The following is a 72,089-nucleotide window of genomic DNA, read 5'->3' as shown; positions in this document are numbered from 1 at the left end:
CTTGTGACATTGTACAGGAGGCAGGGATCAAGATTATCTCCAAGAAAAAGAAATGTAAAAAGGTAAAATGGTTGTCTGAGGAGGCCATACAAATAGCTGTGAAAAGATGAGAAGCAAAAAGCAAAGGAGAAAAAGAAAGATATACCCATTTGAATGCAGAGTTGCAAAGAATAGTAAGGAGAGATAAGAAAGCCTTACTCAGTGATCAATGCAAAGAAATAGAGGAAAACAATAGAATGAGAAAGACTAGAGATGTCTTCAAGAAAATTAGAGATACCAAGGAAACATTTCATGCAAAGACAGACAAAATAAAGGACAGAAATGGTATGGACCTAACAGAAGCAGAAGAGATTAAGAAGAGGTGGCAAGGATACACAGAAGAACTATACAAAAAAGACTCTTCATGACCTAGATAACCACAATGGTCTGATCACTCACCTAGGGCCAGACATCCTGGGATGTGAATTCAAGTGGGCTTTAGGAAGCATCACTATGAACAAAGCTAGTGGAGGTGATGGAATTCCAGTTGAGTGACTTCAAATCCTAAAAGATGATGCTATGAAAGTGCTGCACTCAATATGCCAGCAAATCTGGAAAACTCAGCAGTGGCCACAGGACTGGAAAAGGTCAGTTTTTATTCCAATCCCTAAGAGAGGTAATGCCAAAGAATGCTCAAACTACCACACAATTGCACTCATCTCACACGCTAGCAAAGTAATGCTCAAAATTCTCCAAGCCAGGCTTCAACAATACATGAACCATGAACTTCTAGATGTTCAAGGTGGATTTAGAAAAGGCCAAGGAACCAGAGATCAAATTGCTAATATCTGCTGGATCATAGAAAAAGCAAGAGTTCCAGAAAAACATCTACTTCTGCTTTATTGACTATGCCAAAGCCTTTGGCAACAAAAACTGTGGAAAATTCTTCAAGAGATGGGAATACCAGACCACCTGACCTGCCTCCTAAGAAATCTGTATGCAGGTCAAGAAGCAACAGTTAGAACTGGACATGGCACAACAGACTGGTTCCAAATAGGGAAAGGTGCTTTAAGTAACTTATATGCAGAGTGAAAAGTGAAGTCGCTCAGTCATGCCCAACTCTTTGAGACCCCATGGACTGTAGCCTACCAGGCTCCTCTGTCCATGGGACTTTCCAGGAAATAGTACTGGAGTGGATTGCCATTTGTACATCATGCCATATGCTGGACGGGATGAAGCACAAGGTGGAATCAAGATTGCTGGGAGAAATAGCAATAACCTCAGATATGCAGATGACACCACTGTAATGGCAGAAAGTGAAGAATTAAATAGCCTCTTGATGAAAGTGAAAGAGGAGAGTGAAAAAAACTGGCTTAAAATTCAGCATTCAGAGAACTAAGATCATGCGCATTACTGGTCCCATTACTCCATGGCAAATAGATGGAGAAACAATGGAAAAAGTGAGAGACTATTTTCTTGGGCTCCAAAATTACTGCAGATGGTGACTGCAGCCATGAAATTAAAATATGCTTGCTCCTTGGAAGAAAAGCTATGACCAACCTAGACAGCATATTAAAAAGCAGAGACATTACTTTGCTGACAAAGGTCCATTTAGTCAAAGCTATGGTTTTTCCAGTAGTCTTGTGTGGATGTGAGAGTTGGACTATAAAGAAAGCTGAGCACCAAAGAACTGATGCTTTTGAACCGTGGTGTTGGAGAAGACTCTTGAGAGTCCCTTGGACTGCAAGGAGATCAAAACAGTCTGTCCTAAAGGAAATCAGTCCAGAATATTCATTGGAAGGACTGATGCTGAAGCTGCAACTGCAATACTTTGGCCACCTGATGCGAAGAACTGACTCCTTGGTAAAGACCCTGATCCTGGGAAAGATTAAAGGCAAGAGGGGAAGGGGATGACAGAGGATGAAATGGCTGGATGGCATCACTGACTCAATGGATATGAGTTTGAGCAAGGTCTGGGAGTTGGTGATGGACAGGGAAGCCTGGCATGCTGCAGTCCATGGGGTTGCAAAGAATCGGACATTACTGAGCGACTGAACTGAAGTGTATTATCCTTACCACAAAGAGGTGCGTTTCCCGCTCACAGGCCTGAGTCCAGACGTATAACACATATATGTGTATATGTAGCAAGGCCCTCCTGGGGTTTCCACTGAGCTTTCTAGCACCTCCTTCATTGGTACTAAAACTAGGCATTCATTCCTCTTGTCCTCTCAATGACTCTATTACCTCTTTAAAGGCAGGGAGTCATCTTAGTCATCTTAACTTACATGCTGAGATTCAATCAAATTGTTTATTCTGTCAGCAGGGCAGTGTGACCCCATTAGAACTCCAAATAGTTAGTTCTCTCTAAGGCATAGGGAAAATGGGGGTGGTGGGAAGGAAGAGGGGGTGCTCTGATGTGGTACCCAACACCCCAAAGCATTGCTTCTACGGTAAAATGCCAATGCAGCAGCCACCTGAGGAGGCCATCAGTGTTTTCTGGGGTTAGACTGAACCCCATTGAGTAGGGACGTAAGAAATGGTCTTTGAATGAATGGATAAGTGAATGAATGAATGAGTGAATGATTGAACATATCACCCATTTTGTCACTTGGTACTCTATTTATGAAGACCTTCCTGAAAAACTTTCTAGAGCTCAGGACCAGGAAAAGCTTGTTTCTGCTGCAATATTAGAACTTGCATTTTCACTGGCATCCTGCCTCTTTAAGAACCAATTCATTGCCACCAGCGGGGCCCAGAGGACACCTATGCAGAAAAGGGCATTCACTAAATCCAGCCTTTACAGTTACCCTCACTCTCCTGTCTCTGCTGGTGCCCCAGGGACTGGAGCTGCCCATCACCAGAGCTCTAGCGGGGTCTTACGGTGAGCATCCCACACAGCCTTTTCAGCTCTCTGCCCTCTTTTTGGTTTGCTAACTGGCTTACTACTCATTCCGCCTCTCTGGAATGTGGTTCCTACCCCCGACCTCTTTCTTTTTGTGATCTCACTCATGTCTCAATTCCCAATGCCTGTGATACCCTCCCATGAAAACCCCCTTCATTACTTCAAAGGGCCACAGTTGGACCCTCCTACCACTAGGCAATGAGAACTGTATAATCTATTCTGTTTCCCTCTTCTCCTTTGCTGCCAGGAAACTCTGAGCTATGTTTTATGCCCAGCATCTTTATTCAGCTGGGGTTTCTAGATACAATGTTTTCACTCCTCTTCATCTCCTGACTCCTTTCACTTTTAACCTAGAATTTTTGTTTTTATATGTCTGTTCCATTTATCTTAGGCTGCCAAGATCTAAATAAAAAATAAAGTTAAAAAAAAAAAAAGCTTCAAGTATCTTTGAACCTCTTTAAAGTTTTATCCCCATCCCATACAACTTTTCCAGAGAAAGGGGAAAAGGAAATCCCCCTCTAGACTTAATATTTACAAATGGCAGCCTCCGAACTGTCAAAACACTCCTGCCCCCTCTGAGCCTCAATGTTCAAATCCTTTGCAGTCTGGTGGATCAGTTCCAGCCCTTTCCCAGCCTCCAAGCACCCACTGAACACTAAGCCTGGCTCCAAGTCTTGGTGTTTGTTGTTTTTTTTTATCTCATCTCCCTTCCTTAGCTCACTGCCCCTGTAACCTTCTGGCTCAGGAACCCCCACCAGGAACATCACCCCTGGGGGTAACCCTGAATGGGCACTGTGTGACCTCATGCATGAGACCCTGGCAAAACATAAGGGCAGAGACCTCTGCTCTTCTGTAGCCCTATAGCAATTCCTGTGGTCCTTCCAATCATAATTAGCTGTATTTCCAGCTAAATAATAATAATAAGAGCTAACTTATATGCAGAATACATCATGAGAAATGCTGGGCTGGAAGAAGCACAAGCCGGAATCAAGATTGCCAGGAGAAATATCAATAACCTCAGATATTGATACCAATAAGACACCACCCTTATGGCAGAAAGTGAAGAGGAACTCAGAAGCCTCTTGATGGAAGTGAAAGAGGAGAGTGAAAAACTTGGCTTAAAGCTCAACATTCAGAAAACTAAGATCATGGCATCTGGTCCCATCACTTCATGGCAAATAGATGGGGAAACAGTGTCAGACTTTATTTTGGGGGACTCCAAAATCACTGCAAATGGTGATTGCAGCCATGAAATTAAAAGACGCTTACTCCTTGGAAGGAAAGTTATGACCAACCTAGATAGCATATTCAAAAGCAGAGACATTACTTTGCCAACACAGATCCATCTAGTCAAGGCTATGGTTTTTCCAGTAGTCTTGTGTGGATGTGAGAGTTGGACTGTGAAGAAAGCTGAGCACCAAAGAATTGATGCTTTTGAACTGTGGTGTTGGAGAAGACTCTTGAGAGTCCCTTGGCCTGCAAGGAAATTCAACCAGTCCATTCTGAAGGAGATCAGCCCTGGGATTTCTTTGGAAGGAATGCTGCTAAAGCTGAAACTCCAGTACTTTGGCCACCTCATGTGAAGAGTTGACTCATTGGAAAAGACCCTGATGCTGGGAGGGATTGGGGGCAGGAGGAGAAGGGGACAACAAAGGATGAGATGGCTGGATGGCATCACCGACTCAATGGATGTGAGTTTGAGTGAACTCTGGGAGTTGGTGATGGACAGGGAGGCCTGGCGTGCTGCAATTCATGGGGTCGCAAAGAGTCGGACATGACTGAGTGACTGAACTGAACTGAACATTTGTTGTCCCCTCTCTATTAGAAAGGCATTGTGCTTTGCATTTGGTATTCATTTCTCTTTTTCAGTTCACTAATGAGGGAGAAGCCATTTTATTCTCCACTTTACAGACAAGAAAACAAAGGTGCACAATTTTTCTATCTGCATGCAGAACAAAAACTCCAAGGCAGTAAGACCCTGGCTGATCCTTTGTGCCCTTATCAGCATCTGTCACAGGACCTGACACAGACGCTCAATATGTAATTTATGACTTATCCATTTATTGATTGTCAGAAGAAACATACACCCCCTACGGCAAATCATGAACACCTTCCCAGTGGGGTGAGTTAGGTCATGGAGCTCAGAACCAGATGAGTTTAACTCTGCTGAAGGCCTTTCCAGCCTACAAGACTGATGGCTTTAATGTGACACTGGTCAGAGAGGTGCTTCAGTGGAGGTGAGCTGGGCTGCACAACTCTGGAATTCCGGGGCAGGGCACACAGTCTTGCTGGGGCCCAATGGCACCCCACTCCAGTACTCTTTTGCCTGGAAAATCCCATGGATGGAGGAGCCTGGTAGGCAGCAGTCCATGGGGTCGCGAAGAGTCAGACACGGCTGAGCGACTTCCCTTTCACGTTTCACTTTCATGCATTGGAGAAGGAAATGGCAACCGACTCCAATGTTGCCTGGAGAACCCCAGGGACAGGGGAGCCTGGTGGGCTGCCATCTATGGGGTTGCATAGAGTCGGACACAACTGAAGCAACTTAGCAGCAGCAGCAGCAACCTCCCCCTAGAGTAGGTCTTAGTGCCCTCTATCATAATTTTCTTTTACTCCCAGTTCCCTCCAGAAGACTATGGGTACCTTAGAGGACTGTTTTAGAGTAGAAGTCAACAACAGGAGGGTAGGAGGGAGGGGAGGAGGGAGGGGAGAAAGAAAGAAGGAAGAAAAGAGGGGAGGGAGGTGACAGGTGGGTGGTTGTATGAGTTATGAGATGGTTCACATGCATACTGACTCCAACACTTTGCTTTTAAAAAGTAGAGTCATTACTTGATGGAAATGAAGAATAAGAATCCTGGGACAAATGAGCATAAGGAACCTTCAGGACAGGAGAGCTAAGAGAGCTAAAACCATGTTGGGGGAGGGAAGGCAGGCTGGCAAAGACCAACCTGGGAACCCCACCCCAAAGCCACAATCAGTCCTCAGCTCAGGAATGCACCCTCTGTTGAAGTGAGATATCGATTTTTCACATTGCTGCTTTACACTCTTCCTGGATTTGGGGCTGATTAACTCCAATAAAAAGCACTGCCAACTGGTGAAAACTTAAAACAAAGGGTCTATACAAAAGCATCGTGTTCCCCCTCGCTTTCATGTATTTGAAGCAAGCTTACCCTCCCTAGTCGCCTATGGTTCCTGCATAAATTACTCTGCAAGACCAGCCTGCTGTGAGCGTGCTTGCCTGACTGCCTCTGCTCCCCTTCAAATCTGTCAGTTAAGCTTTAAGCATCTTGAAAACGTATTGTCTGGAATGAAACAACCAATTATGCTTTCAGGTTTTGTGGCATAATATCGCAGAAACTAGCAATTACAGAATCAGAGTGGCATCAAATGGGGTAGAAGGGAGTTAGCACGGATTATTCTTTAAATAGCAGTTACATGAACTCATAATAAATAGGTATTAAGTGTTAAATGTATGATAAGTAATTCTTGACAATGCAATTATCCAAACAGGAGAGGGGAAAGTGGCAAGATGGCATTGTCAAAGTCTTTTGTGCACGGCATGCTCAGTTAGACTGAAATGGGGAGGAAATTTGTCTCTGTTCCAACCAGCAGTGGAGGTAAGAGTACAGATGTAGGCACTGAAGGGCATTTGGCTGGGTCCTAAGAGCTGGTATGTTTTCAAAAGAGCAAAGCCCTTTCTGCTAGGGCAGGATATGGTTGACCAGAAAACTCTATGGCAACGAGCTCCTCTTAATGCACAGCCAGGTAACCAAACATATATATTTAGGAAGCTCTTGTTATAAAATGACATGCAGGTAAGTATATAGACTGGTTCTTAGTAGAAAACAGGTGCATAGGAAATGCTGGTTGAACTTATCTGGCACTTAGAAACAGGGCTGCTATGGAAGATTGTATAGGTATGCACTGCACAATTCCAGGGAAGAACATTTATATAGACGCGATATGAACAGCTCCCCCTTGGACTTGGGACATGCTGTGGCCATGTTTCAAGTTTCAACTCAATGGTCTTCAGCAGTATGATTTAATGATTAAAATGGAGGACTTGTGACCAGACTGCGAGTGTGCATGCTAAGTCGCTTCATTTGCATCCAACTCTGTGAGACCCTCTGGACTGTAGCCCACCAGTCTCCTCTGTCCATGGGATTCTCCAAGCAAGAATACTGGAGTGGTTTGCTGCACCCACCTCCAGGGGATCTTCCCAACCCAGGGATCGAACTTGCACCTCTTACATTTCCTGCATTGGCAAGCAGATTCTTTAACACTAATGCCAACTGGGAAGCCATTTGCTTATGATTACTTGTAGTAAAAAAGACTCAGGTATCACATACTCAGAGAATTATAAAGCTGGATGGAGTCCATCTAGGCCAACTGTTTCCTGTTTCCCCATTATATAAATGAGGAAACTGAGGCCCAAAGAAGGAGAGTGATTTGCCTGAGGCTCTGCTTCATGATACTCATGATTGCAGAAATAATCTTCCCTTCTGTATGAAGATATACTTTTGCCTATGCTAATGCTACTATTCCTCAAGGTCTAAATCAAAGTCTATTTTCTCCAGGAAACCTTCCATGGTGTCCACTGATCTCTTACCTGTCAAATCCTACAGTGGGGATAGTCTCCCTCCCTTGCATCTTAGCCCCCTACTGTCTCTTCACACAAGAGGCAGAATCACCACATGAATCAGCATGTCCACTCCCTTGCTCTGAAGTTGCCTGTCATAGATAGCTGCAGTAATGACTCCAAATTTGTTCACACTTTCCTGTATATGTGCTGTTGGGTAGACCTATTGCTTGGGTAGGGGCCTACCCTTGAGTAGACTGACTCTAAGCTTTGCTGGTTGACCTGCTCTGGCCAGTGGTACCATAGTAACATGATGCAAGAGAGACTATACAAGGGGAAGTGCTTGCGCACTGGGGTTTGCCCTAAGTTGCTGTTCTTAGAAATTTGAGCCTCCGTGTAACCAAGTCAAGAATGCTAGTTGATAGGGGACATGAGATCCAGTGGCCTTTGTTGCCCAGCTGACAACCAGTAAACCCGCTAAAGCAAAGCTGTCCTGTTGAGCACAGTCACATCCATTAGCCCAGCCAAACCAATAGAAGAATCAACCAGCTGAGTTCAGCCTAAATCCTCAACCTGCAGAATCAATTGAATCAATGTTGTAGGTTTAATCACAAAGTTTGGGGCTGATGTTATTCTATAACAAAAGCTACGGGAGACACATTATAATGCCCAGACCAAAACCCAAGATCTCTTGGCCTACAAAGCCCTATATGATCCCCAAGAACTGAAACTACCTATATGTCCTTAGCTTGCTGTCTACATTAATATTATTTTACTTCCTACTTTTTCAACAACACAACCTTTCTAGTCCAGGAAACTCTTGCCTTGTGAGGTAAAAGTTTCCAAATAACTTTATTTGTTTGTTCCACAAACCTTCTGAGACTCATCAACTCTTGAATAGAGAATATTCAAAAATAGTTTATGGCCTAAGACTCTTTGAACATGACCTCAAAGTACCCACCTTGTAGTACCCACAAGTCCTAAACTTATATCATAATTCTTGCTACTGCTAAGTCGCTTCAGTCGTGTCCGACTCTGTGCTACCCCATAGACGGTAGCCCACAAGGCTCCCCCGTCCCTGGGATTCTCCAGGCAAGAATACTGGAGTGGGTTGCCATTTCCTTCTCCAATGCATGAAAGTGAAAAGTGAAAGTGAAGTCACTCAGTCATATCCGACTCTTAGCGACCCCATGGACTGCAGCCTACCAGGCTCCTCCGTCCATGGATTTTCCAGGCAAGAGTACTGGAGTGGGGTGCCATTGCCTTCTCCGATCATAATTCTCAGTCCTAACTAAGATTGTTTGTTGTAAGACTTGACCTAATCCAGACTTTAAAATCTCATATATACCCCAAATTTGTCCTTCCTTGTCTGAAACACTACTGAGACTTTTTTGGCATGTTCTTCTTTCTTATTTGGATGAATATAAGTCAATTTTGTTGAATCAGCAGGTAGTTTTGGTGATACACTCGGGGAGCCAGAATTTATCATCTCTGTATTCTGATGCCAGACCTATCCCTTATTCTTTACTCTCAAGTCATACCAACCTCCTTGCTTTTCCTTAAACATAGCAAGAATTGACTGTATGAAAGATTTCGTGCTTGATGTTTCCACTGTGTGGGATCCACCAGCCTTGATATCTGCCCTATGCATCTCTCCTTTCATTCAGGTCCGTGATCAAATCCCACCAATTCTCTCATATCTAGAGTATCAAGGTCCTTCACTTTCTACCATCTTATCCGTGGCTTATGTTTACTTCTGCTTTTGTTCATAGCATTTGTTTCTATCGAAATTACCACACACACACACACACACACACTGTGCAGTTATTGTCTTTTCCTTTACTAGCAGGTACCTTCCAAGAGGTAGGACACATCGCCTGCCCCCTGCACCACTGTGACAGCACTGCCTAGAAGACAGGTGCTCCAGAAAACACTTGCTGAGTGAACCTTGATAAGTTAATATTAGATGCTGCTGTTTTGTTAATGTCGTTCTTGTTGTTGTCATTGTCACACTCTGTACTGTGCCTTTTTCTCCAGAACCAAAATCCCACCGCTCGCCTCCTTCACAAATCTTTCTTGAAATGTCTCTGGGATCCTCTTTTCAGAGGAAATAAACCCCCATATGCACTTCCCAGAGAGCACTAATGGTAAAGAACCCATCTGCCAATGCAGGAGATGTAAGAGACAGGGGTTTGATTCCTGAGTCGAGAAGATCCCCCTCGAGGAGGGCATGGCAACCCACTGCAGGATTCTTGCCTGGAGAATCGCATGAACAGGGGAGCTTTGCAGACCCCAGTACTGCAAAGTCAACCACCAGTTCTGGGGTCGCAGACTTGGACATGACTGAAACGACTTGCTATTCTTTGGAACTCTGCATTCAAATGGGTATATCTTTCCTTTTCTCCTTTGCCTTTTGCTTCTCTTCTTTTCATAGCTATTTGTAAACCATCCTCAGGCAACCATTTTGCCTTTTTACATTTCTTTTTCTTGGGGATGGTCTTGATCCCTGTCTCCTGTACAATGTCACAAACCTCCTTCCATAGTTCTTCAGGCAATCTGTCTATCAGATCTAATCCCTTGAATCTATTCTCATTTCCACTGTACATTCATAAGGGATTTGATTTAGGTCATAGCTGAATGATCTAGTGGTTTTCCCCTCTTTCTTCAATTGAAGTCTAAATTTTGCAATATGGAGTTCATGGTCTGAGCCACAGTCAGCTCCTGGTCTTGTTTTTCCTGACTGTATAGAGCTTCTCCATCTTTGGCTGCAAAGAATATAATCAATCTGATTTTGGTGTTGACCATCTGGTGATGTGCATGTGTAGAGTCTTCTCTTGTGTTGTTGGAAGAGGGCATTTGCTATGACCAGTGAGTTTTCTTAGCAAAACTTTATTAGTCTTTGCCCTGCTTCATTCTATACTCCAAGGCCAAATTTGTCTGTTACTCCAGGTATCTCTCTTATCTTCCTACTTTTGCATTCCAGTCCCCTATAATGAAAAGGACATTTTTTTTGGGTGTTAGTTCTAGAAGGTCTTGTAGGTCTTCATAGGACCATTCAACTTCAGCTTCTTCAGCATTACTAGTTGGGGCATAGATTTGGATTACTGTGATATTGAATGGTTTGCCTTGGAAATGAACAGAGATCATTCTGTTGCTTTTGACAGTACACCCAAGTACTGCATTTTGAACTCTTTTGTTGACTATGATAGGTACTCCATTTCTTCTAAGGGATTCTTGCCCACAGTAGTAGATATAATGGTCATCTGAATTAAATTCACCCATTCCAGTCCATTTTAGTTCGCTGATTCCTAAAATGTCGATGTTCACTCTTGCCATTTCCATTTGACCACTTCTAATTTGCTTTGATTCATGGACCTAACATTCCAGGTTCCTATCCAATATTGTTCTTTATAGCATTGAACTTTACTTCCAGCACCAGTCACATCCACAACTGGGTGTTGTTTATGCTTTGGATCCATCTCTTCATTCTTTCTGGAGTTATTTCTCCACTGATTTCAAGTAGCATATTGGGCACCTACTGACCTGGGGAGTTCATCTTTCAGTGTCCTATCTTTTTGCCTTTCCATACAGTTCATGGGGTTTTCTTTTTTCTTTTTTTTTTTTTAGGTTTCTTTCTTTTTATTTTTAAGTGTTTATTTGGGTTTTTTTATTTATTATTATTTTTTTTTTTACTTTACAATATTGTATTGGTTCATGGGGTTTTCAAGGCAAGAATACTGAAGTAGTTTGCCATTCCCTTCTCCAGTGGACCACGTTTTGTCAGCACTCTCCACCATGACCTGTCCGTCTTGGGTGGCCCTACATGGCATGGCTCATAGTTTCAGAGAGCTAGACAAGGCTGTGGTCCATGTGATCAGATTGGTTAGTTTTCTGTTATTGTGGCTTTCAGTCTGACTGTCCTCTGATGGAGAAGGGTAAGAGACTTATGGAAGCTTCCTGATGGGAGAGACTCACTGAGGGGAAAACTGGGTCTTCTGATGGGTGGGGCCACACTCAGTAAATATTTAATAAAATTTTCTGTTGAAGGGCAGGGCTGTGTTCCCACCCTGTTATTTGCCCTGAGGCCAAACCATGGTGGAGGTAATGAAGATAATGACAACCTCCTTCAAAAGGTCCCATGTACGCACCACTAAGTGTTCTGGACCCTGCAGCAGACCACCACCAACCCACGCCTCCCCTAGAGACTCCTGAACACTCCTGGGAAAGTCTGGGTCAGTCTCTTGTGGGGTCACTGCTCCTTTCTCCTGGGTCCTGGTGCACACAAGATTCTGTTTGTGCTCTCCAAGAGTCACTTTCCCCAGTCCTGTGTAAGTTCTGGTCCCTCTATAGTCGGGCTAATGGCGATCTCCTCCAAGAAGGCTTATGCCATACCCAAGTCTACTGCACCCAAAGCCCCTGCCCCTGCAGCAGTCCACTGTTGACCCATATCTCCACAGGAGACACTCAGACACAGTTCTGTCTCAGTCTCTGTTGGGTCTCTGGGTCCTGGTGCACATAAGGTATATTTGAATATACCTCCAAGGTTCCAAAGAACAGCAAGCAGAAATAAGAAAGCCTTCTTCAGTGATCAATGCAAAGAAATAGAGGAAAACAATAGAATGGGAAAGACTAGAGATCTCTTTAAGAAAATTAGAGATGCCAAGGGAACTTTTCACACAAAGATGGGCACAATAAAGGACAGAAATGGTAGGGACCTAACAGAAGCAGAAGATATTAAGAAGAGGTGGCAAGAATACACAGAAGAACCATACAAAAAAGATCTTCATGACCCAGATAATCATGATGGTGTGATCATTCACCTAGAGCCAGACATCCTGGAATGCGAAGACAAGTGGGCCTTAGGGAAGCATCATGACAAACAAAGCTAGTGGCGGTGATGGAATTCCAGTTGAGCTATTTCAAATCCTCAAAGATGATGCTGTGAAAGTGCTACACTCAATATGCCAGCAAATTTGGAAAACTCAGCAATGGCCACAGAACTGGAAAAGGTCCGTTTTCATTCCAATCCCAAAGAAAGGCAATGCCAAAGAATGCTCAAACTACCTCATAATTGCACTCATCTTACACGCTAGCAAAGTAATACTCAAAATTCTCTAAGCTACGCTTCAACAGTATGTGAACTGTGAACTTCCAGATGTTCAAGGCGGATCTAGAAAAGGCCAAGGAACCAGAGATCAAATTGCCAACATCCACTGGATCATCAAAACAGCAAGAGAGTTCCAGAAAAACATCTACTTCTGCTTTATTGATATGTCAAAGCCTTTGACTGTGTGGATCACAATAAACTGTGGAAAATTCTTAAAGAAATGGGAATACCATACCACCTGACCTGCCTCCTGTGAAATCTGTATACAGGCCAAGAAGCAACAGTTAGTACTGGACATGGAACAACAGACTGGTTCCAAATCAGGAAAGAAGTACATCAAGGCTGTATATTATCACTCTGTTTATTTAACTTATATGCAGAGTACATCATGAGAAATGCTGGACTCAAGATTGCTGGGAGAAATATCAATAACCTCAGATATGTAGATGACACCACCCTTATGGCAGAAGGCAAAGAACTAAAGAGTCTCTTGATGAAAGTAAAGAGGAGAGTGAAAAAGTTGGCTTAAAACTCAACATTCAGAAAACGAAGATCATGGCATCTGGTCCCATCACTTCATGGCAAATAGATGGGGAAACAGTGGCAGACTTTATTTTGGGGGGCTCCAAAATCACTGCAGATGATGACTGCAGCCATGAAATTAAAAGACGCTTGCTCCTTGAAAGAAAAGTTATGACCAACCTAGACAGCATATTAAAAAGCAGAGACATTACTTTGCCAACAAAGGTCCATTTAGTCAAAGCTACGGTTTTTTCCAGTAGTCATGTATGAATGTGAGAGTTGGACTATAAAGAAAGTTGAGCACTGAAGAATTAATGCTTTTGAACCGTGGTGTTGGAGAAGACTCTTGAGAGTCCCTTGGACTGCAAGGAGATCCAACCAGTCCATCCTAAAGGAGATCAGTCCTGGGTGTTCATTGGAAGGACTGATGTTGAAGATGAAACTCCAATACTTTGGCCACCTGATGTGAAGAGCTGACTCATTTGAAAAGACCCTGATGCTGGAAAAGATTGAGGGTGGGAGGAAAAGGCGATGACAGAGGAGGAGATGGTTGGATGGCATCACGGACTCCGTGAACGTGAGTTTGAGTAAACTCCAAGTGTTGGTGATGGACAGGGAGGTCTGGTGTGCTGCAGTCCATGGGGTCACAAAGAGTCGGACATGACTGAGCAACTGTACTGAACTGAACTGAACTGAATCGACTTAGCACACATACAAACCCCCGTATATTTGCAGCCTCTTTGATGAATCTCTTTTCCATCTTCCTCTTTAGTGGAGCATTCAGTTTCTCCTGAAGCCACCGCTTTCCCAGCAGCCCTCGAAGTGAAGATGGCTCACCCTCCTAGATGCCCATTCCACAGGTGGGAACCGAGCTGAGCATTTCTCCATCTCCCTTCCTTCCACTTCTAGATTACGGCTCTTCAACCTTAGATGAAACTCCTGTCCTTCGTGGTCTTTTACTCCTCCTCACTGCCGGTCTCTCACCCATCATTCTCTCTCTATCCCTAAAGACTCAGATTCCTGGTTCCCGCTTTCCCGCTCCACTCCCCCAATCCTATCACTGTCGAATTGATTCCAGCATCTTCATAGGCACCAACTGATCCAACTCCTTGGTTTCCCCTCGGATATTCTTTTTGCCAGTGATGTCTACCTTCTCTCCCCTTGACTCATTCACTCCTAACGTGACTTTCTGGTCTCTGCATGACCTAAAGCTCCTTTTCTTAGTAAGTATTCAGCTTAGGCTTCTAACCTTCTGAACACAACCTCTTTTCTTTCCAAGACTCTCAGGTGATTTCTTCTACCACATCTGATCTTTAGGGTTAGAGAGATCTCAAATCCCTCAACTTCTTGGCTTTCTTCTCATCATCCTTCTTTCTTGTCTCCACTTCTATCTCCACAAGTCTGGACCTTAAAACTCATGATTTTCACATCCCTCATTAGCTTCAACTCACTGAATCCAGTGTGCTTCTGTCACACCTGCCAGACAAGTTCTGACCTTTCTTGAACCCCATCATTTGACTTCTCCCTGCCCACGCCTAGGCTGCTGAGCCCTGTGGGAGGAAACTCCACCACATTGAAGATAAGTGCCATTAAAATCAAATATCTTCAGCCTCACCTGAGGTCTCAGAGCTTCCAGCTTTCTGAGTAAGCTCTCTCCCACCCTCTAGGACAGTTATTTCAAATTTCTCCACACTTTTTGAATTTCTTACCCCACTACCTCCCACTCACTCAAGACAGATAACCTCACCTCCTACTGCACAGGGGAAAAATAGAAGGCTTTAGATACGAACTTCCCAAAAGTTCTGATTCTAGACCTGCAAAATAAGCTGCATCTATACCCATCCTCTTTCCCTCCCTTGATAGTGAAGGGTGATACCTTCTTCCTTACCCATGCTCTGGATTTCCTCTTCTTTTTCCCCGTCCAGGACCATACCTGACTATTCTTACTCTCTCCTGCAACTTTAATTTCTCCCTTTCTTCTTGATTCTTTAGTATGTGTTTTTAACTTTCAAAGTCTTTCTGATTAAAAACAAACCCACCCCCAACCCTCTAAACCCACACCAGCTGCAGCCTCACTCTCTTACACAGCTAAGATCTTGAACAAGGTGCTTGCTCTTGCATTCTCATTCCCTCACCTCCTTCTCCTTCCTGAGCTCAGCACAACCCAACATCTATGCCCTCCACCCTGTACAGACTGACCTCATCAAGGGTCCAACAACATCCTTAACAGTGGTTTGAATCCACCAAAACTCCTTTGTGCTCCCATACTTGACCTTTCTACTGTTGACAGTATAACTTTGAACCATCATCCCTCCTAGGCTTCCATTGCAATCCACAAGCTGAGTATTCTTCCCACTTCTCTGGTCACTCCATCTTATTCTTCTTCATGAGGACTCATTCCATCTGTCCCTTAAATGTTGAGGTTCCTCAGAATTCTGTTCTGGCTACTCTTAAGTGTGGATACAGTGCATCCCTCTGGCCCATTTTGTACATCCCTCTGGCTTCAATACCTTCTCTATGCTGATGCCTCCAAAGTGAGTGTCCCTGGCCCAGCTCTGTTTCAGACTTCCTGTACAAAAGCCTACTGGGCACCTCTGTCTAGATGTCCCATAAGTCTATCAACCCACCTTAAAACTGCCACTCTCCAGGTATTCCTATGTCAGCTGCCCCAAGGTGTTCAAACAGAACACCTGATATTTCTTTGGTTTACATTTTTCCCTTCATTTATATGAAAGTTAAAGTGTTAGTCACCCAGTCCTGTCGACTCTTTGTGATTCCATGGACTGTAGCCCACCAGGGTCCTCCGTCCATGGAACTCTCCAGGCAAGAATACTGGAGTGGATAGCCATTCCCTTCTCCAAGGGATCTTCCAGACTCAAGGATCATCTCTATACCCATGCTCAGTTCATCTAATCTGCACCACTACATATTTTTTAAATTCATCCATCTCTCTCGAATCCCACTCCTCTTTCCCTATTTCACTAACATCTCTCTTGCATACTCCTGGTCTCCCTCTAATTCTTGCTATGACCTAAGGGATTTTTCTAAAGTATAAATCCGGCTATGTCGGCCCGTTATGTGATACCCTTCCACAGTTCCTTGTTGCTCTTAGAAAAAATTCTGAATCCATTTAATGGCTCCTGAGACCAGTCATAGCTTGTGTGGTCCCAAGATACCTTTTCTAGCCTGGCTCTTGTCACTCCAAATGCATATTCTAGGTTCTGACCACATAGCACCATTTTCAGAGCCTTGGACAAGCCTAGAGTGTCTTGCCTCTGAGAATGTTACCCCTTGCTCTTCTTTTATCAGGAAGATTTATATATATATATATAATTTTATGAATTCATTTATTTATTGTTTTTGGCTGTGCTGGGTCTTCATTGCTGTGCAGGCTTTTCTCTAGTTGTGGGGATCTGGGGCTAACCTCGAGTTGTGGTGTGCAGTCTTCTCACTGCAGTAGCTTCTCTTTTTGCAGAGCATGGGCTCTAGAGTATGCAGGCTTCAGTACTTACAGCACACGGGCTGAGTAGTTCTGGCTCCTGGGCTCTAGAGCACAGGCTCAGTAGTTGTGGTGCATGGGCTTAGTTTCTCTGCGGCATGTGGGATCTTCCCCGACCAGGGATTGAATCCAATCAGTATCTCCCACACTGACAGGTAGATTCTTTACCACTGAGCCACCAGAGAAGCCTGGAATACTTATTTAGTACCATCTTTCTCCAGTAATTCCCATTTGTCTTTCTGACCTTGGTCCACAGGCCCCCTCCTCCCGGAAGCCCTCTCTGTTTTGCCAGACTAGATTAAAGGCCTCTCCTCTGTATCCTCACAGCTCTCTCCACTTATCCTATCCTAGCAATTGGCACAGGGCTTTATAAGAGATTCCCTATTCATCAACACTTTCTATGGGACTGTCATCTTCATGAAGTCAACTCTTTGACTTCCCACTCCAGGATCCCAGGCACCCAGCACCAGGCTTGAGATGGATAAGGCTGAGTGAGCATTTACTATAAAAATTAAATTAAGGAAAATACATTAAGAGGGATCCAGGGTTATGGAAGGGGCTTCCCTTGTGGCTCAGACATAAAAGATCTGCCTGCCAATGCAGGATCCCTGGTCTGGGAACACCCAGGGAACATGTCTGGGAATATCCCCTGGAGAAGGAAATTGCAAACCATTCCAGTATTCTTGCCTGGGAAATCCCATGAACAGAGGAGCCTGGGTGGGCTACAATCCATGGGGTCACAAAGAGTCAAACATAAAAAATGTGTGTGTGTGTGTGTGTGTGTGTGTGTGCACTAGTCACTCAGTGGTGTCTGACTGTTTGCAACCCCATGGACTGTAGCTCCCCCAGGCTCCTCTGTCCATGGAATTCTCCAGATGAGAATATTGGAGTGGGTAGTCATTCCCTTCTCAAGGGGATCTTCCCAACCCAGGGATTGAACCCAGGTCTTGCCCTATGGGCAGATTCTTTACCATCTGAGTCACCTGAGAAGCCTATATATATGTATATATACATGTGTGTATATATACGTACATATATATATATATATAACTGAATTACTTTGCTATACACCTGAAATTAAGACATTGTAAATTAATTATATTTAAATAAATAAATACACACACACACACACACATACACATAGATATTTGCCCACCAACAGATCATGATTATTATTAAAATTTATACCTTTTATTACTAGACAGATTAAATACATTAAAATATATTTACCAGGCACACAATGATTCTATACTCTTGACTGTTGCAATCACTCTAGCTTAATATTCACAGTTAGATAAAACTTAATTCCCACCACCCAACCTGACTTTCATGAAGTTAGGTTCATTTGTGCAGGTTCTATAAGCATCTTTTTACATAACATGGAAGGGCCAACAAGATGGTCCTTTGGGAATAAATTCACTTTGCACTCATTCCTAGAGATCTGCCTGGTTCCAGGCCCCACTTGTGACAGGATCACAGCAGTGAATAGAAAGCCAAGGTCCTCATTCACCAGATACTTACATTGCAGTATGGGAGACAGGCAATAGAAAGTCAACAAATAAAGAAAATAAGATTATTTCATCAGTGATAAATGGAGATAAGAAACAAAAGATGTGTTGTGACAAAATGGTTATGGTTGAGTCTGGGACATTCAGATGAGGCCTCTCTGAGAAGGGGACATTTGAGCTGAACCTCAATGTCAAGACATACCTCTACTGGGGGAGGGGGGGGTGTGTCCCAGACAAAAAGAACAGAAATCACACAAGCTTGGCACATTTGAACATCAGAAAGATGTCTTTAAAATAGAGAGGGTAGAAGGGAGAGAATGCTAGAAAATCTGGTCTGAGAGGTTAGAAAGGGGCTGGAAAATGGAGGGCTTTGGGGTCATGGAAGGGAATTTTGAAAGCCTAGTAAATAACCAGGAGATTTCAGGTGTCTAATTTCATGTTCTTTTCACAAACTCCTGACAGTTTAGTATTTGTATACCCACTTTATACATTCCCTAGCACAAATCAAACACTTGGTCAATACTTGTTGAGAGAGGGGGCAGTCCTAAGATGGCAGAGGAATAGGACAGGGAGACCACCTTCTCTCCCACAAATTCATGGAAAGATCATTTGAACACTGAGAAAATTCCACAAAACAACTTCTAAACACTGGCGGAGAACACCGGGCACCCAGAAAGGCAGCCCATTTCCTTTGAAAGGAGGTAGGACAAAATATAAAAGATAAAAAGAGAGACAAAAGAGTTAGGGATGGAGACCCATCCCGGGGAGGGAGTCATGAAGGAGGAGAAGGTTCCCAACACCAGGAAACCCTCTCACCAGTGGGTCTGTGGGGAGTTTTGGAATCTCAGAGGGCAACATAACGGGGAGGAAAAAATAAATAACACCCACAGATTATGAGCCTAAATGCAACTCCCAGCGGAGAAGTAGCCCCAATGCTCGCGTCTGCCACCAGCAAGTGGGGGATGAACAGGGAGTCGGGGGCTGCATTGCTTAGGGGAAGAATGGGACCTGAAAACCCTGAGGGCAATCTGAGGGAGCTAACGGGAAATAGCAATCCAAACTGTGGGATAGCCAGGGAGGAAAAATAAAAGAAAAGAAAAAGAGAGAGAGAAAAAAAACTTTCCCATGAAAAGCCCTAACCTCAGGCACTGCCAGGCTGCTCATGGAACAAAGGACTGAGTGAATACCAGAGGAGAGCTAGCCAGCTGCAGACGGGCCCATCCCCTGCTGGAGGCAGAGAGGCAGGCAGGCAAGAGCCAGAGCCAGCGAGGGGCAATCTCACGGCAGAGATGGTATCCTCTACCAAACTGCAAGCAGGCTCCCAGTTGCTAACCAAGACTTCCTGGGATTTTGGACGGTTGACATCCGCCGGGAGGGTCACAGCCAGAGATCAGCTCTCCAGAGGAGACACACAGCACACCTGAGACGGCGCTCCCGCTGCACACCCAGGAAACCAAGCGGCTGGGACGGGGGAGGTGATAAGACTCACTGGCCCACCTAGGGAGAGTGCACTCACCAAGCACCTGGCCGCCTGAGTGGCTTAGACCTGGGAAGTGCACACAACCCAGGACCCACTTTAGACAGTTCCCCTGAAGAGCAACCTGGAGCCTGAGCAGTGTAGACCAGGAAAGCACACAAGCTGTGAGTGGGGACAAACCCAGTGTGGCCCAGACACTGTGAGCACTCCCCAGCCACACCAGTGATATTTGTTTGCCGGTTCCTCCCTCCCCACAGCACAACTGAACAAGCGAGCCTAAATAAGTGACCATCTCCGCCCCCTTGTGTCAGGGTGGAAATTAGACACTGAAGAGACTTGCAAACAGAAGAAGCCAAAATAAACAGAGGGAACTGCTTTGAAAGTGACAGGTGCAACAGATTAAAACCCTGTAGTTAGCACCGACTACATTGGAAGGGGCCTATAGACCTCGAGAAGAAATATAAGCTGGAATAAGGAACTATCTGAAACTGAACTGACCCCACACTGCCCACAACAGCTCCAGAGAAATCCCTAGATATATTTTACTATTATCATTTTTTAAATGTAAAAAAAATTTTATTTTTAAGTCCTTTATTACTCCTTTAATTTTCATTTTTATAACCTACTATTACCTTGCAAAAAAAAGACCCTATTTTTAAAGAAAATTTCATATATACTTTTTATAATTTTTGTGATTTTTTTTAATATTGTATTTTTGAGAGTCTAACTTCTACTCTAGATTTTTAATCTTTGCTTTTTTGTATTTGTTATCAAATACCAAAGTTTGTACCTTTAAGAATCCGGTCTTAAGTACCCATTTTTACTTAGGAGAGTGATTACTGGTTTGATTGCCCTCTCCCCCTTTTGACTCTCCTTTTTCTCCCCCAGGTCACCTCTATCTTCTCCCTCCCCCTTCTCATCTCTACCCAACGCTATGAATCTCTTTGTGTATTCCAGGCTTTGGAGAACACTTAGGGAACTGATTACTGGCTAGATTGCTCTCTCCACTTTTGATTTCCCCCTCTTCTCCTCCTAGTCACCCCTATCTCCTTCCTCCCTTTTCTCTTCTCCATGTAACTCTGTGAACCTCTCTGGGTGTTGCTCAATGTGGAGAATCTTTTCACCATTAACCTAGATGTTTTATCATTGGTGCTATATGGATGGAGAAGTCTCGAGGCTACTGTAAGAATAAGACTGAAAACCAGAGTCAGGAGGCTTAAATCCAAAACTTGAAAACACCTGAAAACTCCTGACTCCAGGGAACACTAATTGACAATAGCTCATCCAAAAGCCTCCATACCTACACTGAAACCAAGCTCCACCAAAGAGCCAACAAGTTCCAGAGCATGACATATCATGCTAATTCTCCAGCAACACAGGAACATAGCCCTGAGCATTAATATACAGGCTGCCCAAAGTTACGCCAAACCCATAGACACCTCAAAACTCACTCCTGGACACTTCATTGCACTCAAGAGAGAAGAGATCCAGCTCCACCCACCAGAACACTGATGCAAGCTTCCCTAACCAGGAAACCTTGACAAGCCACTCATCCCACAGGGAGGAACCTCCACAATAAAGAGGAATCACAAACTTCCAGCATACAGAAAGGCCACCCCAAACACAGCAATCTAAACAAGATGAAAAGGCATAGAAATATTCAGCTGGTAAAGGAACATGATAAATGCTCACCAAAGCAAATAAAAGAGGAGATAGGGAGTGTACCTGAAAAAGAATTCAGAATAATGATAGTAAAAATGATCCAAAGTCTTGAAAACAAAATGGAGTTACAGATAAAAAGTCTGGAGACAACGATTGAGAAGATGCAAGAAATGTTTAATGGGACCTAGAAGAAATTAAAAAAGAGTCAATCAATAATGAATAATGCAATAACTGAGATCAAAAACACTCTGGAGGGAACCAACAGTAGAATAACTGAGGCAGAAGAGAGGATAAGTGAGGTGAAAGATAGGATGGTGGAAATAAATGAAGCAGAGAGGAACAAAGAAAAAAGAATTAAAAGAAATGAGGACAACCTCAGAGACCTCTGGGACAATGTCAAACACCCCAACATTTGAATCATAGGAGTCCCAGAAGAAGAAGACAAAAAGAAAGGCCATGAGAAAATACTTGAGAAGATAATAGTTGAAAACTTCCCTAAAATGGGGAGGGAAATAGCCAACCAAATCCAAGAAACCCAGAGAGTCCCAAACAGGATAAACCCAAAATGAAACACCCAAAGACACAAAATGAAACACCCAAAGACACATATTAATCAAATTAATGAAGATCAAACACAAAGAACAAATATTAAAAGCAGCAAGGGAAAAACAACAAATAACACACAAGGGGATTCCCATAAGGATAACAGCTGATCTTTCAATAGAAACTGTTTAAGCCAGAAGGGAATGGCAGAACATACTTAAAGTGATGAAAGAGGAAAACCTACAGCCCAGATTACTGTACCCAGCAAGGATCTCATTCAAATATGAAGGAGAAATCAAAAGCTTTACAGACAAGCAAAAGCTGAGAGAATTCAGCACCACCAAACCAGCTCTTCAACAAATGCTAAAGGATCTTCTCTAGACAGGAAACACAGAAAGGGTGTATAAACTCGAACCCAAAACAACAAAGTAAATAGCAATGGCATCATACTTATCAATAATTACCTTAAATGTAAAGGGGTTGAATGCCCCAACCAAAAGACAAAGACTGGCTGAATGGATACAAAAACAAGACCCCTATATGTGCTGCCTACAAGAGACCCACCTCAAAACAAGGGACACATACAGACTGAAAGTGAAGGGCTGGAAAAAGATATTTCACGCAAATGGAGACCAAAATAAAGCAGGAGTAGCAATACTCATCAGATAAATTACACTTTGAATTAAGACTGTGAAAAGAGACAAAAAAGGACACTACATAATGTTCAAAGGGTCAATCCAAGAAGAAGATATAACAATTATAAATATATATGCACCCAACATAAAAGCACCACAATATGTAAGGCAAATGCTAACAAGTATGAAAGGGGAAATTAACAGTAACACAATAATAGTGGGAGACTTTTCACACCTATGGATAGATCAACTAAACAGAAAATTAGCAAGGAAACACAAACATTAAATGATACAATGGACCAGTTAGACCTAATTGATATCTATAGGACATTTCACCCCCAAAACAATGAATTTCACCTTTTTCTCAAGTGCACATGGAACCGTCTCCAGGATAGATCCCATCCTGTGCCATAAATCTAGCTTTAGTAAATTGGAAAAAATTGAAATCATTCCAAGCATCCTTTTTGATCACAATGTGGTAAGATTAGATGTCAACTACAGGGGGAAAAAAAAACTATTAAAAATACAAATATATGGAGGCTAAACAACACACTTCTGAATAACCAACAAATCACAGAAGAAATCAAAATATGCATAAAAATGAATGGACCATCCCTGGGATGTCTTTGGAAGGAATGATGCTAAAGCTGAAACTCCAGTACTTTGGCCAACTCATGCGAAGAGTTGACTCATTGGAAAAGACTCTCATGCTGGGAGGGATTAGGGGCAGGAGGAGAAGAGGACAACAGAGGATGAAATGGCTGGATGGCATCACTGACTCGATGGATGTAAGTCTGAGTGAACTCCGGGAGTTGGTGATGGATAGGGAGGCCTAGCATGCTGCGATTCATGGGGTCACAAAGAGTCCGACATGACTGAGCAACTGAACTGAACTGAACTGTACAGGAAAAAAAAAAAAAGAACTATTAAAAATACAAACATATGTAGGCTAAACAACACACTTCTGAAAAACCAACAAATCACAGAAGAAATCAAAATATGCATAAAAATGAATGGAAATGAAAACACAACAACCCAAAACCTATGGGACTCAGTAAAAGCAGTGCTAAGGGGAAGGTTCATAGTAATACAAGCTTACCTCAAGAAACAAGAGAAAAGTCAAATAAATAACCTAACTATATACCTAAAGCAAATAGAAAAGGAAGAAATGAAGAACCCCAGGATTAGTAGAAGGAAAGAAATCATAAAAATTATGGCAGAAAAATAAATGAAAAATAAACAAATGAGACCATAGCAAAAATCAACAAAGCTAAAAGCTGGTTCTTTGAGAAGATAAATAAAATAGACAAACCATTAGCCAGACTCATCAAGAAACAAAGGGAGAAGAATCAAATCAACAAAATTAGAAATGAAAATGGAGAAATCACAACAGACAACACAGAAATACAAAGGATCATAAGAGACTACTATCAGCAACTATATGCCAATAAAATGGACAACATGGAAGAAATGGACAAATTCTTAGAAAAGTATAACTTTCCAAAACTGAACCAGGAAGAAATAGAAAATCTTAACAGATCCATCACAAGCACAGAGATCAAAACTGTAATCAGAAATCTTCCAGAAAACAAAAGCCCAGGACCAGATGGCTTCACAGCTGAATTCTACCAAAAATTTAGGGAAGAGCTAACACCTATCCCACCCAAACTCTTCAAGAAAATTGCAGAGGAAAGTAAACTTCCAAACTCATTTTATGAGGCCACAATCACCCTAATACGAAAACCAGACAAAGATGCCACAAAAAAGAAAACTACAGGCCAATATCACTGACGAATATAGATGCAAAAACCCTTAACAAAATTCTAGCAAACATAATCCAACAACATACTAAAAAGATCATACATCATGACCAAGTGGACTTTATCCCAGGGATACAAGGATTTTTCAATATCCACAAATCAATCAATGTGATACACCACATTAACAGACTGAAAGATAAAAACCATAGATGCAGAGAAAGCCTTTGACAAAATTCAACATCTATTTATGATTAAAAAAAAAAACCCTCCAGAAAGCAGGAATAGAAGGAACATACCTCAACATAATAAAAGCCATAATAAAAGCCACAGCAAACATTATCCTCAATGGTGAAAGATTGAAAGCATTTCCCCTAAAGTCAGGAGCAAGACAAGGGTGCCCACTCTCACCACTACTATTCAACATAGTTTTGATGATACAGGGAGGGAGGTGGGAGGGGGGATCAGGATGGGGATCACATGTACACCCATGGCGGATTCATGTTGATATATGGCAAAACCAATACAATATTGTAAAGTAATTAGCCTCCAATTTAAATAAATAAATTTAAATTAAAAAAAAAAAGTCTACAAACAATAAAAGCTGGAGAGTGTGTGTGTAGAAAAAGGAACCCTCTTACACTGTTGGTGGGAATGCAAACTAGTACAGCCACTATGGAGAACACTCTAGAGATTCCTTAAAAAACTGAAAATAGAACTGCCATATGACCCAGCAATCCCCCTGCTAGGCATACACACTGAGGAAACCAGAACTGAAAGAGACACGTGTACCCCAATGTTCATTGCAGCACTGTTTATAATAGCCAGGACATGGAAGCAACCGAGATGTCCATCAGCAGATGAATGGATAAGAAAGCTGTGGTACATATACACAATGGAGTATTACTCAGCCATTAAAAATAATATATTTGAATCAGTTCTAATGAGATGGATGAAACTGGAACCTATTATACAGACTGAAGTAAGTTAGAAAGAAAAACACCAATACAGTATACTTACGCATATATATGGAATTTAGAAAGATGGTAATGATGACCCTATAAGCAAGATAGCAAAAGAAACACAGATGTAAAGAACAGTCTTTTGGACTCTGTGGGAGAGGGAGAGGGTGGGATGATTTGAGAGGGTAGCATTGAAACGTGTATATTATCATACGTGAAGCTGATTGCCAGTCCAGGTTCGATGCATGAGGCAGGGGCACATGTGCACCCGTGGCTGATTCATGTCGATGTATGGCAAAAACCACTACAATATTGTAAAGTAATTAGCCTTCAATTAAAATAAATAAATTATTTTTAAAAAATACTTGTTGAAAGAATGAAAGACAAAATGAATAAAGTGGATGAACTGAGGTCCCAGCCCAGCACTTGCTCTGCAACCCCCACTGTTGGCATTGAAGAGAGTGACACCATAGTCAGCCAACCACTGAAAGAACTTTTCAGGCTTTCAGAAATCACAAGTTTCTTTATTCAAAATGATAGCCTGACAGCAACACTTCTGAGAGAAAGAGAAGTCGTAGCAAAACATAGGATTTGATAGACCTTGAGTTAAATACAGCACAGCACAGCACCCCCAGTGCACTCATTCGGTTAATTGTGGGCGGAATTATTTGAGCAAAACATTTTGTGCCTACAAGTAACTGCAGGTGCAGGCAGAGAAAATTGTAAGACTCTTTACCCAAATTTGGTCTTTGCAGTTCCCCCAGAAGCTGGCACTGATTCTCTTTCCTTGTGGTTCCTTCAGTCCCTGTTTTGATGGCGGAAACACTATCACAGCTGTGAAGTTTCTTTGGCGAGTGTATCCACTCAGGCAGATCCCCTGTATCCTTTCCTACTCACCAAAGGCAAAAAAAACAAAAAAGCTGAACATGTGTCCCTGAGTTTATTATTTCAGCAACTTCATAGAACAGGGGCCAGAACTTCAGGAATCCTCTATCCATTGTAGCATTCATTCATGCATTCATGCATTCATTTTATTTATTTTTATCTCCAATGACTGTCTTAGAAAGCAAAGATGGGCACAGTCCTTACCCTCACAGAGCTTATAACTAACTGTGTAGGAAATCGTTAAGTTATCATTGTGATAAAGGTTATAAATAAAAGGTACAGAGTGTTAAGATTGGGAGATGCTAACTTTAGCATAAAAATCAGAGAAGCGTTCCCTGGGGAAATTAATTTTGAACTGAATTTGGGACAATGAATAGCACCTAACTATGGGAACCAGACTAGGGTGGAAAAAGCTGGAAAGTATTTCAAACAAAGGGACCTACAAAACCCTGGCATGGGGAGGATGTGATGTGTTGGGGAATTGAAAGGCTAGTGTGGCCAGTGCTTAAGAACCTAAGGAGAACATGTAAGAGATAAAGTTCAAAAGGGGGTATATCCATTAGGATATTTTAGGTCATATTGAGGAGTTAAAAGCTTTATCTGAGGAGCAATGAAATATCAGCGAGCTATTGCTGCATAAGCTTCAATACTTTGGCCACCTGATGTGAAAAGCCGGCTCATTAGAAAAGGCCCTGATGCTGGGAAAGATTGAAGGCAGGAGGAGAAAGGGACAACAAAGAAAGCGATGGTTGAGTGGCATCACCAACGCGATGGACATGAGTTTGAGCAAGCTCCAGGAGATGGTGAAGGACAGGGAAGCCTAGTGTCATGCAATCCATGGAGTTGCAAAGAGTGGGACACGACTGAGTGACTGAAAAACAACAGCATTGCTGCATAACAAATTACCCCACATCTCACTAACTTAACACAATGATCAATTATAAGTCACATGTTACAGGTCAGGTAGCAGTAACTGATCTAAGCTGTGTTCAGTTATTGCGGCTGTGCTCCTTTGATCTTATCTGTGCTCAGCTGATCTTCGCTATGCTCTCTCCTATGCTGGCAGGTCAGCTAGAGGCTCGTTTCCAGAATGGCTTGGCTGGAGCACTTTACCTGGGGAAGTCCCCTAACCCAAGGACCACCTAGGCAAGTCCTCTTTACGATGATGGCAGGAGCACAAGTAAGCAGGCGGCAGCATCCCAGGCTGCACTGTCACTCCCGTCTCAAGCTACTGGGCAAAGCAAGGCAGGTGCTACAGCTCAGATTCAAGACGTAAGAAAATAGCCTCTTTATTAGGAGGAACTGAGCAGTCACTTGGCAAAAGATGTGAATACAGAGAGAGGTGAAGAATGTAAGAAGTCATGAATGTCATGAAAGTAATAAATTATAAGTGAGAAGCTAACAAAAGTTTGTAAACAGGATATTGACTTTGTTATCCAAGGGAATTCTCCACAGAACCAAAGATCTATTCCTGCTACTGCTACTGCTAAGTCGCTCCAGTCGTGTCCAACTCTGTGTGACCCCAGAGACGGCAGCCCACCAGGCTCCCCCGTCCCTGGGATTCTCCAGGCAAGAACACTGGAGTGGGTTGCCATTTCCTTCTCCAGTGCATGAAAGTGAAAAGTGAAAGTGAAGTTGTTCAGTCGTATCCGACCCTCAGCGACCCCATGGACTGCAGCCTTCCAGGCTCCTCCATCCATGGGATTTTCTAGGCAAGAGTACTGGAATGGGGTGCCATTGCCTTCTCCGAGATCTATTCCTAGGAGGGCCTAAAAAAATGGTTCTGTAATATATCCAGACACTTATCTATCACCCTAATCTCTGTCCCCACTCCAAACTTGTAGAATCTTAACTTCTCCATTTTAAACTTTCCAAACCATCTCCTCTCTGTCACTACTGCTATTCTCCTTGGTTTCTACACCTATCATCTCTTCCCTGATTTATCTTAGTTCAGTTCAGTCGCTCAGTCATGTCTGACTCTTTGCAACCCCATGGACTGCAGCACTCCAGGCTTCCCTGTCCATCACCAACTCCCGGAGTCTACCCAAACTCATGTTCACTGAGTTGGTGATGCCATCCAACCATCTCATCCTCTGTCATCCCCTTATCCTCTGGCCTTCGATCTTTCCCAGCATGAGGGTCTTTTCCAATGAGTCAGTTCTTCGCATCAGGTGGCCGAAGTATTGGAGTTTCAGCTTCAACATCAGTCCTTCCAGTGAACACTCAGGACTTATTTCCTTTAGGATGGACTTGTTGCAGTCCAGGGGACTCTCAAAAGTCTTCTCCAACACCACAGTTCAAAAGCATCAATTCTTCAGCACTCAGCTTTCTTTATAGTCCAACTTTCACTTCCATACATGACTACTGGAAAAACCATAGCCTTGACTAGATGGAACTTTGTTGGCAGTGATGTCTTTGCCTTTTTTTTTTTTTAAATTTTTTATTATTATTATTTTTACTTTACAATATTGTATTGGTTTTGCCATACATCAACATGAATCTGCCACAGGTGTACACGTGTTCCCCATCCTGAACCCCCCTCCCACCTCCCTCCCCATACCATCCCTCTGGGTCATCCCAGTGCACCAGCCCCAAGCATCCTGTATCCTGCATAGAACCTGGACTGGCAATTCATTTCTTATATGATATTGTACATGTTTTAATGCCATTCTCCCAAATCATCCTCCCCCTCCCTCTCCCACAGAGTCCAAAAGACTATTCTATACATCTGTGTCTCTTTTGCTGTCTCACATACAGGGTTGTCATTACCATCTTTCTAAATTCCATATGTATGCGTTAGTATACTGTATTGGTGTTTTTCTTTCTGGCTTACTTCACTCTGTATAATAGGCTCCAGTTTCATCCACCTCATTAGAACTGGTTCAAATGTATTCTTTTTAATGGCTGAGTGATACTCCATTGTGTATATGTACCACAGCTTTCTTATCCATTCATCTGCTGATGGACATCTAGGTTGCTTCCATGTCCTGGCTATTGTAAACAGTGCTGAGATGAACATTTGGGTACATGTGTCTCTTTCAATTCCGGTTTCCTTGGTGTGTATGCCCAGCAGTGGGATTGCTGGGTCGTATGGCAGTTCTATTTCCAGTTTTTTAAGGAATCTCCACACTGTGCTCCATAGTGGCTGTACTAGTTTGCATTTCCCACCAACAGTGTAAGAGGGTTCCCTTTTCTCCACATCCTCTCCAGCATTTATTGCTTGTAGACTTTTGGATCGCAGACATTCTGACTGGCATGAAATGGTACCTCATAGTGGTTTTGATTTGCATTTCTCTGATAATGAATGATGTTGAGCATCTTTTCATGTGTTTGTTAGCCATCTGTATGTCTTCTTTGGAGAAATGTCTATGTAGTTCTTCAGCCCATTTTTTCATTGGGTCATTTATTTTGTCTTTGCTTTTTAATATGCTGTCTAGGTTGGTCATAACTTTCCTTCCAAGGAGTAAGCGTCTTTTAATTTCATGGCTGCAATCACCATCTGCAGTGATTTTGGAGCCCCCAAAAATAAAATCTGCCACTGTTTCCCCATCTATTTGCCATGAAGTGATGGGACTGGATGTCATGATCTTAGTTTTCTGAATATTAAGCTTTAAACCAGCTTTTTCACTCTCCTCTTTCACTTTCATCAAGAGGCTCTTTAGTTCTTCACTTTATGCCATTACAGTGGTGTCATCTGCATATCTGAGGTTATTGATATTTCTCCCGGCAATCTTGATTACAGCTTGTGCTTCATCCAGCCCAGCATTTCTCATGATGTACTCTGCATATAAGTTAAATAAGCAGGGTGACAATATACAGCCTTGATGTACTCCTTTTCCGATTTTGAACCAGTCTGTTGTTCCATGTCCAGTTCTAACTGTTGCTTCCTTACCTGCATACAGATTTCTCAAGAGGCAGGTCAGGTGGTCTGGTATTCCCGTCTCTTTCAGAATTGTCCACAGTTGATTGTGATCCACACAGTCAAAGGCTTTGGCATAGTCAATAAAGCAGAAATAGATGTTTTTCTGGAACTCTCTTTTTCGATAATCCAATGGATATTGTCAATTTGATCTCTGGTTCCTCTGCCTTTTCTAAAACCAGCTTGAACCTCTGGAAATTCACAGTTCACATATTTCTGAAAGCTGGCTTGGAGAATTTTGAGCATTACTTTACTAGCGTGTGAGATAAGTGCAATTGTGCAGTAGTTTGAGCATTCTTTGGCATTGCCTTTCTTTGGGATTGGAATGAAAACTGACCTTTTCCAGTCCTGTGGCCACTGCTGAGTTTTCCAAATTTGCTGGCATATTGAGTGCAGCACTTTCACAGCATCATCTTTTAGGATTTGAAATCACTCAACTGGAATTCCATCACCGCCACTAGCTTTGTTCGTAGTGATGCTTCTTAAGGCCCACTTGACTTCGCATTCCAGGATGTCTGGCTCTAGGTGAATGATCACACCATCGTGGTTATCTGGGTCATGGCGGTCTTTTTTGTACAGTTCTTCTGTGTATTCTTGTCACCTCCTCTTAATATCTTCTGCTTCTGTTAGGTCCATACCATTTCTGTCCTTTATCAAGCCCATCTTTGCATGAAATGTTCCCTTGGTATCTTAATTTTCTTGAAGAGATCTCCAGTCTTTCCCATTCTATTGTTTTCCTCTATTTCTTTATATTGATTGCTGAAGAAGGCTTTCTTATCTCTCCTTGCTATTTTTTGGAACTCTGCATTCAAATGGTATATCTTTCCTTTTCTCCTTTGTTTTTTGTTTCTCTTCTTTTCACATTTGTAAGGCCTCTACTAATAATACCCCATTAGTTTCTCCTCCTCCAACTTACCTTCCACCTCACCCCCAGAGCAGCCTTTGATCTTATCTCTTCCACAAGGTAAAATTACTCCTCGGAATGGCCTTCAAGGTCCCATTTAAGATGTCTGTGTTCCTTTCCAGACCTCTATTCTTCATTCTCTCTCCTTTAAGCACTGTCATTCAGATATAACTGAGCCACTGTCTCCCTCAGCTGCCTTCACCCTGGCATGCTTCTGCAATCCTGCACACTTTTATTTCTGTTATTTCTGTCTAGAACTTCTTTTTCCCTTATTGCTCATGTGTAAAACCATTCATCCTTCACAACCTAACTTAATGATTATCACCTGCTTATATCTGCCTACCTTCCAGGCACCTATTACAATGTATGCAATGTTTTGTTTCCAGTCCTGTCTCCTCTTACAGAGCTGGGGGAATCCATCACCCTTAGCCATGTGTAACATAAATCAGATGTGAGAAGAAAAGTTTAAAATTATTTTTACAAAATGCTTATTTTGACTGGTGGGCTTTAAAATGCTTTGTATTTCTTATGCATATTTTATAATATGTTAATACAGAAGTACAAAATATAATTTAGAAATCATAAATAGAAATTATTGTTGAAGATGCATGCTCAAAGTGTTTTCTACAAGTTGGCATGTCCAAGGAAAAATTTTGGAGAGCATACTTCTAGACAATATACTCCTTGATAATAATGGATGAGACCTTGATGTCAAAACCAGCCTTGAACTTGCTAAGTTCTAATTCACAGCCCAAAGTGCTAAATCTCCCAGGAGATTTTCATTGCAAAGCTGAGCAAAACTGTCAGCTACAAAGTAGAAAGACCATCCCCCAGGCCCTGACAAACAGGCAACTACTGAGGAAGATTTTATGGAATGTTGGAGTTTTCCTGGACTCCTGGTAATAAATTAAAAAAAAAAAATGTTTCTGGGTAGGTAGGAAGTATATGCCTGCTGCTTTTATGGGATGTATCAAAGGTTTGTATCCCCTTGAATCAAAACAAATCACACCTGAGGAAGAATTCTAGGGAAAGACTAACACAGGTAATTCTTCTCTTTATGATCTATTCTGGAATAGTTGTTTGTATAGGGGAATCCCACAGTATCTACATTTCTGGCATAAACACAGCATAATTGAGAGAAAGAGTGTGAATTTACACTGTTTGCCAATAAACAGTCCTCATTCAAGAGACTTTTGCCACTTCTGGGTCAGTAGCTTGATCTTTGTCTACTGCCAGAAATAAAAGTGATTGCTTAAATGTCCTTGTCACTAGAATAAAATGACTTTCACTACATTTAAAAACAAGTGCTGACTGCTCCAAAAACAGATTATTTCTAACAATAAGAGTTGAGCTTTTCCAAATACACAATGTGTCCTGGGCACTCTGCTACCTACTTAATCCTTGTAATAACCTTACATCCTCAGTGTTTTCAATATTCCCATTTTATAGATCAGAAAACTCAGAGCTTGAATGGCTTGCCTAAGGAGTTGCAATTAGTCTCTTGTGGAGCAAAGATTAGTGCCCACGTCTGTCTTCAACTACAGTGAAAGCTTTTAACTATCTCGCTAAACCAAGTCTAAAAATAAATCAATTAATCCAAATGAAGGGGCTGGAGAACATTAAGAAGTTTTCCCTGTTCTCAAATTCTAAAATTACTTGAAAAAAAAGTTCTGAAATATTATGTAATATATTCTGAAGTCAAAGAACCATGTCTTTGTTTAACAGCCACTGTTCTGGAAGCTCCATTCCTTAGCACCCCATCTAGCCAGCCAAATACTCAAGGTTTCCCATACAGATTACATGCCACTGAGACAAAAACAAAAGTCCAAAATCTATGGTTATACCAAAAGACTGTGGTGTCCCCGCCATCAAAGCACATGTGACTTCCTGCTGTTTTCTCCTTGCCAGATGTAGAAACGAATGCCTTAATCCCAGGAAATTTTTATAATTGCTAAAGATAACTATTGCAGCTTTTTTCGGAAGCATGGGCTCATTTTTAGAAAAGAAAAAATAAAAAAGATTGCATAATGGCCGAGTGGAAATTCACAAGCAGATAGTCAGGCAAGCATACGTTGGGTACCCATTCCTACTGTAGAAAAGAGAAATGCATTTCAGCTTAAATACTAGTTTTGTTATGTTTCTAGATGAGAGATAATTTTTAAGGAGTTTAACTTTTTAAACAAATTGTGTATCAAATAAATACTTCTAGAGATCTCGTCATTAAAAAGAACAAAGATAAAATGTTTCAGTAGAATATCTAATTTAGAAAGAATGGCATGAACAAAGGTTGTTCACTAACAACAGAGAATTAAAAAAATTAAACTGATGGAAATCTTGAGCATGTGTATATTTCTCTTCAACTTGCAGATTCTGCCTAGATCCTGGCCATCCCCATCTCCGTAACCATTCAGTTCTTGACTAGCTCCTCCCTCTGCTCTTCTCTCCCCCTCCGTCCAACCCACCACAGAACTTTCTGAGATCCATCCTTGGTACTCCCTTTCTTTTTTCTACCCTCTGTCTTCTTTTTTTCAATGTATTTTTTACTGAAGTATAGTTGATTTACAATGTTGTGTTATTTTCAGGTGTACAGCAAAGTGATTCAGTTATATATATATTTGTGTGTGCATATATATATGTATGTATAAGAATGTGTGTGTATATATATGAATGTTATTTATCAGGTACTTTATCAGATTCTTTTCCTATATAGGTTATTACAAAATACTGACTATAGTTCCCTGTGCTATACAGTAGGTCCTGGTTGGTTATCTATTTTATATATAGCAATGTGTGTATGCTATGCTAAGTCACTTCAGTCGTGTCCGACTCTGTGCGACCCCATAGACAGCAGCCCCACAGGCTCCCCCATCCCTGGGATTCTCCAGGCAAGAACACTGGAGTGGGTTGCCATTTCTTTCTCCAATGCATGAAAGTGAAAAGTGAAAGTGAAGTCACTCAGTCGTGTCCAACTCCTAGCGACCTCATGGACTGCAGCCTACCAGGCTCCTCCGTCCATGGGATTTTCCAGGCAAGAGTACTGGAGTGGGGTGCCATTGCCTTCTCCGAATGTGTGTATGTTACCCCCAAATTCCTAATTTTTCTCTCCCCTTCCACCTTTCTCCTTTGATAACCATAAGTTTATTTTCTATGTCTGTGAGTCTGTTACTCAGCCATAAAGAATGAAATAATGCCATTTGCAGCAATATGGATGGACTTAAAGATTGTCATAATGAGTGAGGTAAGTCACACAGAGAAAGACAAATATCATATGACATCCCTTCTTTGTGAAATCTAAGGGAAAAAAAAGATACAAATGAACTTACTTACCCCCTTTCTTTTGCAGGGACCCTTATCACTGCCCGTGTTCCAATTTTCATTTCCACATATATAGCACCATCACACTCTTTAGCTGGCATCTCTCTTCCAGGCTCCAGCCTCATTTTTCTAATTGTTCACTAAAACTGTTTACTTTGAAGTATTCAGCAAATTCATTCAGTCATTTAACAAGTGAATGTTTGAGAGCTGTTCATGTGATTGACATTGTGGAGATCCTGGTGAATGAAGCAGCCGTTGTGGAGGTCCCTGCCTTTGTGGATCTTAAATTCTAGAGGCAAAATATAGACCAAAGAGTAAACTGAAGCTAAATCTATAGTTGAATGGTGATAAGTGCTTCTCAGGGAAGGGAAATAGGGAATTTTGAGGGGAAAGTGATGACTTTAAAAATGGTCATCAGTGCGGGCCTTGCTGAGAAGGTGCTTTCTGAATTAAGACTGAAGGAGGTGAGGGAGCAAGATTAAGAATTCAGGTTTGAAATTCTCACATTTTTTTTCTTAATTTATCCCTCTCTGCATCTCCCCTGTGGTAACCATAAGTTTGTTTCCTATGTTTGTGAGTCGATTTCTGTTTTGTAAATAAGTTCGTGTGTATCCTTTTTTTAGATTCCACCTATCTGTGATATATGTGGTATTTTTCTTTCTCTGTCTGACGTCACTCAGTATGATAATCTCTAGTTGCATCTGTGTTAACGTAAATGACATTATCTCTTCCTTTTTACGGCTAAGTAGTATTCCATTGTATATATGTACCACGTCTTTATCCATTCCTCTTAGGTTGCTTCCTTAGGTCACTTCCATGTCTTGGCTATTATAATAGTGCTGCTATGCACATTAGAGTGCACACATCTATTCAAATTATGAATAGATATATGCCCCAGAGTAGGATTGCAGGGATTTTATGGTATCTCTACTTCTAGATTTTCAAGGTTTGAGAGTCTTGCAAGAAATGCAGGAGGAAATTTTTTTTTAATTTTATTTTTAAACTTTATATAATTGTATTAGTTTTGCCAAATATCAAAATGAATCCACCACAGGTATACATGTGTTCCCCATCCTGAACCCTCCTCCCTCCTCCCTCCTCCCTCCTCCCTCCCCATACCATCCCTCTGGGTTGTCCCAGTGCACCAGCCCCAAGCATCCAGTATCATGCATCGAACCTGGGCTGGCAACTCATTTCATACATGATATTTTACATGTTTCAACACCATTCTCCTAAATCTTCCCACCCTCTCCCTCTCCCACAGAGTCCATAAGACTGTTCTATACATCAGTGTCTCTTTTGCTGTCTTGTACACAGGGTTATTGTTATCATCTTTCTAAATTCCATATATATGCGTTAGTATACTGTATTGGTGTTTTTCTTTCTGGCTTACTTCACTCTGTATAATAGGCTCCAGTTTCATCCACCTCATTAGAACTGGTTCAAATGTATTCTTTTTAATGTCTGAGTAATACTCCATTGTGTATATGTACCACAGCTTTCTTATCCATTCATCTGCTGATGGACATCTAGGTTGCTTCCATGTCCTGGCTATTATAAACAGTGCTGCGATGAGCATTGGGGTACACGTGTCTCTTTCCCTTCTGGTTTCCTCAGTGTGTATGCCCAGCAGTGGGATTGCTGGATCATAAGGCAGTTCTATTTCCAGTTTTTTCAGGAATCTCCACACTGTTCTCCATAGTGGCTGTACTAGTTTGCATTCCCACCAACAGTGGAAGAGGGTTCCCTTTTCTCCACACCCTCTCCAGCATTTATTACTTGTAGACTTTTGGATCGCAGCCATTCTGACTGGTGTGAAATGGTACCTCATAGTGGTTTTGATTTGCATTTCTCTGATAATGAGTGATGTTGAGCATCTTTTCATGTGTTTGTTAGCCATCTGTATGTCTTCTTTGGAGAAATGTCTATTTAGTTCTTTGGCCCATTTTTTGATTGGGTCATTTATTTTTCTGGAGTTGAGCTGTAGGAGTTGCTTGTATATTCTCGAGATTAGTTGTTTGTCAGTTGCTTCATTTGCTATTATCTTCTCCCATTCTGAAGGCTGTCTTTTCACCTTGCTAATAGTTTCCTTTGATGTGCAGAAGCTTTTAAGGTTAATTAGGTCCCATTTGTTTATTTTTGCTTTTATTTCCAATATTCTGGGAGGTGGGTCATAGAGGATCCTGCTGTGATGTATGTCAGAGAGTGTTTTGCCTATGTTCTAGTCTAGGAGTTTTATAGTTTCTGGTCTTACGTTTAGATCTTTAATCCATTTTGAGTTTATTTTTGTGTATGGTGTTAGAAAGTGTTCTAGTTTCATTCTTTTACAAGTGGTTGACCAGAGTTCCCAGCACCACTTGTTAAAGAGATTGTCTTTAATCCATTGTATATTCTTGCCTCCTTTGTCAAAGATAAGGTGTCCATATGTGCGTGGATTTATCTCTGGGCTTTCTATTTTGTTCCATTGATCTATATTTCTGTCTTTGTGCCAGTACCATACTGTCTTGATAACTGTGGCTTTGTAGTAGAGCCTGAAGTCAGGTAGGTTGATTCCTCCAGTTCCATTCTTCTTTCTCAAGATCACTTTGGCTATTTGAGGTTTTTTGTATTTCCATACAAATTGTGAAATTATTTGTTCTAGCTCTGTGAAGAATACTGTTGGTAGCGTGATAGGGATTGCATTGAATCTATAAATTGCTTTGGGTAGTATACTCATTTTCACTATATTGATTCTTCCAATCCATGAACATGGTATATTTCTCCATCTGTTAGTGTCCTCTTTGATTTCTTTCACCAGTGTTTTACAGTTTTCTATATATAGGTCTTTAGTTTCTTTAGGTAGATATATTCCTAAGTATTTTATTCTTTCCGTTGCAATGGTGAATGGAATTGTTTCCTTAATTTCTCTTTCTGTTTTCTCATTATTAGTGTATAGGAATGCAAGGGATTTCTGTGTATTGATTTTATATCCTGCAACTTTACTATAGTCATTCATTAGTTCTAGTAATTTTCTGGTGGAGTCTTAGGGTTTTCTACGTAGAGGATCATGTCATCTGCAAATAGTGAGAGCTTTACTTCTTCTTTTCCAATTTGGATTCCTTTTATTTCTTTTTCTGCTCTGATTGCTGTGGCCAAAACTTCCAAAACTATGTTGAATAGTAATGGTGAAAGTGGGCACCCTTGTCTTGTTCCTGACTTTAGAGGAAATGCTTTCAATTTTTCACCATTGAAGATAATGTTTGCTGTGGGTTTGTCATATATAGCTTTTATTATGTTGAGGTATGTTCCTTCTATTCCTGCTTTCTGGGGAGTTTTTATCATAAATGGATGTTGAATTTTGTCAAAGGCTTTCTCTGCATCTATTGAGATAATCATATGGTTTTTATTTTTCAATTTGTTAATGTGGTGTATTACATTGATTGATTTGCGGATATTGAAGAATCCTTGCATCCCTAGGATAAAGCCCACTTGGTCGTGTATCAACCATCCATACCAAGGAGCTCTGAGACTAGTTCTCACCAGCCCCTCAAGGTCAACATGCCAGAACCTAAACTTGTCACCTGCAGAAGCAGCACAACTTTTTCTTTTGGTGATTCCTTCCGTCACCATCACCAAACACAAGACCTGGCTCAGGCCAGTTACTCACTGTGCTTTTTAGAAGAACAAATGAACAGCTATTCTATGCTCTAGATGAACAAAGATAAATAAGAGTCCCCCCACTGAAGGAGCAAACACCCTGAGCACAAAGACAGCATCTTAGTTTTGGTTCCCCCAGACGCAGGCCCTGGTTAAGGATTTGGGTACAAGTCATTAATTTGGAAGGTAAAGGGAAATACTGGTAGGGGAGCAAAAAAAGGGAGACTAGATTAGGAGAGCATACAATTAGAGTGTATTGTGGAGCCAGCTAGCACTTATCAAGCCAGGGAAACTCCTGGAGGCCAGACAGACACAGCTCAGATCCTGCCCCAAGACAGGCAAGCTAAGGTATTACACCCCAACTCCTATCAAGCTTTGGCTGAGGGCTAATCCTAGAGGGTATTACTTCCTGAGCCCCAGTAACAAGAGAAAGCCCTTGGGCAGCTTCAAGATGCACATCAAAAAGATAAGGGGAAATGGCTACTGCAAATACAGTGGAATATTTATGACACCTAAGGTGACCTCTGCAGAAGTGTGGAAAAGCAAATTCAGTGTAATGTGATAAGTCAGTAACAGGGCTCAGCTGATGTGAATCAGTCCCCACCTCGTGACTTGGCTCAGCATGTCTATAAATGAACATTTGTTAAATAAGTGTACAAAGTACAACAAGAAATAGACCTGGGACAGCAACTATTTCCCAAAATGCATTTTCCACAGAAACTGGCTAGCATTTTACCTTCTTCTTTTTTTCTTAAGAAAACTACATTTCCCAGCCTCCTTAGCAGTTAGGTGAGGTCATGTGATTGAGTTCTCACCAATGGGATGTGGTCAAAAGGGATGTCACCACCTGCAGGCCTGGTCCACTAGACCCTCTCAAGCACAATCCTTCCTGCTTTCTTTTCTTCTGTCTTCATGAGATATTCTGAGGGCCTAAAAGATGGAAGGATTTGGGGTCCTTGAATTTGCCACTTGGAGAACTGCCTTGAGGAACCGTTTCATCAGGGGACAATTCATGTTGGACATTTGTTGCAAAGGAAGTAAATTTGTATTGGATGAGGCCACTAAGATTTTGGACCTGTTTGGTGGAGCAGCTAGCCTACCCTAATGCGGTGGGTATTCAGTACATATTTGTGAACACAGGGCTGAATGAATGCTAATTGGAAGGGATGGTCTATTTCACTCTGCTCGAAGTTGGCAATGCTAGCGGGAAGCTTGAGAAAAGTGGGGTTTTGACAATAGCTGAAGGGAAAGGTGAAATGACAGGAATAATCAATTTCATTTCACTCCTAGGGTCGCCCAAGGCCAAGCCTGCTATCATCCTATAAGCAAGGCCTGTATTATTTAAATTTCCCCTGCAGAAATATGAGCCCATTTTGCTCTATCTTATCCCCAACAAAAGTGGAAAAGGTTTGGCTTCCTGCCTGCATAAAATTACCTCTCATACACTTCATGGTTTTTGTTAAGTCACCCTCTCAGCACTCCTAAGTTCTCATTTCATAAGTTAATATGGAGACTAGTTTTGCAATTTCAGCCCTTTGGAAAATCCTCTTTGCAAGAGAATCAGTGGCTGAGGTTAAATTTACATGGAGTGGTTTTTTCCAGAGTTGGTTGGCTGATCCTTCTCGTCTTCCTTGACTCCTCCTTGAAGGAAGGAGGCTGAGGCACACGACAGCCTAGAGATTTTCAAATGGAAATACAGAGCTTAAAATAATAGAAGTATTAGACACTAGCTTTTTGCTTTACACTCTTGGTCTTACTTGATTCTGGCAACAATCCTATAAATAAATCTTATTATTCCCATTTAACAGATGGGAAAACTGAGGCAGAAATACATAGATGAATTCGTGGACAAAAGGTCACACAGCTGATATGTTGTGGGAACATACAAATGTTCCCACATTTGAACAAAATGAACCCAGTGCTGTTCATTTTCACTATAATATGTTGTTCTGGTGCCACAAGCAGGTTATTTACTATTATAGTGTCCCCTCTTTCCTCCAAAAAAGATAAAGTCCTAACCCCAGCACCGAAGCATATGAGCTTATTTAGAAATCATATCTTTTGCAGACAATCAAGTTCAGATCAAGTTAGGGTTTGAGGAAGGGTGCTAATCCAATATGACTGGCATCAGAGAAAGGGGGAATTTGTACACAGATATGTACACAGGGAAGATCATGTGAAGACAGAGTGAAAGACATCTGTAACCAAGGGAATCCAGAGGTGACCAGAAGCTAGGCGAGAAGGATGGAGAAGATTCTCTGTCACAGCTCTCAGAAAGAAACAGCCCTGATTTCAAACTTCTAGCCTCCAGAACCATGAGACAATACACTTCTGTTGTTAAGCCACCGATCTGTGGTCCTTGGTTGCAGCAGCTCCAGGAAACTGATGCACTTAATGAGTGTATCTTGGAATCTTAGTGTTGTCATCTGCACAGAAGGAAGATGAGCAATGTCTAGTTTAGCAAGTTTCGGGGTCTGTTGAATGAGATGATACACACGCTGCACCAAGAAGGATGCAGTGTACCAAGTGCACTCAAAGGGCTCAGTCAGTAGCAGCGGTTATTATTAACATTGAAAGTGAAAGTCACTCAGTTGTGTCCTACTCTTTGCAACTCCATGGACAGTAGTCCACCAGGCTCCTCCGTCCATGGGATTTCCCAGGCAAGAATACTGGAGTGGATAGGCATTCCCTTCTTCTGGGGATCTTCCCAACCCAGGGATCAAACCTGAGTCTCCTGCATTGCAGGCAAATTCTTTATTGTCTGAACCACCAGGGAAGCCCAATTATTGTGTATGAAAAACTCTCCCTATGACATTGCAGAAAAGCCACCAATGGTTTTTGTCCCTACCCCTTAATCACTCATGACTGAACAACTAACACTTCATTAATTATTTAACAAAATGAGTAGAAAGTCATTTATCTCACATGTTTGCATGAGGAATAAAAGAAAGCATCTAAGTTAAAGTTATTACTCCACTGTCTATTTCTGTTCAGCTGCAAAGAGACATGATTATTTGCCCACATGGTCTTATTTCTTGCTGATGAAATGTTTATGAAGCTGTGACCCATGTGTCCTGTCTCTAAGCAGGGTTTCAGTCTCACAGACACAGTCCAACAACCAAAAACCATTTTCAGTATAACCCAAGTCCTTTAAACCTGTTTCTCCGGCACAGTGCAGCAGCACCTTTCAAAGGTCCCTCTCTGTTCCCACATTCTGCAGCCCACTCCTTAGCTTCCAGCTCCCAGTTTCTCAAAAAAGTGCCACCTTCTGCCCTCTTCCACTCTCTTCTGTCTCCCTAGTGTCTCTTCCTCCCCATCCATATTCTGTATTCCTGTCCCTACTCTGACCATGAATGATAGAAGTTAAATCATGAGGCAAAGATGAAAGAAGGCAGGGTACCACCACTCTCTAGCGGCAGCAGAAGATGAAACTCTGCGAGCACTTGTGGCTTCATCATTCTTTGTCCCGTTACAAGGAGTGCATCCCCGTCAAGCCATGCAATGAGATAGGGCTGATTTGATGAAAGGACAATGTCAAAAGTACAGTCAATATGATCTGAATTTAAATTCTATATCTGGAAAATGCTATCTGGGCATGGTACTTAACTTCTCTGAACCTCTGAATGCTTATCTGCAAAATGAGGCTACAAATGCACATTTCACAGGGTATGCTGAGGATTAGATGAGATCACAAATGTGAATCACTTGGCCAGAGCAGACACATGCTTGCTGTTAATAATAGCTACTGATTTATGAAACAAGCTTGATTCAGAGGATAATAGCAGCATGCAAATTTAGTTTTATTTGGTGGTGTCCCTTTTTTATTTTTAAAAATTTATTTATTTTTAAATTGAAGGATAAATGCTTTACAGACTTGTGTTGGCTTCTGCCAAACATCAGCTTGAATCAGCCATAGGTGTACATATGTCCCCTCCCTCTTGAACCTCCCTCCATCCCCATCCCGCCCCTCTAGGTTGTTACAGAGTCCCTGATTGGGTTCCCTGAGTCATATAGCAAATTCCCACTGGCTACCTATTTTACATATGGTAATACAAGTTTTCATGTTACTCTCTCCATACATCCCACCCTCTCCTTGATTCAGAGGATATCAGTAGCATGCAAATTTAGTTTTATTGGTGGCATCCCTTTAAATGTATCTTTTAAGGTAAGTTCTCTTCCTTCCCCTGGAAGAAATTCAGGATGGGTCCAAGATTTTTTCTGGTCATTCTTAGATAATAAAATTCCTTCAATCAATCCGATTGCCCAAACAACCTGATTACAGTGGTTTAAATGTCTAGTCCAGTGCATGGATCATAATTTTTCCCTCTTCTCTGGCAGGCTAGCTACTTACAGGGAGAATAATAACTTAGGTACCCTTTCTCCTGCCTGCTCTATGCATCCATCCCTCTCCAGCCTTGCTGATCTAGGCTCTGCTCCACAAGGGCTGGAGCTACTGGAGGAGGAAGGAGGAAGATACGTTTGATTTGCTTAGAAAAGGAATGCTTTGATTGGTGTTGCAAATGGGCTCTTAGATGGCAATTCTTCAGAAGTCCTCCGACTCTTGTCGCTGGGAACAGCAACCTCATTGTCCAAAGACCTCTCATGACCTTCCCCTTCCTAGAGATAAAGCCAAGAAACCAGAGCATGGCCTTCAAGAATCCAGTGGGTGGCCCCATACCACACTTTCAGGCTTACTGCCGGCCTGCTCTTCCAGCTCTCATCACGTAGTCTTCATTGCAGCTTCATGAAACATGCAGCTCTTTCCAGAACAGATCAGCCTCTTTTACACACTCCAGGCTATGTATTTGTAAAGGCAAATCCCTCCTCCTAGAACCCACGTCTCTTTCCTATTTCTGGCAAAGGGTAGCCCTTCTGTGAAGATATCAACTAAAACACTGAATAATGGGGTTTATACAGCGGTGGCTCCGTGGTAAAGAATCCTCATGACAATGCAGGAGACACGGGCTCGATCCCTCGTCCAGGAAGCTCCCACATGCCATGTGGCAAAAGCCACCACAACTATTGACACTGTGCTCTAGAGCCCGAGAACCACAACTGCTCAGCCCAAGTGCCATAAAAATGAATCCCATGGGCTCCGGAGCCCGTGCTCTGCAGCAAGAGGAGCACCACGAGAAGCCCGTGCACCATCAAAGCCCACACAGCCACAAAGACCCAGCACAGCCAAGAGCAAATAAATAAATCATACTAAAACAGTTTGACAAAGGAGCCCTTCCACCTAAGTGAGGCAATACATACATTAATCAATAGTGTTCGGGCAGCCAGCTAGCCATTTGAGGAAAAACACCTGATGCAAAATTTCTCAGTATTTAATGGTGGAGTGTTGTTTTTCTTTGATGACTAGTGAGGCTGAATATATAGTTCACTTATTCATTGTTGGGTTTTCGCTTTTGTGACTTGCTTCCTTTTCAAGTCAAACTTGACTATTCGTTGATTTCTTATTGATTGGTAAGAGGATTTTGAACACTGAGGGCATTAGCTCTGTATCTGTTATGTATGGTGCAGACCCCTGCCCCCCTCCATCTGTGCACTTTCATTTTAATTTAGTTCATGGTGTTGTTTAATAAGTTACAATCTTAAACTTTTATGCCACTAGATCTATTAATCTTTTCCTTCATGACTTCTGATTTTGCTGTCATGCTTGGAAAGTCTTTATCCAACTCATGGCTATATGAATATTCTTCTAAATTCTCATCTTATGCATTAATTATTTGCTTTCTCCCCAGTTTTATGGAGACATAATTGATATGTAATACTGTGTAAGTTTAAAGTATACAATGTAATCCTTTGATAAATGTACATATTTTGAAATGATTACAATAAGGATAGTTAACATTCATTATCTCACATAGTTTTTTTTTCTTGTGATGAGAACTTTAAAGATCTACTCTCTTAGCCATTTTCAAATCTACAATAGAGTACTGTTAACTGTAGTCACCATGGCATATATTATATCCCCAGAACTTATTTATCTCATAGATAGAAGTTTGTACTTTTTGGCTCCCTTCACTCCTTTACCACACCTTTCACCCTCTGCCCTTGCCAATTACCAATCTGTTTTCTGTTTCTATGAATTCATTTTTTAAAGAGTCTGCTTATAAGTGAGATCATACATTCTATGTCTTTCTCTGTCTGACTTATTGTACTTAGCAATGCTCTCAAGGTCCATCCTTGTCGCAAATGGTGGTGTTTCCTTCCTTTCATGCCTGAATAATATTCCTGTGTGTGTTGTATTTCCTTTATCCATTCATCTGTTGATGGACACTTAGGTTGTTTCCATATCTTGGCTATTGTGAATACCGCTGCAATGAGCATGGTGGTACCAGGATACCTCCTAGATGGTGTTTCTATTGTATCCAAGGGCCGTTTGCCTTGATCAAATGGTAGTCCTGGTTTTGAGTTTCTGAAGAACTTCCTTAGTGCTTTCCATAGTGCCTATACCATAATTATTTGCTTTTAATTATTTAACTCTTCAGAGAGAAAAGGACCTAAGCAACACTAAACTCTGCCAAGAAAATCATCCCCACCATACCCAGCAGCCCCAGCATGTCAGCAGAAGACCCCAGTAGCCAACAGAATAAAACAGACCAAATAATGGTGCCCTGGAGACCTGCCTTATCGTGGTCAGGTGGGAAATTGAAAAACATGAACTCTCCTTTCTTCTCCAAACATTCCTGCCCCTGTCCCAGTCCCAGGAAGATTAGATCCAAAGACAGGAAGAGAGTGGGACGTCCCAGAGGCAGACTGCTTGCACTTCCTCAATCCCACATAGCGACAGAAGACAAACCAAAAAAAAACCAGACTATCCCCCCGTCCTCATCTTGAGATCCTCAAGTCACAGGCCTGGCACAAGTTGAAAATGGGAGATAATTTTGAATCAGACACTATGTTAGATTTTGAATAGACTGTAATATGTAACTACAATTACAGGGAAATTATGTCATCTGTTCAAAGTCTCTTCAAAGGATCTGATCTGTATCGAGAGAGACTTTGAGCATGTTTCAAAGGTGACATCATTTCATTTGTGTCCCTCCTTTAATCAATAACATTTTTAAAAAAGAGAGTACAATGCAAAATAGCTAGAGAGTTCCAGACTTTACATGCATATCCAAAACTCTCCACAAGAAAAGAGGGATATTTACTTCTCCTCGTTATTAAACCAAAATACCAAGCTTCACTCTGATTATACTAACTTGATTAGGCCTGAAACAACCAGCATTGCCAAGGCAACAGTCAGTCCTGCTCCCTCCTCCAGTTTGTCTCTGAGAGCAGGTGCAAGCACAGCAGCCGCTGCCGGACTCGGGCGTCTGCCAGTCAGTTGGTGCGTCTATTGAAAAGCAGAGACATCACTTTGCCAACAAAGGTCTGTCTAGTCAGAGCTATGGTTTTTCCATAGTCATGTATGGATGTGAGAGTTGGACTATAGAGAAGGCTGAGTGCCGAAGAATTGATGCTTTTGAACTGTGATGTTGGAGAAGACTCTTGCAAGCCCCTTGGACTGCAAGGAGATCCAACCAGTCAATCCTAAAGGAAATCAGTCGTGCATATTCATTGGAAGGACTGATGCTGAAGCTGAAGTGCCAATACTTTGGCCACCTGTTGGGAAGAACTAGCTCATTGGAAAAAACCCTGATGCTGGGAAAGATTGAGGGCAGGAGGAGAAGGGGACAACAGAGAATGAGATGGCTGGATGGCATCACTGACTCAATGGACATGAGTTTGAGTAAGTTCCAGGAGTTGGTGATGGACAGAGAGGCCTGACATGCTACACTCCATGGGGTCAGAGTCAGGCATGACTGAGCGGCTGAACTGAACTGAAAGTTGGTGCTGGCTGGTTGGTGTATCTCTGAAAAGTCAATGCCGTTGAACCTCCTGCCATGGCTGAGTAAGATCCGTTCAGTGCCCCCTCTGGTGGTCCTGCCCTGGAGAACCGATAGGCTGGCAAAGAGGACCCTGCCATGGCCTTCTTGGCATAGCAGGAGAGTGAGATTGTGGGCATCGAGAACAACGAGACCTTCACCGTCCTGGAGGGTGGCGCCCCTGGACCCATGGCAGTCCAGATGCTGATGATGGAGTGATGAATAGCGAATACTACCAGGAGACTACTGGGCCGACAGACAGTTACACAGCTATTTCACAAGTGGATCTGTTGCACTCAGACAGAGCCTGAAAGTATCCCGTAAAGGAGAGAAGAGCAAGCTGAATGCTTGGAAGCCCTTGATGCCAATTCTTAGAAGCAGGAAGCAGAGTAGAAAGAAAAAGCCATCAAGGATCTGGACAAGTGGTGTGCGAGGCAGGCTGGCAGCTCCAGAAGACAAAAGCCAACAACAGGGCAGCGGAAGAAGCCTTTGTACATGACATTGAGGAGTTGTCCCCAGGCACTGAGTGGGAACGGGCGGCCCAGCTGTGTGACTTTAACCCTAAGTCCAGCAAGCAGGCCAAAGACATCTCCTATGGGCATTCTGTCCTCATCGCCCTCAAGCAGGGCCCCCTGGTGCAGTGAAGAGCCACAGGTCTACAATATCTTAATACTCAGTGAAGCTCTTCACGGTAATTGCATTAATTATGTTGAGTTGTTTTGGACCAAATCTTTTGTCTTTAGAGTTGATCATTCTTTGTGATTGCACGTTTCCTTCAACTGTGTTCTCCCTGGCATTCAAAGAGGAGGGGAGGTGGTGGCAGAGGAAGGGAGGGAGGCATAGGCAGCCTCAACCTATGCTTTTGTGTATTATTTTGAGAATAAATTTGTTTAAAACAATAAAAAAATAAATAAGTCTGACCTGATTGGCTTAAGCTAGGTTTCTACCATCCCTGAGCCAATCACTGAAATGGAGCAGATGTCTCTAGTCCAGTAAGAATTCACCCCTGGAGAAAGTTAAGAAAATGAAAGTCACTCAGTGGTGTCCCACTCTTTGTGACCCCATGGACGATACAGTCCATGGAATTCTCCAGGCCAGAATACTGGAGTGGGTAGCCATTCCCTTCTCCAGGGTATCTTCCCAATCCAGGGCTTGAACCCAGGTCCCCCAAATTGCAGACGGATCCTTCACCAGCTTAGCCACCAGGGAAGCCCCTGGAGAAGGGGAAGGCTAATGGGGAATGGAAGAGACAATAAATAGAATCACTCCCTGCCTATCCCTCTGGTCAGTGAGGTCTCTTGGCCCTCCCCATTTCATTATCACTCAGTCTGAGGCCTGGAGCACAGTGTAATTCTAGCTGAAATCATGTTTAGGAAGCTGTTTATTTAACCAGCGGGGAGGCCAGCTATTACAAGCTAACAACCCAAAGAAACATTTTCTTTCCCCATTGAAATCCAAAAACCCTGCCAAAGGAAGCTTGGCTGGGTCCCTAGGCCTTTCTCCCCAGCTCAGCCCCCGTCTCTGCAGGTGACAGGGTCCCACACTAAGTGATAATTCACATTTGTAAACTACTTTGCAATTTGCAAAGGGCTTTCACATCCATTATGCCATTTAATCAACAAGGGGTGCTGGGGGAGGATGCTGGTTTGGATACTGCTCTCAGGATTTCATAAGCATGCTGTATTAGGAGTGGAAAGAAGAAATTATGCATGAGACTCTGTGAGGCTAGTATGGGTATGTAGTTGGAGGGCTACAAAGGGGCATTAGAGTTTCTGTCTCCCCTCCGCCTTTTGTTAACTGACTCCATTCCTTTGAAGGTCTCAGTATCCCCTACTGAATATGGATTTAGGTCTTAGTGATTTGTTACCCAAGATGTGTGCCCTGGCTGTAAAAATGGCCCCTGACCTAAGGAAGACTAACTGGATGCTCATTCTTCTGAGAATCTGAATTTGCATGAGAATCACACACAAAAAGGGGGGCATTCTGATGATGCTTTACCTTACTTCTTTATAATCCAGTTTTCTCCGTGAGCTTCCTGTCTTTAAATTGGATGAATAAGACATTGTGAGTACCACAGGCATGGTACTGAAGAATCCCCAGATGTCCTCTCAAGGAAAAGCCTAGGGATAAAAAACACACATTGGAGATAAGAATGGAAGGGAGACGGAACCAAGCAACAGAGACCTACAGATACTAAATAACTGTCGTTCAGTTGCTCAGTTGAATCCGACTCTTTGCAACCCCATGGACTGCAGAATGCCAGGCTTCCCTGTCCTTCACCATCTCCCAGAGTTTGCTCAAACTCATGTCCATTGCATCGGTGATGCCATCCAACCAACTTGTCATCTATCATCCCCTTCTCTTCCTGTCCTCAATCTTTCCCAGCATCAGTGTCTTTTCTAACGAGTCAGTTCTTTGCATCAGGTGGCCAAAATATTGGAGCTTCACCTTTAGCATAGGTCCTTCCAATGAATATGGAGGACTGATTCCCTTAGGATTGACTGGTTGGATCTCCTTGCAGCCCAAGGGACTCTCAAGAGTCTTCTCCAACACCACAGTTCAAAAGCATCAATTCTTCAGCACTCAGCCTTCTTTATGGTCCAACTCTCACATCCATACATGACTACTGGAAAACCATAGCTTTGACTAGACAGACCTTTGTTGGCAAAGTAATGTCTCTGCCCTTTAATACACTATCTAGGTTTAATACACCATCTAGCTTTTCTTCCAAAGAGCAAGCATCTTTTAATGTCATGGCTGAAGTCACCATCTGCAGTGATTTTGGAGCCCAAGAAAATAAAGTCTGTCACTGTTTCCATTGTTTCCCCATCTATTTGCCATGAAGTGATGGGACCAGATGCCATAATCTTCATTTTTTGAATATTGAGTTTTAAGCCAGCTTTTTCACTCTCCTCTTTCACCTGCAACAAGAGTCTCTTTAGTTCTTCTTCACTTTCTGCCATAAGTGTGGTGTCATCTGCATATCTGAGGTTACTGATATTTCTCTAGGCAATCTTGATTCCAGCTTGTGCGTCATCTAGCCCAGCATTTTGCATGATGTACTCTGCACATAAATTAAATATACAGCCTTGACATACTCCTTTCCCAATTTGGAACCAGTCTGTTGTTCCATGTCTGGTTCTAACTGTTGCTTCTTGACTTGCATACAGGTTTTGTACAGGGAAGGTAAGGTGATCTGGTATTCCCATCTCTTTAAGAATTTTCCACATTTTGTTATGATCCACACAGTCAAAGGCTTTAGTGTAGTCAATGAAGCAGATGCTTTCCTGGAACTCTTGCTTTTTATATGATCCAGTGGATGTTGGCAATTTGATCGCTGGTTCCTCTGCTTTTTCTAAATCTAGCTTGAACATCTGGAAGTTCTCGGTTCATGTACTGTTGAAGCCTAGATTGGAGAATTTTGAGCATTACTTTGCTAGAATGTGAAATGAATGCAGTTGTGCAGTAGAACATTCTTTGACACTACCCTTCTATGGGATTGGAATGGAAACTGATCTTTTCCAGTCCTGTGGCCACTGCTGAGTTTTCCAAATTTGCTGGCATATTGAGTGCAGCAATTTAATAGCAGCATCTTTTAGGATTTGAAATAGCTCAGCTGGAATTCCATCACCTCCACTAGCTTTGTTAGAAGTGATGCTTCCTAAGGCCCACTTGACTTCATACTCCAGGATATCTGTCTTCAGATGAGTGATCATATCATCGTAGTTATCTGGGTCATGAAGATCTTTTTTGTATAGTTCTGTGTATTCTCGCGACCTCTTCTTAATCTCTTCTGCTTCTGTTAGGTCCATACCATTTCTGTCCTTTATTGTGCCCATTTTTGCATGAGATGTTCCCTTGGTATCTCTAATTTTCTTGAAGAAATTTCTAGTCTTCCCCATTCTATTGTTTTCCTCTATTTCTTTACATTGTTCACTTAGGAAGGCTTTCTTATCTCTCCTTGCTATTCTTTGGAAGTCTGCATTCAGATGGGCATATCTTTAAACAACTGGATAACCATCATCCAGTCAATCCTAGAGATACAGATAACTAGATAAACATCATCCAACTGACAAGAGTTCAAGTCCAAGGGCAGAGATTTCCTCCCACCAAAATTAGCTACCCAAGTTTTTTTCTTTGAATGCTAATAGCCATATCCCTCATACAGATTTCAACCTCCACCAGGGCCCATTCCTCTCTCTAGATCGTGAAGGTAGAGACCGTGCTGTTTCACCCACTATTATTAATATATACCTGAGTTACAGTATCATATTAGTTTCAAGTGTACAATATAGTGATTTAGTATTTTTGCACATTATATTCCATTTAAAATTATTATAAAATACTGGCTATATACCTTGCACACTCTACAATATACCCTTACAGCTATGTTATGTATAGTATTTTGTTGGGCTTCCCTGGATGCTCAGATGGTAAAGAATCTGCCTGCAATGCAGGAGACCAGGGTTCAATTCCTGGGTTGAGAAAATTACCTGGAGAAGGGAATGGCTACGCATGCCAGAATTCTTCTTGCTTAGAGAATTCCATGGACAGAGGAGCCTGGCAGGCTACAGTCCATGAGGTCACAGAGAGTCAGACAAAAAAGCAGCTAACAAGATAGCAGTTTATACCTCTTAATCCCCTGCCCTTGTCTCATGCCCCTGCCATTCCCTCTCCCACCTAGTTTGTTCTCCATATCTGTGAGTCTGTTTCTGTCTTCTTATATCTGTCCCTTTGATTTAATCTTTAGATTCCTCATATAAGTAGAATATATGGAATAATATATTTGTCTTTTCTCTGTGTGAATCATTTCACTAAGCATTATAAATTCCAGGTCCATCCATGTTGCTACACACACACACACACACACATATATATATATACACACACACATACCAGGAGTTGAATTGCCAGATTACATGTTACTTCTACTTTTAGTTTTTTGAGGAATCTCCATACTGTTTTACATAATTGCTGAATCAATTTACACTCCCATCAACAGTATGCTGCTGCTGCTGCTGCTAAGTCACTTCAGTCGTGTCCAACTCTGTTCGACCCCATAGACAGCAGCCCACCAGGCTCCCCCGTCCCTGGGATTCTCCAGGCAAGAACACTGGAGTGGGGTGCCATTCCCTTCTCCAATGCATGCAAGTGAAAAGTGAAAGTGAAGTCGCTCAGTCGTGTCCGACTCTTAGCGACCCCATGGATTGCAGCCCACCAGGCTCCTCTGTCCATGGGATTTTCCAGGCAAGAGTACTGGAGTAGGGTGCCATTGCCTTCTCTACAACAGTATACAAGTGTTCCCTTTTCTCCACGTTCTCACCAACATTTGTTATTTGTTGTCTTTTTGATGATAGCTATTCTGACAGAAGTGAGGTGATATGTCATTGTGGCTTTGATTTGCAAATCTCTGGTAACTAGTAATGTTGAGCATCTTTTCATGTGCCTGTTGGCCATCTGTATATTCTTTGAGAAAATGTCTGTTCATATTTTCTGCACATTTTTTAATTGGATTGTTTTCATTTTTTTTTTTGATGTTAGATTGTGTGAGCTGCTTATATATTTTAGATATTAACTCTTTATCAATTATATCATTTGCAAGTATTTTCTTCCGCTCAGTAGGTTGTCTTTGCCTTTTGTCAGTGGTTTCTGCCTACATTTTCTTCTAGGAGTTTAATGGTTTCTTGTCTTACATTTAGGTCTTTAATCCATTTTGAGTTTATTTTTGTATATGAAGTAAGAAATGTTCTAGTTTCATTCTTTTACATGTAGCTGTTCAGTTTTCCCAGCACCACTCCTTGAAGATACTCTTTTCTCCATAGTGTATTCCTGCCTTCTTTATTATAGATTAACTGACCACAAGAGTCTGGGTCAATAGACCACAGGGGTTTATTTCTGGACTCTATTCTGTTCCATTGATCTTTATCCCTGTTTTGTGCCATATTATACTATTTTGATTATTGTACCTTTGTAGTATAGTCTGAAGTCAGGGTATGTGATACTTCTAGCTCTGATCTTTTTTCTTAAGTTTACTTTGGCTCTTCAGGGTCTTTTGTGTGTCCATTCATGTTTTCAAATTATTTGTTTTAGTTCTGTGAAAAAATGCCCTTGGTATTTTGATAGGAATTGCATGAAGTCTGTAGATTGCCTTAGGGAGTATGGTCATTTTTTTTTTTTTGAAAGGGTTTGGAAGATCCCCTAGAGGAGGGCATGGCAACCCACTCCAGTGTTCTTGCCTGAAGAATCCCATGGACAGAGGACCCTGGCAGGCTACAGTCCATGGAATCACAGAGTCTGAAGTGACTTAGCATGCATGCATGATGTTAGCTATGGGTTTGTCATATATGGCTTTTATTATGGTGACCATGTTTATGCCCACTTTCTGGAGAGTCGTTGTCATGAATTGAGGTTGAAATTCTCTAGTTTTTTCTGCATGTATTGATACAATCATGTGATTTTTCTTCTTCAATTTGTCAATGTGGTATATCACATTGATTGATTTGTAGATATTGAATCATCCTTGCATCCCTGGGAAAAATCCTGCTTTATCATGGTGTGTAACCTTTTAAATGTATTGTTAAATTGATTTGCTAATATTTTGTTAAGATTTTTTGCATCTTTGTTCATTAGTGATGTTGGCCTGTAATTTTCTTTTCTTGTCATATCTTTGTCTGATTTTGGTATCAGGGAGAGGTTGACCTTCTACAATGAGTTCAGAATCATTCCTTCAATTTTTTGGAATATTTTGAGAAGAACAGATGTTAATGCTTCTATAAATATTTGCTTGTTGGGAGTTTTTATTGATTCAATTTCATGTTTGGTATGCGATTCATTTGTCTTAAGGTGGAATGTTACATTATTGATTAGAGCTCTTTTATTTAACATCGACATTTATAGCTATACCTTTCTCTCTGAACGCTGCTTTTGCTGCATCCTGTAAGTTATTGTATGTTATGTTTTTATTTTTATTTATCTGTGAGGAGCAATATAAACCACTACAATTACATATAAGCTCAGGTAAATGACTGAATATTCTAAAGAGTTAACTTTTTCTAAACTGGTATTTCTACAATCACTTGTGACCCCAAGGACTCTATAGTCCATGGAATCCCAGGCCAGAATATTGAAGTGGGTAGCCTTTCCCTTCTCCAGGGGATCTTCCCAACCCAGGGATCAAACCCAGGTCTCCTGCATTGCAGGCAGATTCTTTACCAGCTGAGCCACAAGGGAAGCCCCATTGTATGTTATGTTTTAATTTTTATTTATCTGTGAGGAGCAATATAAACCACTGAAATTACATATATTCTAAAGAGTTAACTTGTTCTAAACTGGTATTTCTATAATCACTTGTTAAATACCAGTTAAAGTTTGGTATATTTACACTAAAAAAGAAAATTTTGTGATTAATAAGACTAAGGGAGATTTGTACATATTGATATAGAAAAGTTTCCATGATAAGATAAATGACAAAAGCAAGTTGCTCAACAGTTCTGTGGAGTAGAACCTCACTGTGGTTATCAAATGCTGTTTCACATATATTCTTGTTGAAGCACAGAAAATTTTTAATAAGGTTATATAAAAACCTGCCCATACTGTCTCCACTGGAAGTGAGAATGAGAGGGTGTTCTTTGAGATAAACTCACATTAGCTGATATTGCTTATCTTGCTTTTATTTTTTTAAAAAATATTTTCACTGCACAAGTAGGATATAAAATGGCTTGTAAAGGAAAAAAAAAAAAAAACACAGAGAAAACAAAAGTGAATTGCCCCATCCCTGTTTTATCAAAGATGCAACTGCTACTAATAGTTTTGTATGAGTCCTTCCAGAAACTTTAATAGCTTCTATAGTAATAAAAAGAATTAATAAAATAGTAAAATTTTATTTTCTATGTTCCTTCATTTATACTTTGCAAACATTAGTGTTGCATTTATCCATCTATTTCATCATAAATTCAGTCATATATTTCATTTTTCTAACAAAAGGGAAAAGGATCTAACATATTTCTGGATAGAAACTTTCCTGCTACTCTTTATCCATATTTAGAAGAGGATTTAAGACTATTACTGTCAGAGCGTTTTAGTGTCCGTCTCTCAGGAAAGAAGATTCAAGAGATTCATCGGTTTGTGGGCCCCAGTGGAAACAGTGTGGAGACATGGCACAGATCTATGCCAAGAAGCCTAAGGGTTTATAAACACAGATCCACTATATCTACCATCTGGAGCATAGAATATGCACCCAATTATTGCCATTGAGTGAACCAATATCTTTCTTGCCATTCCATATTGGCCTCTAAATACAAGTATTATTGAACATTTCCTATGTACCAGGCATTTTTCTCAGCACCTTACACACATCAACTTATTGAACTTCAGCAACAACCCCATCAAATGAACGCCATTGTTGTCCTTGTTTTTCAGGTGAGAAAACTGAAGTGCCTCAGGTGATGTATCTCCCCCAAGGCCTCACAGCTAACAAGTGACGGAACAGAGATTCACACCTGGTTCTGTTTGGTCCCAGAGTCCTTGTTCTTAGATATTAAACTGACTGCTTCTGGAGAAAGGCAGAGCATAAATACAGCATCGCAAGATTCAGCAAATAAAAACACGAAGCAGTTAAATTTAAATTCAGATAAACCAAATTATAGTGCGTGTACCATGCAATATTTGGAATACACTTACACTAAGAGAGTAATCGTTAACCTGAATTTTGAATGGAAATAGGTGTCTTACATTTTAATTGGCAACCTTACATAGATACATAGAGAGAGCCAGACGTGGACTTGGAGAACAAGGAGGGTTAGAGACTCAAAGTAGGTTTTCTTGACTGATGTCCCTACTTGTTCTATTCTCTGTAAAGGTTTTCTTTTTTCCTTTGCAAAGATATTAACATGAAGAACAATAGAAAAAATATATTAATGTATCACTTATGGAAGGTAGAACAGACAGCCCATCTTCATTCCATCTCCTCTTTTTCTTCTCTCTCTCTTGCACACACACACACACACACACACACACACACACATGATGGTAACACAGTGCTCCTTGGTAAATACTGAATTAAAGAATGAAACTCGAGACTGAGGCATAAAGTCTCCTGCTTCTTTCCTGTTTTAAGTCTTGTGACCTTATACTAAATCATATTTGCATGGGTAGCAGGGGGAGGCGGGAACCTTGGCTGGAGGCACGGCACAGGGGAAAGAGATAGCTGGGACCCCAGGGGCACCGAACCCCTAAACTACCTGCCTCTCACTGGGGACACCTCGGCTGACCCAGCCCCAAGGGGCAAGGCCCACACAGGTAACCTTGATGGGGAAGGGGAATACAGGAGGTAAAACACCTTTTTCTGACACTCTGTGGCCCCTATCCTGCCACTGGCCAAGGGTAGCCCTATAGAGAGAGGCCTTAGTCTCTGACCAGTCAAACTGGTCACTTCCCTCCTTGGAAGAGCTGGTGTAAGAAGAGGGAAATAGAGAGGGAGAATATGGGGAGAAAATATAAAATCTCCCTCCTCCAGCCTTTCTACTTCTAATTCGATAACAGAGCTAGTCTCTTACAAGAACATCATTCATTACAACATACAAAGCACTTTCACTTTAGCCTCCAAATTGTCTATTGATTTTTGCCTAAAAGAAATTAGCCTCTAATATGACAACTTTCCCATCAACAGTCTAAAATGCTTGCCTTATGGAATTAGCACCCTATTAACCTGACCATCTCTTTAAGTGTTTTTCTTCTTCAAAAATTATAATTAAATACCATTGCCAACCAGAATTATTTAGACAGCACTTTGCACATTAATGTCTACTCAATTTTCATTCCCATGGCTAGAATTTTAATCCCCAATGAAGCTCAGAAAGATGTCGTTTCTCTCTTTAAAATTGTTTTGTTGTTGTTGTTGTTTCCTTATTTTTCACCTTTCTTTATTCCAAGTGTATTCTCTGAGCTCCAAGACAGGGGAATAAGGAAGACACTGGCATGATCGTCATAGAATAAAGTGACTCATTTTCTTAAGGATGAGCAAAATGAAGGCTACTACATTAAAGTTAAAGTTAAAGTCACATGCTCAAGATAGACTTGAGAATGAGAATTCACGGAAGGTCAAAACCAGAGCTCACCCTCCGCTAGGACCAGAACTTCTGCTCTGAGCCAGCTGGAAGCAAGTGGCAGACCTTGACTCACTCCACATGGGCCAGCCTCCCAAGCGTGGAACAGTGGGGAGGAGAGAGGACAATGTGTCTAGAAAGGCAGATAGAAAACACCCAGGGAAGAAGGAGTGACCACCATCGACTCTACCCCACAGTGTCGGATTGTTTTCCAAGGTGGTTGAACCAATCTTACTTCCATTAGCATGGGTAAGAACACCTGTAGCTACATTGTCAGCCCTCGATACTGTAGACTTAGATTTTTTTTAATCTGGTAGATATAAAATAGCATAACATTGATGTTTTAATTTGCATTTCTCTGAATATTGATGAAATTGAATGACTTTTTATATGTCTATTGGCCATTTGATTTTCCTCTTTAATGAAATATCTGTTCACGTCTCTCGTCTATTTTCCAGTTGGATTTTTGTCCTTTTGTTATTGATTTGAGAGCATTCTTTATATATTCTAGACATCAATTCTTTGTTAATCTTGTGTTTCTCTCTATTTGTGGCATCTATTTTCACTTTAGGGAAGTTTTTTATCACAGCTCTTAGTTTTAATACCATGGAGTTTAGTGTGTGCTTTTAGTGTGTTATTTAACAATGCCCTACTAATTCCAAGGGCATAAGGTGTTTTTTTTCTAATAATATACATTTAATTGTGAAAAATATTACAACATGGAGAAAAGCAAAGATAAGAAGAAAAATCACCTGTTATCCTATTACCAGGAGTAACCACTGGCATTTATTTTTACAGCTTCCAATCTCACATGATAGTTAACATGACACCCAAATAAGCTTCAAGAAGAAAAATATCCATGATCAACGTTGAATTCTTTTTAATACACCAAATATCTAATCCTATTCCATACTAATTTTTTTCCTTGGATTACTAGTTTTTTTGTTTCTCTAATAGCAACCTCTGAAGTATGTCTCATGCTTTAAGCAGAAAGAAAAAATGTTTGAGTTCAGAGGGGAGACAAAGAAAGAAAGTCAAATGTTGAGGTACGGCCTCAAGGCATCAGTTAACAGAAAAGTCATCTTGAATGTACCATATGGAAACCAGGCCAGACCTTCTGCCAGCTCCCACACAGTTCTCCAAAACTAAGCTTGACAGCATCTTGTTTACAGCAAAAGGAAATATTTCTCTTTGCTGTTGAATAAAATCTGTAAATATCATGGCTTTCTTGACTTGATCCTACAAATGCAATGTTATTTTCTTAGCTAATGAAATGAAAGGCAATCCTCAGTGAGACCATAGCTTACAAAGCAGATGTCTCAGTTATCTATTGCTAAGGTAACAAATTGCCGAAAAATAATGACAAAATAACAGCAACTGTATTATTGTCTCTCAGGGTTTCTATGGGTCAGGAATTCAGATCAGGATCAGATGAACCGTTAAGGCTCGGGATCTCTCACTGGTCGCAGTCAGATAAGTAGGCTGGAACCCAGGGGTGTGAGGCAGCTGGGAGCTGACCTGGGATCTCCTTCTCTCCCATGTGTTCCCAGGGCCACTGATGTGGTCCCTCTGTGTGGTGGCCTCTTTGTACGGGCTGAAGTTTGGGCTTTCTCATAGCATGCTGGTCTCAGGGCAATTGGACTGCTCTTACATGGTGACTTCAAGACTGAATGTTCTAGCAACTAAGGTGGAAGCTGCCTTGCTTTTATCAACCACTCTCAGAAGTTTTATAGTGTCATTTTCACCATTAAAGAGTTGCAGAAACCCACCCAGTTTAAATGGGAAGGGAATTTTTCCATAAAAAAAAAAAGAAGGCTTATATTTGCAGTCTACTTCTTTTGAAGAAAAGATTGAGAAACCAAAGATCTCTTTTCTTCTTGCACTCTCTCTGCCCCTTTGATGCCAAGATGATGTGATTCCTTTAAAAATGTTGTGGGCTTCCTGTGTACCAATTTATGATCCACTCCATTAGATAAAAGCCACAGATATCTTCTGGAAAAGTCTCTCCTTATTTTCCACCTCCTGTGAAGCAATTGTGGGATAATTTTCTTAGAAGTTCTACTGCCTATTATTTAACAAAGAGGGTTTGCAAAGCATGCCTGTGAAATTCTTCGGAGGACGTCTCTGTCTGAAAAGGTTTGTAAGCTGCAACCTTAGACTTGGGGGATCCTAACCAAGGGTTTTGATGCCATACCCTTAGCTTCATCTTTATCCTGAGGCCACATTTCCCTTACAGTATCCTGGATTTGGTCTTTTCCCTGAGGTCTTTTATTTCTTTGAGACTCTGCTGGATGGAAAGACTGTCAGGATCCCTCTATGTTTTCTCATAAATTCTACTCAAAAGTTGAACTGTTTGTTCTTTGATGTATCTCTCTCTTTTCACATTATGTTACAGGCAACTACAAGCCATGTAGCACCTTTGGCACTCTCCCCAGAAATCTCCCCAGCCACATCACCAGCTTTATTGGGTACGTCTCTATTTTCCACCTTACCACAGATAACAGGTTCCAGTGTTTCTACACTTTCCACCACTACACAGGAAAGTTTCCTTTCCTTTACTTCCTAATAATAGTCTCCCAACTTTCATTTAAGCCCTCACTGACAGCCTCAAGGCTTCTACTAAGAATCTCCTCAAAGCCCTTCCAGCTTCTACCAACCACCTTGTCTCAAAGCCAATATCAGGCAACGCCTCACTAGCAGCTACTACAGCATTCTGTTCCTCTCATCTCTTAAATCATCCAAACTAGTGGCTCAAAGCGATAGCAATCATGTCACTGTCTACCATGGATTCTGTGGGTCAGGAATTCAGAAAGGGCTCAGCTGGGCAGCTCAGGGTGTTGAGTGCAATTATAGTCCAATGGTGACTGCTTTGGGAAGCAGTGGGTTGGAGCAATTAAGGGTCAGCTGAATCTGCCCCTCTCTCTGCCTGTCTTTTCCACATCCCCAGTAGTTGCAGCTTCTCTCCATGTGGTCTCACTCCATGGACGCGTTTAGACCTCCTCTCAGCATGGTGAACTCACAACAGCTGAACTACTTACATGGTGGCTGAAAGCTTCAGAAGCAAACGTTCCAGTAGCAAGGTGGACTTTTTATGGCTCATATCAGAAATCATAGAGCTTTGCTTTCACCATATTCTACAGATTGAAATAGTCACAAAAGCCCATCACAGAAGCCATTTTAGGGGAAAGGGCACATCAAGGAAGGGATGTCAGAGAATTTGTGAGCACATTTTAAAACTGTCCCAACAGATTCCAAGCATTTCTTGTGTGCCTACTATGGGTCAGCTATTATGCATACATAGATGGATCTGATAAAAGTCTTCCATGACGAGCTTACTATCTAGTTAGGGTGAGGGTGGAAGACCAAGAGATAAGAGAACATCGCACTCTAGTGGGGTAGGTATTTTAAGAGTGCTGGCAAAAAGCTGAGGGAAAACATAGAGGGAGAAAGTAAGGCCACACTACAGTTTGGGAAGGAACCATGGAGAAATCAGCATTTGAGCCACACCCTGAAGGGCAGCAGGAGTTCTCCAGCCGTGTGGGGACCAATGGGCATGCACGGGGGCATGAAGCACCTTAGTGCAGTCTTTTCATTCCAGCTGAGTGATGGTGACATTCTAAGTGCCATTTTGTTGGTGACATTTGTCAAAAATGTCACACGCTGCTGACATTCTAAAATAGGCAGCTCAGGAGAGATCGCAGTGAGTTCAGTTCTGAACATGTTGACATTTTTAGGTGCTGCCAAGACATGTGGAAGTTGAGGAGTTCAAGCGGGACCCCTGAATCCCCTAACAAACAACATGCTGACATGCTGGTAGGCTTCCACTGCATTCTATTTTTCAACAGGGTGTTCATTGCTCCTGCAAGAGAGTCAGTGGCTGCAGGTGGTGGCTCTCCTACCTCCTGGGCTGCCTCTCCCAGCTGCTCTAGCCATTAGAGTTCAAGATATGAAGGAATTCTCTAGAAATAGGTCATTAGGTATGGCTTACAAGCTCACGTGAGGCACTCAGCCCAACCCAAAAGACACAGATTCTACCCTGGAGTGGCTGTAATTACCAGTCCTAAGAAAACATTTGTTCTATCCTGTACACTTGGGCATCTAATTTGTGGCCTTGTGATGACTTGGCCTCTACCTGGTCAGGGGCCAAAGGAGCCTCTGAGATCACCTCCCCAGGAGTTTGCCAACTGGTGGCAGGCAGACTGAAAATGGCTTGCAGAAAGTGTTTATTTGAAAATGGGATAAGTTGAAAACATTTAAAAATCAGGAAATTTTATTTAAAGTGTCTGAATGTCAGCCTCTTTCCAAAAATCAGAAGATTTTAATTTTGCCAACAGGCATAAATTCCCACATGGCAACAGTCAGTTGGGGCCAAGCCGGGCTGCGCCTCCAGTTTGTCAAGTATTGGGAAGAATGTGGGGGAAACATTCTCATCCCCAACTGCTAAACTGGTACAATTTGAAGGGCAATTTATAAGTTTCTACCAACATTTAAAATTCACATGACATTGTTCTGGCAATTGTCATTTTGAAAATGAAAGCAACAGAAATATTCAAATATGAGCATAAAGTTGAGGTTATGTGGTGTTATTATTAATTTATTTATTTTTAAGTGTCTATTTGTCTGTTGGCTTATTTATTTGGCTGTGCGTGGTGTTAGTTTCAGCTCATGGGATCTTCATTGCCCCATGCAGGATCTTCCATCGTGATGCCTGGACTCTCTAACTGCACACAGGCTCTGGAGCACATGCGCTCAGTAGCTGCACCATGCAGGCTTGCTCCACAACGAGTGGGATCTTAGTTCCCTGACCAGGGACCAAACGCACATCCTCTTCATTGAAAGGCAGATTCTTAATCACTGGACCACCAGGGAAGTCCTGGTGGTAATATTTATAACTAAAAAAATGAAAGCAGCCTGCATTTCTATCTATAAAGAACTGGCTAAACAGATAAATATATGTATGTCAAAAGACTCTTACTTCTTGGAACGAAAGCTATGACAAACCTAGACAGTATATTAAAAAGTAACAACATCACTTTGTCGACAAAGGTCCATATAGTCAAAGCTATGGTTTTTCCAGTAGTCATGTAGGGGTGTGAGAGCTGGACCATAAAGAAGGCTGATCACAGAAGAATTGATGCTTTCAAATCGTGGAGCTGGAGAAGACTCTTGAGATTCCTTTGGACAGCAAGGAGATCAAACCAGTCAATCCTAAAGGAAATCAACCCAGAATATTCATTGGAAGGACTGATGCTGAAGCTCCAATACTTTGGCCACCTAATGTGAAGAGCAGACTTATTGGAAAAGACTCTGATGCTGGGAAAGATTGAGGGCAGGAGAAGAAGGGGACGACAGAGGATGAGATGGTTGGATGGCGTCACCAGCTCAAGGGACATGAGTTTGAGCAAATCCCGGAGACAGTGAAGGACAGGAAAGCCTGGAGTGCTGCAGTCCATGGGGTCACAAAGAGTCAGATACAATTTTTCAATTGAACAACAACGTATGTCAATGCAATTAAATATTATGTAGGTATTGACAGGAATGATGTGGTTCTGTATTAACTGACCATGGAAAATGCTTTAAATATATTAAATTTTTAAAAAAGAAAATCACAGGATGAGACGTACAGTATTACCTCATTTAGGTTAAAACCAAAACTGTACTAGAAGATGGCCCAACTACTGATGAAAAGTGGAGGGCTTTGGGCTTAGACAACTTGGTTGCTACTGAGCTCTCCAAAATACCACTGGAAACTTGTTAAGGCAAAGCTAAAATTACTAGCACTTGTGGTCAGAATCGTAGTCATATTTCAGAGAGGGAAATTAGCAGTAGAATAATCACAAGACCACAGGGTCTGGGCTTAAATGGTCTAATGTTTTTATCCAAGACAGGGATATTATTTGAGTTGGACAGAGTTGATGATTCCATAATTTAGGACTGGTGGCCACAGCAAGGTCAGGGCAATAAAGGGAGGTTGACAAGGAAGCTCTTAGTGAGCAACTCAGGACTGTCTCCAATAACTGAAAGGAACTTCCTGAAACAAATAATGAAGTTATTCAAGGATGTACAGTCTCATCTTCATCAGGAAGAAGTTTTCTGGACCAACCCACCCATCTTGCTGACACAAGTGCATCATGGTATCTTCCTTATGACTAAATTACAATGATGCAGATCGTCTGGATTCTCTATGGAAACCCCAGCTCTGTCATTTTCTAGCTGTAGGAATTTGGGCAATTTCTTTGAAGTTTTAGTTTCTGTATCTGTGAATGAAGATTACTGGTGGCAGGGTTACGGTTAGGATTAAATATGATTCCTGTGCCTAGAGTATAGAAATACTGTTGGCAGCATTGATTACACCTGGATATACAGGCATAGGAAAAGGATAAACGAGCACTTCTCAGCCTTGGCACTATAGACATGTTCAGGCCAAGTAAGCCTTTGCTGTAGGAGCTTGTCCTGTGTATTGCACTGTTTTCAGCAGCATCCCTGACCTGTGACCACCAGACGCCAGAAACACCAGCTCCTCCAAGTTGTGACAAACAAAAGTGTCCCAAACATTGCAAAGTGTCCTCACTTAAGAACCATTGACCCAGAGGCAACCATTGTGTGGGCTCCACTAGACAAGAGTGGGAATTAATAAAAATGTAGGAGAAAATGGTGCATAGCTCACATCGTAAGCTACCTGTTGCGAGACTCATCTTTGCCTCTTCTGTAAGCACCAGTGATCTGCAGACCGTGAGAGTCAGAGAAATACTTCTTGTGATGGAACATCAGCAGATGCTTCCAGGCAGGGTAAAATATTGTGGCTACTGACCCAGGTAAGGGTCCTGGAAGAGATAAAATTGAAACCTATTCATTTTAGAGATAAGCTTACTAGACATTAAAATTTGAAGATGCTGAACGTTCTGTTAGGCTCCAGGATGGGTTCCAGAAAATTCAGAATGATTGCAAATGATTAGGAAAGTCTATGGGCCAAGGGAACCTGAGTCTTCAACAGAAATTATTTTGAAGAGCCTCCACTTGGCAGCTTTGGCCATCCATCCTCACCCATTTGGAGTGGTTGGCTTTCCCCAGGGCCCAGGACAGCCATCGAGAGGCCTATTTCCAAATGTCCCACTGACCTGGCTCCTACACTCAGGGCTTCCAGCAAAGTGAGACATGCTCAGGCTCCCACTGTTGTATTTTGGTGCCTTGCAGGTAATTCAACCTGAACAGTTTTTCTTGAACTATGGAGAGAAGGAAAAAGGGCTGGGGTAACTCTCGCCCCTCCCTTTTTTTTTTTCTGTTTGGCCAAACCACACGGCTTATGGGATCCTAGCTACCCAAGTAGGGATCAAAGCCAGGTGCCTTGTACTGAAAGCATTGAGGCCTAAGCCCTGGACCACCGGGGAATTCCCTTGCTCTCATTTTTAAAAGCGGTTTGCAGTATGAGAGTTGTGCCAGAAACCAACAGCCACACACTGCAGCCAGAAGTGTCTTCCCAAAGCACAGTCTGGCCTGAAAAGTGGATCAGCATAATTCCTTGTCCCCATGCAAACAGTTCTGGGACTGGGCATACTTTCTTGATGCTATGTAAAACAATACTGAGGATAAGAAAATAAAAATAACTTAGCTACTTGCTTCAGGAAATACCTTTTCCTAGGCTTAAACAGATATTTGTACTCCTGTGTTCTTAGCAGTATTATTCACCATAGCCAAGACAAAGAAACAACCCAAATATTCATCAGTGGATGAATGGATAGGCAAAAAGTGATATATCCTTACAATGGAACATTATTCAGCCTTAACAAGGAAGGAAATTCTGACATGCTATAGCATGAATGAAACTAGAAGACATTATGCTAAGGGAAATAAGCCAGTCACAAAAGAACAACTATTACATGGGTGTACTATGGCTGATTCTCACTGATGTTTGAGAGAAAACAACAAAATTCTGTAAAGCAATTATCCTTCAATTAAAAAGTAAATAAAGTGGTTTAAAAAAAAAAAGAACAATTACTGTGTGATCCACTTACATGAACTACCTAGAATTATCAAATTCATACAGAGAGAAAGTAAAATGCGAAGTACCAGGGGCTGGAGGGAGGGTGAGATGGGGAATTATTGTTTAATGGGAATGGAGTTTTAAACTGGAAAAATGAAAACATTCTGTGGATGGACGGTGGTGATAGTTGTATAGCACTGTAAATACACTTAATGCCACTGACCCAGACATTTAAAATGGTTATAATGATAAATGTTATGTGTATTTTATTACAATAAAAATGCTTTTGTAAGCTAAGATGAGGAACTAACTACAATGGTTTACCTATCAAGGCTAGTAATTCACTCATCAAGACTCACCTCATGACCCCTGCCATCCTCTCCACTGCCACCCAATCCAAAGCTATTGGGTCATAACCTCTGCTCAGTCCAGTTTCCTGCTTTGTAAAATCCACTTTCAAATCACTCAGACTGGATCCTAAAACTATAAATATCTTATCTTTGTCTCTTTATTTTGAGATACAACCAAGACTCTGTCACAGTGCCATTCCCCCTTATTACAGGAGGTTTGATCATCTTAGCTTTGCTTTATCAACAGGTTTTTTTCTGGTGGTTTTTTTTTTGAAAGTTAACAACAGACAGATCATGGATTTCCCTTATTAAAATTCTTCTGAGGTCACTCATTGCCAATATTTGAGTTTGCAAATGGGCAGCTGGCATGGCCTCCAGTTATATTGTATTTGGCTTGCAAAGTGTATTGAAAAAAATTTGAATTTTCTGCCAAATGTTAAATATTGGGAGTTTTCCCGAAGAATATGAATTTTTTTCCCTTCTGTGGGAAATTCAGGACCAAATCGATTTGCTAGTCCGGTTTCAGACATTTAGGTCAGTTCATCGAGGGCATTCTCTTGAGCAAAGATAAAACGTTTTATCTGTCTTGACTCTTGGTGTGCACTCAACAGTGTCAGGCACAGGGTATTTTCTAGTCTAACACGAAGTCATTCAGAGGCACTTGCTCTAACCGAATGACAAAGGCCTTGCAAGCCAGGACACTGGGGGGGAGGGGGGATGCCATTGCTTTGGAGCCAGAGAGCAGGCCCGAGTCTGACCTCTGCCGTTTACCTCCAATGCGGCATGAGGCAAGTGCTGCATCTTCTAGGAACCTCAGTCCTTCATTTGTAAAAAGGGGTAGCGTGTGCCTCTAGGGGGAGTTTAGTGAGTTATGAAGTGTCCTGAGATGCAGTGAACACACACAGGTAAAAGTTATCACGACTACAGTTACTCATGACTTGTGCTGTGCTGTGCTTAGTCGCTCAGTCGCATCTGACTCTCTCCGACCCCGTGGACTGTAGCCCACCAGGCTCCTCTGTCCATGGGATTCTCCAGGCAAGAATACTGGAGTGGGTTGCCATGCCCTCCTCCAGGGGATCTTCCCAACCCAGGGATAAAACCCAGGTCTCGTGCATTGTCAGAGGATTCTTTACCATCTGAGCCACCAGGGAAGCCATGAATACTGGACTGGGTGGCCTATCCCATCTCCAGGGGATCTTCCTAAACCAGGAATCAAACCAGGGTCTCCTGCATTGCAGGCAGATTCTTTACCAGGGATTCCTTGGTGGCTCAGACAGTAAAGCATCTACCTGCAATGCAGGAGATCCAGGTTCGATCCCTGGGTTGGGAAGATCCCCTGGAGAAGGAAATGGCAACCCACTCTTGCCTAGAAAATTCCATGGATGGAGGAGCCTGGTGGGTTACAGTCCATGGGGTCGCAAAGAATCAGACACAACTGAATGACTTCACTTTTCTTTCACTTTCTTTACTAACTGAACTACCAGAGAAGCCCACTCATGACTTATGTTGAGGCTTTTATTTCTATGAAATCTTTCTCATTTTCCATCCATTTATGGCAGAAGCCAGTTTCAGTCCCACATTGAAATTACAAAATGTGTGTCTCTAAGCTTTGAAGACAATGACCGTTACCATGGAAGTATTTCTAATGAGAGGGAAAAAAAGAGGGGAGCAAATTTCGAAGCTTGGGAGAAATCTGTATCTTGAGCATCTTTAAACTACTTCCAAAGCCCGTGAAATTAATTGTTCCATGATTCTATATGGAGAACATTTTTGGATACACTTCTCTTTTAAATGCATCTGATGGAAAACATAAGGGCACTAAAAAGTACACAGGCAATGGGAAGGGTGTCTGGAGAGGGAAAAACATTGCTTTATAACTCTGTTTTCAAAATATTCTTCTGTTCATTCCAGTCACTCAGTCGTGTCTCTTTGCAACTCCATGAACTGCACTATGCCAGGCTTCCCTGTTCATCACCAACTCCCAGAGTTTACTCAAACTCATGTCTATAGAGTCTATGATGCCATCCAACCATCTCATCCTCTGTCGTCCCCTTCTCCTCCTGCCTTCAATCTTTCCCAGCATCAGGGTCTTTTCAAATGAGTCAGTTCTCCGCATCAGGTGGCCAGAGTATTGGAGTTCTTACTATGAATTTTTACTATGAATATTTTTAACAGAGAGAAAAATTTAAGGGAGATAGTATAACCTAGGTGGCTCAGTGGTCAAGAATCGGCCTGCCAGTGCAGGAGACACAGAAGACACAGGTTCAATCCCTGTGTCGGGAAGATCCCCTGGAGGAGGGCATGGCAACCCGTTCCAGTATTCTTGTCTGGAGAACCTCATAGACGGAGGAGCCTGGCAGGCCACAGTCCATAGGATTGTGAAGAGTTGGACACAACTGAGCGACTGAGCACATGAGCGCACACACACACATATTATAATGTATATGCTGGCCTTAAGCATCTCACCATTTAGTCATTTGCTTCAGATCTTTCTACTATTTATGTAAAGAAAGAAAAACTTGTGGATACAATTAAATCATCTTGTATATCCCTTCTTGACCTCAAGTCTTCTGTCCTTCCCCAGGGAGAACTACAATCCGGAAACTGTTGGGAATCATTCCAGGAACGATGCTGTACTTATACTATATACAGCATGCGGCTATAAACAGTACACTATATTTTTGTCATGTTTTTAAACTTCAAATAAATAATATCATGCTTATATCATCTCATACTGCTTGCTTTTTATGTTTTATGTAGCCCTGCTTGAATCATTTTTGAAGTGCTATACTTCAAAAGCTCATTACTTTTGATGTATAGCACTACAGTAACATCCTTGGGGAAAAAATAGGATTACACATTTTCTCTTTCCAAGGTGTCCCTCTCCCTACAGGACAAAGTCCAAGTTCAGTCTGGTGCTCAAGAATCTCCATGATCCAGCTTGTTTCCTCTCCCAACCAACCAGCTGCAAGCTATTTCCCAAGCGTATCACAAACCTAGAATCTTTTCACCCCAGTTTATTCCTATTTATCCCTCAAAATCCACTTTGCCGGAGAGCCATTCCCTTTAGACTAAGTGAGGCAGCATTTCATTGGCTTCTCGGGACTTTTCACTAATCTTGATTACGATAGCATTGCCATCTCTCTGTTCATTCCTCCCACACACACAGCTCAGAGTTTCTTAACTGTGGTTTATTAAACTATGTATCAGCTATGTATCACTGACATTGAACTTAGTCTTGGATACATTAGAGCAGGTGCCCAAAAAAACCATGGTTGAATTGAAGCAAATTACTGTGCATACCATTTGGGGAGATAGAGTGGATTCTACCAGCATCAAGGGAAAATGACTCCTCTTTAACGAGCTCACAGTGAGCATTTCCTGACTTTCTTCTTCCTTGGTGGCACAAATTACCCCTTGGTCTGAGTCTCTTTCCTGCCCTACTTCCAAACAACTCCAAGGAGGTTCCCCTATCTTGTGAGCCAGATACTGTATGTGACCAAGAACCTGATCTCAGCTCAGTGTTAAAGACAAGTCCCACCCAAATTAGAGGAAGAAGAATTTTCTAAAAGGATAAGTTCCTTGGATCTTAGATACTCAAACTTGGTTCTACGTTGCGGGGTACCTGGAGAACTTTAAAAGACTCTGATGCCTGGTTCTCACTCCCAGAGATCCTGATGTTGCTGGATGAACCTTGGGCCCTGGGGTCTTTTCCAAACTCCCCAGGTGCTTCTTACAAGCAGTGGAGTTTACAGAGCTTTCCAACCCCTATGCCAGAGTGAAACTAAGCAGGTTGCAGACATGCCAAGATATTCATCCTTCCATCCCCAGTGAGGCTGGGTGTAGCTGGAGGAACTGGAGGACCGCCCCCTTCCTTCCCCTGCTCCAGTTCCCAACCGCAGGAAGTCTGTTCTGATTAACTCACTGCAGTGAACAAATACAGCGATTACTCCATTGCTGCATTTGGAAAGAATCGGGATGCCTTGCTCTACAAAACAGGACAAGACAAAGCAGCCTAGAGCTTTGTAAGCAGCATGAGGCTCGGTCTCAGTTGCAGCCTCTTGCTGGCCACGCTCCCCGGTCAGTGGAGCATATGCATTCCCCCAGAGACTGGACTCTGGTTTCTCATCATCATCGTGTCACTGAATCAGTCTCACCACAGCCCTAAGAGGTCAACCTGGTGACTCCATCTTATACATGAGGAGGCTAGTGCCATACAGAAGGGCTCAGCAAAGATCCGATACATGGCAGGGACCAAGATCCTCATTAAATCTAGAATTGTCTTCTCTGTACTTCCAGGAGGAAAGCAAAGGTAAAAAGCGCTGAGGTGACTGAGGGCAGGGGATGCAGAAAGGCCTGGGTGACACTCATGAAATGAGAGATTTCAGGGCTGGAGATCCTCTGAAGCACAAGTGTTCACATCACCAGTTCAAATCATGGGTTTGACTCCCAGCAGCTCCCAGCAAAAGTGATGGTACCTTTGTGTGCCTGTTGCCTCGCTTGTAAAGAGGGGAGAGTCGCATGAGATAATAAAGGTAGAGGGTAGAGAGCACAGGGTGTCAGGCTGAGATCTTACTTCCAGACTTGTCACTTCCCAGCTATGGGATCTTTGATGAGAAAATGTAATCTGTCTGAACCTCAGTTTCCTCATTTGGAAAATGGGTATAAGAATACCCACTTTTCAGGGACACAGGAGGTTGGATGTGTCCCTCCTGTAAAGTGTTGAACATGATTTCTAGGATACAGTGGTCATTATTATAATGAGTACTCAGTGGAAGGACTGATGCTGAAGCTGAAGCTCCAATACTCTGACCACCTGATGCAGAGAGTCAACTCATGGAAAAAGACCCTGATGCTGGGAAAGATTGAAGGTGGGAGGAGAAGGGGATGACAGAGGATGAGATGGTTGGATGGCATCACTGACTCAATGGGCATGAGTTTGAGCAAGCTCCAGGAGATGGTGAAGGACAGGGAGGACTGGCGTGCTGTAGTCCACGGGGTCACAAAGAGTGGGACGCAACTTGGCAACTGAACAACAATTATGATGATCATGGACCCAAGTAGAGCAAATCAGTTCTTCCTGTTTGCCAATATTGTCCCTCCTTAGTAGCTCTCCAAGTCCTACACAGGAGACCCGTGAGCCAAGGTAGGCCCCTGCAGGTATCATTGTGGGGAAAATCCTGGGTTGTAGTAAGGTCAAAGCCTTGAGCAAGACCCTCCCAGTGCTGAGCCTCAGTCTTCCCATCTGTAAAATGACCAGATTGGACCCATGGGTCAGGGCTGTTCTGGTTGAATGATTCAGTAGTCAGAGGCACCACCATGGTCTGGGTTGGACAAACTGGATCCCCAGACCCAGGGTGGGTTCCGTGGTCATCATCATAACACCCACTGTATGAAACACTCCACAGAAATAGCTTCTGCAGCTTGAACTTGCTTCTTCAAGGTGGGTGCTACTATCCCCACGTGGCATTTCGTAGAGATGAAATTTTCTTGCCAAAGAGTACATGCCTAGGCAGGGCAACTCTGGAAATGAAACCTGAGTCTGTTGAGGGTAATGCTTGATCTCACCACAATGTCTCAGCCCCGTTCAGCCTTGTATCTGCTCTCTGATGACAGAGAGGCATTATGTAACTTTTCCCCCTCACCTACTGCTCTCTTCCTGATCCCTCCTATCTAGCTGCCCAGAAGACTTTCTGGAAGAAGGCAGATGATGAATCTGTCTATTCATCTTTCTTCCCACCCTTTTTCCCTCCATCATTCTCAGTTTTGCAGACCTGAAATTCCCCATCAAATTGATAGATACACACACCCGAACTGTAACCCCTGCCTCATCCCTCCCCTTAATCCAAATTGAGTTGCTGGAGAATAACAAGAAAAGAACAAGGGCAGGACAAGCTGGAATTACTTTGGAAATATGGTTTTGATGTTTGAATTTGAAAAGTTTCAGTAAGCCTGAATGTCCAACCTCCTCTCCCACTGCCCTCCGCTCCCCTCCACTTGCAGGTCTGATGTGAACTTTATTACACTCGTTTCACACCCAGGACCTCTCTACATTGTCTTCTCCAAGTTTAGAAGTCTCCCACCCATCCCACCTCTCTCAGTTACCACATTCATCAGAACAGTCGGGTCCCTTAGGTAACATGAGACCTTCTCTCACAACCTGTGTCCTAGGCAGCAGTGGTCTGTTTATTTGTGTGGTTATTGGTTTAATGTCCATCTTTGCCCGGTAAGACGTAAGCTCACTGAGAGTGAATTCTGGATCTGTCTGCTCATTGCTGTATCCCCAGTGCTGAGCAGCTCTTGGTACATACTGCTGCTGCTAAGTCGCATCAGTCATGTCCAACTCTGTGCGACCCCAGAGACGGCAGCCCACCAGGCTCCTCCGTCCCTGGGATTCTCCAGGCAAGAACACTGGAGTGGGTTGCCATTTCCTTCTCCAATGCATGAAAGTGAAAGGTGAAAGTGAAGTCGCTCAGTCGTGTGCAACTCTTCGCGACCCCATGGACTGCAGCCTACCAGGCTCCTCCATCCACGGGATTTTCCAGGCAAGAGTACTGGAGTGGGGTGCCATTGCCCTCTCCGTGGTACATACTATGTATTCATAAATATTTAAAGGATGTATGGAAGGTTGGATGTGTGGATGGGTGTGTAGATGGATGGATGGATAAGTGGATAGATTTACTCAGGGGAGGGGAATGCCAGGTTTGTTTAAATTATAAGCCCCTGGTTGCAAAAGAGGAAGTTTTAGAAGGCGAAGTCTCTTTTGCCTTCGAACTTCAAAGCTGTCAAAAAGTGAACTTGGCTGTGATCTCTGATTGTGGAGACTCTGGCTCTTGAGTCAGCCTGCTCTGGGATCTTTGTCTTCACAACTCTGCCACCTAGTGGCCTTGGCCACTAGTATCCCTAAAGGGAAGAGATGTTTCAGCAACAGTGTTTACCTAACAAGGGCATCCAGCTTTGAGAGAGCCCTTCCTGCTGCTGGAACCTCCCCCAGCTAGTCTGCACCAGGGATTCCCCTTTTCTCAAAAAGATTTTTTTGATGTGGACCATTTTCAAAGTCTTTATTGAATTTGTTACAATATTGCCTCCATTATTTCTGTTTTGGCTTTTTTGGCCACAAGGCATGTGGACTCTTAACTCCCTGATCAGGAATTGAACTCATAGCCCCTGCGTTGGAAGGCAAAGTCTTGACCCCCTGGTCTACCAGGGAAGTCCCTACACCAGGTATTCTTAATCCTCACAGTTATCACATCTTTCTGGCTTATGAGAAAAGAGAGGGATGAGGCAGGGAGATATGATGGAGGAGTTGGGGGACCATACAGGATTAAGTCAGAGGCCAAGGTTTGGATTCCAACACCACCACTTCTTATTGCTACAACCTTGAGCAGGTCACTTAATTTCTCTGAGACTCATTGTGCTCATCTATAAAATGAGGACTAATAGCGTCAGATATAATGGGTATTGTTATGTCCATTTTACAGCTGAAATGACTCAACGAAGGAAGTCACTGCCATGCCTGGAGATGGACCAGTAGAAAGCTCCAGAGCCAGTATTCAGGCCCTGACCTCCCCAACACTTGAACCCTGCTATGCTGGATGAATGAGCACATCGCACAAACGAATGGCTCTTGCATCATTTGAGAGACAACACACACTTCCTCATCTGCCTGAATATCAGCCGCAGTCCCAGGACTGATTGCTGAAGCCCCTCATTCTTCCACCTCCAAGGCAAACCAGGTGGTGCTTCTCCTTTAATTGGTATCTGTTTGGCAAAAGGGTTTCCCAGGTGGTGCAGCGGTAAAGAATCCTCCTGCAATGCAGGAGACACAAGAGACTCAGGTTTCATCCCTGGGTCAGGAAGATCCCCTGGAGTAAGAAATGACAACCCACTCCAGTATTCTTGCCTGGAAAATTCCCATGGGGGTTGCAAAGAGTCAGACATGACTGATCACACACACAGACATACACACAGCAAAAGGTAAACATAT

The 72,089-nt window shown here is 42.2% G+C and overlaps 1 pseudogene; it reads left to right on the top strand.

Moving 5' to 3' along the window:
* The first annotated feature begins 45,686 nt into the window (after positions 1 to 45,686).
* On the top strand, positions 45,687 to 46,626 carry LOC102398658 (annotated as a pseudogene).
* Positions 46,627 to 72,089: the final 25,463 nt, after the last annotated feature.

This window comes from Bubalus bubalis, chromosome 11 (assembly GCF_019923935.1).
Source record: "Bubalus bubalis isolate 160015118507 breed Murrah chromosome 11, NDDB_SH_1, whole genome shotgun sequence".
Lineage (NCBI taxonomy): Eukaryota > Metazoa > Chordata > Mammalia > Artiodactyla > Bovidae > Bubalus > Bubalus bubalis.
This window is presented reverse-complemented; position numbering and strand designations above follow the sequence as displayed.